At 33.4% G+C, this 54,904-nt stretch overlaps 3 protein-coding genes across 3 annotated transcripts; 2 read left to right on the top strand and 1 right to left on the bottom strand.

Moving 5' to 3' along the window:
• Window positions 1–8,268: 8,268 nt before the first annotated feature.
• LOC134237343 (galactoside alpha-(1,2)-fucosyltransferase 2-like) lies at window positions 8,269–9,481 on the top strand. The gene has a single exon (XM_062719447.1). It carries the CDS (start codon window positions 8,278–8,280, stop codon window positions 9,436–9,438), a length of 1,161 nt encoding a protein of 386 aa, XP_062575431.1. The 5' UTR covers window positions 8,269–8,277; the 3' UTR covers window positions 9,439–9,481.
• Window positions 9,482–20,191: 10,710 nt separating this feature from the next.
• On the top strand, window positions 20,192–21,198 carry LOC134237342 (galactoside alpha-(1,2)-fucosyltransferase 2-like). Its single transcript, XM_062719446.1, has one exon. It carries the CDS (start codon window positions 20,218–20,220, stop codon window positions 21,115–21,117), a length of 900 nt encoding a protein of 299 aa, XP_062575430.1. The 5' UTR covers window positions 20,192–20,217; the 3' UTR covers window positions 21,118–21,198.
• Window positions 21,199–30,806: 9,608 nt separating this feature from the next.
• Window positions 30,807–43,781, bottom strand: LOC134237341 (rhodopsin, G0-coupled-like). The gene is made up of 5 exons (XM_062719445.1): window positions 43,694–43,781; window positions 36,635–36,797; window positions 32,875–33,002; window positions 32,265–32,599; window positions 30,807–31,539 (listed from the first exon to the last, which is right to left on the bottom strand). Exons 1-5 carry the CDS (start codon window positions 43,779–43,781, stop codon window positions 31,147–31,149), a joined length of 1,107 nt encoding a protein of 368 aa, XP_062575429.1. The 3' UTR covers window positions 30,807–31,146.
• Between the last annotated feature and the right edge of the window lie 11,123 nt (window positions 43,782–54,904).

Below are 54,904 nucleotides of genomic sequence, written 5' to 3'. Positions count from 1 at the left end.
AAAATGGGAAATAAAGAAACCATTTTATCCAGTTCAACAAATGGTTTATTTTGAATATAAAACGCTGTAAGTAAATCATATCACACGTTTTTTCATCTTGGTTTGAAAATGTTTTTATGATGAATGGATTCTTTTATGAAATATTCCATAAAGCAATGAAATTTCTTGTTTTTAGACTTATAAAATTCAGCAATTTTTCGTTCAAATCATAAAAGTATAGGGTATATTAATCTATGATTAATTTATCACTGCGGGTTTGACATACGTTGCAATGTTTATAACTGTCGTTAACCTCATTACTATGAGGCAAGCATCTTGGACCTAATCAACCTTTTAAACGGTATTTTACGAAAACATCAGGTGTCTTCAAGTAATATCAGGGGAAGAGTAGAACTCCAAAGCAATTCCACAGAGACGCCAAGTACTAGATGGAGAAGAAATGTTTCTAAAGGATGTACAATTTGGAACGAATCTTCATTGTGGACGAGTGGAAACATAGCATTAATAAAAATGTCGTTACAGGAATGTTAATGTTGTCTCCCATTGCCAAATTTACAACCTCACCAGCATCCGTCGCAAACAAAAAGTCAACCGAGTTTTATGTTTGCGTTAAGTATATGGGAAGACTTGGAAGTAATCTATTTCAGTTTGTCTCTGGATACGGAATTGCTGCCTCTAAAGGTGTTAAGTTAGTAGTCGGAGTAACTGATAGAATATACCAAACATTTCAGTTTGCCTCTGGATACGGGATTGCTGCCTCTAAAGGTATGAAGTTAGTAGTCGGAGTAACTGATAGAATATACCAAATATTTCAAATTAAAAACAGTAAAAACATTCTGATCAGCACAAATAAGCATGAGTGTGACAACGCAATATTTCGAAAAGAACGTCAAACGAATTCTTATGATAAAGATATTGTAGATTTTAAACCAAATGCAACATATAGAGTTAGGCGATATTTACAGACATAGAAATATTTCCGTAATGTGTCAAATGAACTAAGAGAAATTCTTAAATTTAGAAATCACATTCAAACAAAAACAAATAAGTTAATGGAAAATGTTTTAAGGAAATATAATACTTCCAGAGAGAATGTTACCCTTATTTCTGTCCACGTACGACGTGGAGATATGCTCACCCTTGGAAATGCTTTTTCGGTTGCAACTAAGGAGTACTTTGAAAAAGCATTCCAATACTTTAGAAATTATTCTAGTCCAATTTATTTGTTTGTTCCTATAGTATGGCTTGGAGTAAAGCAAATATTCCCAAAAACTACTCGGTCGAATTTATGTACGGAAATTTACCGGAAGAAGATTTGGCTTTAATGGCGTAGTGTGATCACGTGATATCTTCGGTTGGTTCCTTCAGCTGGTGGGCAGGCTGGTTTACGAACGGATTCGTAACATATTATGAATGGCCCGTTGTATAAGATTCAATACGTCGACATGAGTACAGCTCAGACTTTATGGATTTTTTTTTTACCCTTATTGGATAGGATTATAAAATGAACAGATAAGATAGCGTTTTTATGATTTTTCTAAGCTGGCATTTGGGATGAAAACCGATGTTGCTTGACATTCATATATTAGAAGATTCAATTATTAGTAAATATATCATGAAAATAAAATCATTTGAAAGTCATAATTGATTCTATAAATGATAGATTTTTGTGGATTCCTCTGGCCTACAAATTTTATATTACTTACTAGTAGCATAAGAGTTTTTTAAAAAAGATTTTTGGATCTCAAGTTAAGTTATGTAGTAAATACACAAACAATATCAATATTGAGCAAATACTTATGAGGAGTAAGTAACCGGTCATACCCTATGTGAACTGTATGTATGGATTCGGTAGAAGGAACATTCCGTGTCAGATCTATAGTATCTTTTCCTCAGAAACAAATGGAAATAGTCTACAAACTGTAGTTCTGTTTTTAGGATAACAACTCAAATATATACAAATTCTCACTGATGTAAAATGTAATTGATTTAATATGTGTTTGATAGAAAACCTTATAACAGATTCGTGATAATGAAATATTTACCTAGTATATCAAATTTAAAAACACAAGAAATAAAAATAATTATCCTAAAGCTAGCCCATCATCAGAAATGTATTGATTATTATTCAATAAAATACACAAATATTTTTTAACATTTACGAATATTGCTCTATTGATACCATGTCATATAAGAACACTGACAGTCAATTTTAAGAATAAATTTTTTTTTTAAATATATATGTTTTTTTTCTTAATTTCGACATCTGTTTTCCAAGAATTATCGGCCATACTCTTTTAACATCATTTTGATCGATTGTGCTAAAAAAAGAAATTAAATACAATATTCAGCTGAGCTACATAATTTGTAGAATGTCCAATGCAAAAACATTAAAATGATGAAATGAGAAAAGAAACTACAGCTGGGACGAAACCTAAAGGGTAGGTTGCGGCTTTAAGCCAAATACCGTTAAATTTAAATGGTAAAATTTAATTCTCCAAATTATAATTAGATGCTGCTAGTTAAATGTAGAATTCAAACGATATTTGAATTTAGGTTAATGTTACTAGGCATTGTATTTATTCCGTCCTACAATTTCCCTGTTGTACAAATAGATACTGTATTTGTACTTAAAATTGCGGGCTTCATACTTAAGCTTCAATAATAAAAAGAATAAATATCGTGGATTATTTTTGCCATGAAATAATGATTCTTTAAACACGATATCTTAGATATCAAATTAAAATAACGTGTAAATCCATACAATCAAAAAGATAAGTCCAGTAACTTTGGTGTTCCAAATGACAATAAAGACTGAACGATAAGTCAACGCTGAACGCAAGGTGAACAAAAAGTAAACGGAACGAAGAACGAACGATGAATGTTTTGTGAACGGTGAACGCGAGCGCACGGTGAGCGGTCAAAGCAAAACTGTGAACGGAGAGCCAACGGTGAACGCACGCTGAACGAACGGAAAACTAAATAAGTAGAACGTTTCAGGGCTTTGGTGCAGGCGAGGATGCGCTAATTCATGAATACCGCTAAGATTTCATTTATAGATAGAATATACGGAACGAAAATGTGTAGCACTAATTCATAATAATGCCAAATAGCACCAAATTTCGAATACGCCAAATTATGTAGGCGTACAGTATTTTACTTCAAAAGACGTTAATGGTAGTCTAGCAACCAAGCTCTATGAAAAACGTGTTGATTTTTAACTTTCTATCATCGAACTTCCCTTACATACGCAGCAATATACCTTCATCACCTGCATACAGAGTTTATGTATCTCAGTTGATTCGATTCGCAAGAGCATGCTCTACGTATTAACAATTTCTAAGGCGAGGTAAGTTATTGACAAACAAGTTGATGAAACAAGAATTTCAGCTGTTTTGTTTGAAGTCATCACATTTCGTACGTTCTATGGTCGATAAAATGACCTTCAGCAAATACAACTTATCTTTGAGTTAAATGCTGACTACAACAATGAAATTATTTAAACAATTATTTTACTACTATAGGTAATTTAACAGACAAGTAAACTATACTCATTGAATGTATATTTACCATATGGTCCCGATGCAAATTACGCACAACTAACACTCATTATCTTGTTGTTATATCCCCTTAAACGTTGCGTGGGAATAATAATGTCGTTTATTACAAAAATTTAAGTCAATTTTTTTTATAATTATTTTTTTGTGCGTTAAGTGTGTATATGGTAAAAAAAAATATGATGTACACTCTTAACGCACTTTCAAAAAATTTTCAAAGTGCGTTGATTTGGTCCCAAAGTCAGTGTGCTTTGTTTTTCAAATTGTTTTCAAAGTGCATTGATTTTGACCCAAAATAAACGCACTTTGAAAAAAAAATTCAAAGTCCGTTGCCTCATTGCCGCCATTGGCGAATAAACCTCATTAAACAAAGGTATCAGCAGATTCTTTATAAGAAAAGGACCTCTTTAAACAAAGATATCAGTCGATTTTTTATGAGAAAGGGACCCATTTCGCCGTGCTGAATCGAGACACTTAGCAATAACCCAAGTGAAGTATGTTGGGGCAGGTTAAATCTAGATTTTTTTCTTTGTAGATTTGCTATTTTATCCTCCATATATACTTCCTCACTTTCATATCCCACAGCGGGTTGGAGGCCGATCTTTCAGTCGAGACCGTATTAACCGAGGTCTCTCGTGTCGCAGTAGATGTTGTACGAAAAAATCCTTACTGTGCAGTGGCCCTATGGTCTCGTATCGAACTAGGTGCTGGTACTTAACGATCCCTTACTGTGCAGTGGCCCTATGGTCTCGTGTCGAACTAGCTGCTGGTACTAAACAACCCCTTCCTGGTCAATGGTCCTGGGTGCCTAGCATAAGTCTAAATTGCAGCTCTCAATCGGCAGGTACAATGGGGTCTCTCAAAAAGAGATGTTATTTTTTATATTATAGTTTTATTAACAATTATCATTAATACTAAACAAAATTCCCACTTTTTTTTCGTATTAAGAATAAAATTATAATTTGTGAAAGTGCAAGGTAGTGTGAGTCAAACCCTTTCCAGAAATTCGAAGTTTCAATAAGATTAAAAAACTAGAAACTCTTGTTGCTACAGCAACAAAAAAGGTCTTCCGTTCTTCTCTATTTGTCTGTATGAATGAGCTTTTATCTATGTTAAAAAGGCATATAATATTTAAAATGATTACAGGAAAATAAACGGCCGGAGGTGTAACTTACCAAGATTTTCGAAGTTACTTTAGACAATTATAGTCTGTGACGACCGGAAGTGATGGCAGACACCTTTTATCCTATATCTGTTGCCTAATCTTCATGGTTTATTATTTATATAAGTTTAGTGACTTGATCTGTTACAGTGTAAGAGATCTCGCAATGTTAACTTCTCATTTTGAAAGAGAAGAAATCACATGACCGGGAGTAAATTTTTAAAATAAAGATATTGCAGGTTACTCTAGACATTTCAGTCTGAATAGCATGTCCTAAAATCATTTCAAATACTCTTTTTATAAAAGATATTTATGGGATATTATGATACTAAATTTATGCAGTTTTTATCTCATAACCGGAAGTTGTCATTTTTGTTTCCAGCGGGAATGACATATTTCATAATTACTAATAAGATGCTATAATGTATAACTAAGAAATATTCCATAAAGAAAAGTTAAAATTTTTGATCACTTCCTGTGACAACCGGAAGTGACGGCAGAAAATATTAACCCAAATGGATTTGCCTACTCATCAAGATCTACCACTCCTATAAGTTTGGTGTCTTCATCTCTTACCGTTTACGAGATCTCTCTATGATAACTTCTCATTTTGAGGTCAGGAAATCACGCGACCGGAAGTAAATTTTAAAAAGATATTCGACATTACTGTAGACATTAGCAGTCTGAATAACATATCCAAAAGATATTACAAATACATTATCCATTAAAAGTACTTATGGGAAAGAAAAAATATTTAAATTATGTAGTTTTTCTCTTATAACCGGAAATTGTTGTTTTTGTTTACAGTGGGACTGATATATTTCGAAACTACGAATAAGATGCTATAATGTGATGCAAAAAAAAATTCATAAAAGAAAAGTTAAAATTTTCGATTTCTTAGATCACTTCCTGTGACTACCAGAAGTAACGGCGGAGAATCTTAACCCAAATAGTTTTGACTACTCATCAAGATCTACCACTTCTATAAGTTTGGTGTCTAAATCTCTTACCGTTTACGAGATCACTCTATGATAACTTCTCATTTTGAGGACAGGAAATCACGCGACCGGAAGTGAATTTTATAAAGATATTTGACGTTACTGTAGACATTTGCAGTCTGAATAACATATCCAAAAATCATTATAAATACTTCATGTATAAAAAATATTTAGAGGAAAGAAAAAACTAAAAAATGCAGTTTTTCTCTTACAACCAGAAGTTGTCGTTTTGTTTCCGGTGGGACTGACATATTTCAACATAACAAGTAAGATGCTTTAATGTGATGTCAAAAAAAGGTTCAAAAAAGAAAAGTTGAAATTTTCGATATTTATGAACACTTCCTGTCACGACCGGAAGCGACGGTGGACGACCTTAACCAAAATGGATTTGAATACTTATCAAGATCTATCATCCCTGTAAGTTTGGTGCCTTAATCTCCTACCATTTTTGAGATCTCACTCGGATTATATATTTTTAAAAAAAGCGGAAATTGGACAAATCTGACGACCGGAAGTGAATTTTGAAAAAATGAAAAAAACGTCTCGGGGTATTTCCATTCTCTTTCATCCCTGAAAATTTCAAGAAAATCCGTCCAGCCATCTCTGAGAAATCCTGCCGAAAATATTTGGGGGAAAAAATAATAAGAAGAAGACTAGAAACTCTTGTTGCTACAGCAACAAAAACGGTCTTCCGTTCTCCTCTATTTTTCTGTATGAATGAACTTTTATCTATGTTAAAAAAGGCACATAATATTTACAACGATTACAGGAAAACAAACGGCCGTAGGTATAACTTATCAAGATTCTCTACGTTACTTTAGACAATTATAGTCTTCATAACACTTATAAAAATCATTTTTAATCACTTCCTGTGACGACCGGAAGTGACGGTGAACGCATTTTACTCTTTGTCTGTTGCACAATCTTCATGGTAAGTAAAGTGTCTTGATCTGTAACAGTTTAAAAGATCTCTAATGTTAACTTCTCATTTTGAGAACAAAAAAAATCACGTGACCGTAAGTAAATAAAAAAAAAGATATTTGATGTTACTCTAGACATTTGCAGTCTGAATTACGTCCTAAAATCATTTCAAATACTCGTTTTATAAAAGATATTTATGGGATAGTATGATACTCAATTTATGCAGTTTTTCTCTCATAACCGGAAGTTGTCGTTTTTGTTTCCAGTGGGACTGACATATTTCGAAACTACAAATAAGATGCTATAAGGTAATACAAAGAAAGATTCCATTAAAAAAAGTTTAAAATTTTGATTTATTTGATCACTTCCTGTGACAACCGGAAGTGACAGCGGACGATCTTAAACTCAATGGATTTGTCTAGTTATCAAGGTCTACCATCCCTACTAGTTTCGTGTCTTAATCTCTTACCGTTTACGAGATCTAGCTATGATAACTTCTAACTGTGAGGACAGGAAATCACGCGACCGGAAGTGAATTTTACAAAGATATTTGACGTTACTGTAGACATTTGCAATCTAAATAACATATCCAAAAATCATTCCCAATACTTTATCTATAAAAAACATGGGAAAGAAAAATACTCAAATTCTGTAGTTTCTCCCTTATAACCGGAAGTTGCCGTTTTTGGTTCCGGTGGGACTGACATATTTCAACACTACAAGTAAAATAATATAATGTAATGCAAAAAAAGTTTCAAAAAAGAAAAGTTGAAATTTTAGATATGTATAAACACTTCCTGTGACAACCGGAAGTGACGACGGACGATTTTAACCCAAATGGATTCGCCTACTTATCAAGATCTATTATCCCTGAGAGTTTGGTGTCTTAATCTCTTACCGTTTCTGAGATCTCACTCGGATCAAATATTTTTGAAAAAAGCGGAAATCGGACATATCTGACGACCGGAAGTAAATTTCGAAAAAATGAAAAAATTTCTCGGGGTATTTTCATTCTCTATCATCCCTGAAAATTTCAGAAAAATCCGTCCAGCCATCTCTGAGAAATCTTGCCGACAAGATTTGGGGAAAAAAATAATAAGAAGAAGAAAAAACAGTTAATCACTATAAGGTCTTCCGTCTGAAACGGAAGACCTTAAAAAAACAGTAGAATCTCTATAAGGTCTTCCGTCTGAAACGGAAGACCTTAAAGATATTTATCATATTTTCGTGAGAAATGCTATTGCAATATATAAGTCGTGATATTATACAGAAAATGTGAGAAAACTTCAGATCTGTTTCTAAGCATCTTAAAACGACATTTCAGTATATGTATATTTCTCGGTTTCGTTTTCTTTAAGATTTGATTTAGTGAAAATGGGAAATATAGAATCCATTTTATCGAGTTCAACAAATGGTGTATCTTTGAATATAAAACGCTGTAAGTAATCAATTTATCCTTTTTTCATCTTGGTTTGAAAATATTTTTATCATGAATGGATTCTTTTTTTAATATTCCATAAAGCAATGAGATTTCTTGTTTTTAGACTTATAAAATTTGGCAATTTTTCGTACAACTTATAAAACTATAGGTAAATTAATCTATGGCTATTTTATCATTGCAGGTTTGAAATACGTTGCAATGTTTATAACTGTCGTTACCCTCATTATCATAAGCAAGCATCTTGGACCTGATCAATCTCTCCGCAAAAGTTTCTTAAACGGTACTTTTCGAAAACATCAGGTGTCTTCAAGTAATATCAGGGGAAGGGTAGAACTCCAAAACAATTCAAAAGAGACGCCAAATACTAGACGGAGAACAAATGTTTCTAAAGAATATACAACTTGGAACGCTTCGTCATTGTGGAAGAGCGGAAACATACCATTAATAAAAAGTGTCTCTACAGGAATGTCGATGTTTTCTTCCATTGCCAAATTTACAACCTCACCAGCATCCGTCGAACACAAACAGTCAACCGAGTTTTATGTCTGTGTTAAGTATATCGGAAGACTTGGAAATAATTTATTTCAGTTTGCCTCTGGATACGGAATTGCTGCCTCTAAAGGTATGAAGTTAGTAGTCGGAGTAACTGATAGAATTTACCAAATATTTCAAATTAAAAACGGTAAAAACATTCTGATCAGCAAAAACAAGCATGAGTGTGACAACGCAATATTTCGAAAAGAACGTCAAACGAATTCTTATGATAAAGATATTGTAGATTTTAAACCAAATGCAACATATAGAGTTGGGCGATGTTTACAGTCATGGAAATATTTCCATAATGTGTCAAATGAACTACGAGAAATTCTTAAATTTAGAAATCACATTCAAACAAAAGCAAATAAGTTAATGGAAAATGTTCTAAGGAAATATGATACTTCCAGAGAGAATGTTACCCTTATCGCTGTCCACGTAAGACGTGGTGATATGCTCACACTTGGAAATGCTTTTTCGGTTGCAACTAAGGAGTACTTTGAAAAAGCATTCCAATACTTTAGAAATTACTCCAGTCCGATTTATGTTGTTTGTTCCAATGGTATGGCTTGGAGTAAAGCAAATATTCCCAAAAACTACTCGGTCGAATTTATGTACGGAAATTTACCGGAAGAAGATTTGGCTTTAATGGCGTCATGTGATCACGTGATATCGTCGGTTGGTTCTTTCAGCTGGTGGGCAGGCTGGTTTACGAACGGATTCGTAACATATTATAAATGGCCAGTTGTAGAAGATTCAATACGTCGACATGAGTACAGCTCAGACTTTACGGATTTTTTCTCCCCACATTGGATAGGATTATAAAATGAACAGATTAGATAGAGTTATTATGATTTTTCTTCGCTAGCATTTGGGTTGGGATGAAAACTGATGTTGCTTTACATTCATATATTAAAAGATTCAATTATTAGTAAATATCTCATGAAAATAAAATCATTTCAAAGTCATAATTGATTCTATAAATTATAGATTTTTGTGGATTCCGTTGGTCTACGAATTGTATACTGCTTACTAGTAGCTTAAGAGTTTTTTAAAAAGATTTTTGGATCTCAAGTTAAGTTATGTTGTGAATACACAAATATATCAATATAGAGCAAATCCCAGGAGGAGTAACCAACCGGTCACACCCTATGTTAACTGTATGTATGGATCGAGTAGAAGGAACATTCCGTGTCAGATCTCTGGTATCTTTTCTTCAGAAACAAATGGATATAGTCCACACACTGCAGTTCCTTTTTTAGGCAACAACTCAAATATATACATTTTCACACTGATGTAAAATGTAATTGATTTAATATACTTATTTTATAAGTTCGTGGACAACATTGATAATTACTGACAAACATTGATAAAATATATGAAACTATTATTTTAATTAAATTTATGTTTTATTTTATTAACATGCAAGTTTTCAACAAAAACAAAGCACAGATTGTTATATTTTTATCAGATAAAAAAAAGACAACCACTCATACCCGGAGCACTAAAATGAAAATTCTTGACGTTACCCGACATCAAAAGCATTATACGACTACATGTAACTTTTCTCAACATGCATAGTCACCATTTAACTCAATACATTTCTTATGTCGTTTTAACCAGTCATAAATATGTGCACAAAATGTTCAGGTTCCATACGTAAAATAATATTTAACAATGCCTGTCTCACATCCTGCAATCATCCAACCTCATTTAACCAGTCATAAACATGTGCAATAATTTTCAGGTTTCATGCGTAAAATGATATTTAACAATGCCTGTCTCATATCCTGTCTCATATCCTGCAATCATCCAACATCTGTCCGCGTAAAAAAACGATTTTATTTACGGAAATACGGTTAAGTCACGTTACGAAATTCATTTTTTACAGCACTGCAATCTCGGAATGATGGTTTTTCCTTCACGCATGTCATCCTGTAAACTGTTCCTTCCGTCCGAAAATATTATATGCCACTTAAGTACTAATGTACGGCTTGTTTTACTATGTTTTGCCGATTATTTACAAAATGTATTGGTCTCTGTAGGTGTTTATCCGATGTCTACGCAGAATTTTATCACTGCTCACTGCTCCACCTATTCCGAAAACGTCCCTTTTTTAACAATTCCGATCCGTCTTAATGTGTTCTAACTTTGATATATTGCTCAGCCATTTTACAACTTTGAACGTTCAAATTTTTCAGGTTTGGCGTGATAACTTCTGTCAATCTCATAATATAAACGTAATCTAGATTTCCACAGAATTTTACAAAATACAAATGAAATTCATAAAGTGATAAACATTTTTTTGATTGCAGTGCTCCGGGTCTCCATTCCGAGTCTAATTATAATTGTAATTAAACATTTGAAATTGAATACGATTTTACATTTTTCAATTCACATTTAGAAAAGGATTAGAAATATCCTAATGTTGAATATCAATGACAAAACATTTATGCAATTCTTAGTTGTCCACGAACTTTACGGACAACCCTTGTATGATAGAAAACCTTACCATAGATTCGTGATAATGAAATCTTTACATAGTATATCACTTTTAAAAGGCAAGCAATAAAAAAATCATCCTAAAGCTAGCCCGTCATCAGAAATTGATTGAATATTAGGAGTTTTCATAAAAATACACAAATATTTTTTTAACGTTTACGAATATTGCTCTTTTGTTACCACGTCATATAAGAACACTGGAAGTCAATATTAAGAATAAACTAACTTTTAAAACATGTTTTTTTCTCAATATCGACATCTGTTTTCGAAGAATTATCGGCCATACTCTTTAAACATCATTTTGGCCGATTGTGAAAAAAAGACGATCCTATCCTCTGTGTCATATGGTACACAACTTGTTGAATGTCCTATCCAAAAACATTAAAATGACGAAATAAGAAAAGAAACTACAGCTTGGACGAAACCTAAAGGGTAAGTTGCCGTTTTAAATCAAATACCTTTAGCTTTAAATAGTAAAATTTAATTCTCCCAATTGTTATTAGATGCTGCTAGTTAAATGCAAAATTCAAAAGGTATTTGAACCTTGGTGAATTTTACTAACCATTGTATTTACTACGTCCTACAATTCCCCTGTTTTACATACCGTATTTGTACTTAAAATTGCAGGCTTCATACAGTCCCTGAAACGTTCTACTTTTCCGCCTGAACGGTGAACGAATGCTGAACGAACGCAGAGCGAACGATGAGTGAACGATGTGTGAACGGTGAACGAACGCAGAACGCGAATGGAGCTCAAATGCGAGCGCAAAGTGGACGGTAAATAGACGGTAAACGCAGGATGAACGATTTTTTCGGAATGCCTCCGATCTGTACCTTGCATTGAAACTATTCTATTGTATTCTAATGCTAGGTGCTAAAATATAAATAAACAATAAATAGATGAATAAGTAATTACAACAATTTTTTTCTGCACATATGTATGCTGTTTTAAATCAATAATTAATCTACTTATAAAATAAATATGCCTATTCTTTTAACTAATAAAATAAATAAATGTGGATTTTAGAAGAGAAAAACTAGTACTTATAAAATGAAATAATTACCACGGTTGTAACAGCCATACATATATTGTCGATTCCGTGCAAAATAACGATTTTTTTTAATTTACAAAGGTTTGTAGACGTATTGCATAAATCAACTCGTATTTAAAAATTTTATGCAATAATATTATTTATTATATAGCTAATAAATAGTCTCTAATGAAATACTGCCAAAAATCTAGAGAATCTTGAAATTTTATTGAACGCTGAGTTTGTATTACGTATACGAGTATGGCCGAAACATTCCGAATACGAGAGTTTGACCATGCAGAGGAACGCCGCGTTGTAAACAAAAAAGTCGTCTGGTTAAATTCTCAGAGCTAAATTTAAGAAAGGAAGTAGGATCTAGGTAAGATTTGTTTATTTTTACACAAATATGAAATTATTTATTAAAAATTTAGTACGTATTAGACCCAATAAAACCTAAAATGATCAAATCATAACGCTCGGTAGGGTCATCGAAATGATACGATATTGAACGCTTACAGGACAGGCGTTAATTTGAATACCGATACTAAAAAATCATTAATTTGAGTTTTTTTACTTAGAATAATTATCATAAATTATGAGGAAATGTTACAGATATATGATAAAGGAGTTATTGAACTTATAATGATGCGATATTGAGCGCTAACAAGACAGACGTTAATTTGAATACCGAGACTAAAAAATCATTAATTTAAGATTGTTTTTAGTTGGAATAATAATTATAAATTATGTGGAAATGTTTTAGCTATATAATAAAGGAGTTATTGAACTTATAGTGGTGAATATTGGTACTCCTTGGCTGTTCAATTTTAATGCAAGCTCGTGCATTTGAACAGCCAACTTGCGCCAATATTCACCAATATAAGTTCAATAACCCTATAATATTTATATGTTTTTTTATGATAATTATGATGCAAGCGTCTTCATGTATCTACATAGACATTTCCCGGCCGAGATTATACTGGGACAAAATGCTGGAAAGAGGCATCCCAATTATTTGTAATAGATCAGATTTTCAGAACTAAATTATTAATATGCTGTCATAGTGTTTATTGAACAGACAAATGTAATAAAAGAAAGAGACAGACAGAAAGACAGAGAGAGAGAGAAAGAGAGAGATATTTAAGCCTCCCCCCCTCCATTTTCAGATATCTGCTGTATCAAATAAAAATTCTTATTTTTTTTTCTAAATATTCCAGGCAGTGAAAGTAATTTTGATTTTTTGACATTAACAAATCCATTTGACAGTAACCATCAGCTTTTATTTTCCTTCTTCAAGTTTACACGGTATACACGAAGTCCAGGTGCTTGTCCTGTTAATCAAACTCATTCGACACAGTTCAGGAAAGGAAATCTCGTTTCACCGAACATGCCAAAGTCAAAGAGTCATTTAGTATTTTCAAGAAGTTTTAACATTTTTTCCTATCATTTCTAGATCTGATTTCCACATTTCTGAAGGGAAAAAAATTAATGAAAAATAATAGGAATACGTGTATATACTTGGAAGGATCAAATTTAAAATTGAATATGAAAATTACATGTACTCCCTTCCAATTTAAAATACCACTGTCGGTACATATATATTTTGAAACACTATTATTCAATGACTGTTTTGATATTTGTTTTAAGACTGATTTTGTTTTCGATTTAATTCGATTTCGGAAGAAAAGGTGCTGCTGGGGGGACTCTTAATCATACCGAAAGGCAAACATATTAAAATACAGTGAAGGAAGGAATTTTCCTTCTCTAATAATAGACTTTATATACGTGAAGCAGAAAAAATCTAATGTATTACATTTTAAACAATTGGTCTTTTTAAAAAACACTATCAATTTAATTTGCTTTAAAGGTATTGATTAATTGTATATCTGAAGAACTGTTCATAATTCTTAGAACTAGTCCTAACACATACTTTCGTGTATTTTTTTTTTTGAACGTGTTAGATTTTTTTTTTTTTTTTTTTTTTTTTTTTTTTGTATTTTTGCTACAATTGGTAAATCAAAAGACTTTATTATCCATCCATTAACGATTTGTCGTCTTTTACGTAACAACAAAATGCTACAGTGCTTGAAGTATTTGTACATTGCCCTTTTTCAAATTTAATATTTTAGCATCGTTCTTCATACATGTAGGTACTTAATATGCTTATAACAACATTTATTTTCCAGAGAAATTTCATGAATAAAGTAAAAGCTGAGTTATAATGATAAAAAAATAAATATCTTAGATAATTTTTGCCATGAAATAATGATTCTTTAAACACCACATCTTAGTTATTTAATTAAAAAACATCTAAATGCTTTCCAACAAAAAGATAAGTCGTTTCACTTCGGCTTTCCAAATTACAATAAAGACTGAACGATAAGTGAACGCTGAACGCAAGGTGAACGAAAAGTAAACTGAACGAAGAGCGAACGGTGAACGTTTTGTGAACGGTGAGCGCGAGCGCACGGTGAACGGTGAAAGCAATACTGTGAACGGAGAGCGAACGCTGAAAGCACGCTGAACGAACGGAAAACTGGGAAAGTAGAACGTTTCAGGGACTGTACTTTAGCGGCTTTGGTGCAGGCGAGGATGCGCTAATTCGTGACTACCGCTAAGATTTCATTTATAAATAAAATATACGGAACAAAAATGTGTAGCACTAGTTCATGATAACGCCAACCACTCCATATCCATTGATTGCAGTAAATTTCGAATACGCCAAATTATGTACAAGCACAGTCTTTTACTTCAAAAAGACGTTAATGGTAGTCTAGCAACCAAGCTCTATAATAAAAGTGATGACTTTAACTTTTTTATCGTTGAACCTCCCTTACATATGCAGCAATATACCTTCGTCACCTGCATACAGAGTTTATGTATCTCAGTTGATTCGATTCGCAAGAGCATGCTCTACGTATGAACAATTTCTAAAGGATATTTTCGGTTTGGTGAACTTCTACAGCTATCAGCGACTATGGATAAAGAAGCGTGGAAACCATGTTATGCCAAATTGAAATAACTAATACAAACAAATGATAATTATACATGTAATCTAAATCAATCAAAATGGTTATTAGATACATTCGATTCTGCATTTTTTTTTTAATTTTTTAAAAAGAAGAAGAAGAAGGATTCCATACAACATCATATTACATATTTCGCAAAATACCGCATGCCAAAACTGTCATACTACTAAATGATAAAATATTTTCTTAATATATGAACCACAGTATTTCTGACCCCTTGAAAATAATATAAATAATCTTTTAAGTAGGTTATCAACATTAGCTCGGGCTAGTTCAAAGGAGAAATTTGGAGTTTGGCTCTCAACAATCTGTGGTGATAAATCTTGGCTTCCAATTCTGAATCAGAAGTTTGAATTCGAGTATATTCTCGAAATATAGGTTATAAAACTTACGATTAAACAAGAGGCCCATGGACCTTATAGGTCACCTGAGGATCATGCAACAACTTTCCAATTATTGCATTTGGTTCATGTTTTAAACTAGACGCCATGGCATTCACAATTTTGAAAGAGACACCATTGCTCATCATAACCATACACTTAGCAATTACTTAATTTGGTTACTTAATACCCATAGGCAGGGTTGGGGAACAAAAATGCATTTCAGCTTATCAGTAATACATGTATTCAGCAATAATCAGTGGTGCCCTTACCACACATGAACCCCTGACCCTAGGTCCACATATTGCACAATGTTTGAAAAGGCGCCCTTGCTGATCAAAAATGTTTGATTAATAAATAAGTTTGATTTCAAACGATTAATTCATTTTCAATATAAAAATAGCGTCTCCCCTTAATCGTACCCCTGACCCTGGGGTCTTGAAATTCAGAATTCTCGAAGAATGACCCTTGCTCGTCATAGCTATATAGGTAGTTCATCTGCTTAGAAACTATGTGCAAAAAAGAACGTTTTCAAAGATTTAATGTATTTTCACTATATAATCAAAAGAGCCCCAGCCTAACACCAGAACTCCTGACCTTCACAATTTTGGAAGAGGCACTCTTGCTCATTATAACTATGTACTTATTTAATACCAAGAAGCAGAAAAGAAGAATTTTCAAAGAAATAATGCATCTTCACTATATAATCTATATATCCACACCCTTGCAGTTAGAACCCTTGACCCTGGGGCCATGAATTTCACAATATTGGTAGAGGACTCAATGCTCATTACATTCATGCCAAAGTTTGACTGCTGATGTCCAGTAGTAAAGAAGAAGATTTTTAAAGATTGCACAAATTTTAGTGGTTTTGACCCCACCCCTCAGGTCCTTGGGAGGCAAGGACCATAAAATTCACAATTTTTGTTTCCTTTTACCTATAGATGCTGTATACCAAATTTGATTAAAATTGGTTCAGTGATTTCAGAGAAGAAGCTGAAAATGTTCAAATGTTTATACACGACGACGGACGAAAACGGATAGCAACAGGTCACCCGTGTGACTCAGGTGACTTGAAAACACGTGTGATGCTGCAAGCTTGGATGAGCTTTACTACGACAAATGAAATACTGGTAAGGCATTCCACAAAATTTCGAATTGTTAGGAATGAATTGTTAAGAATGACATGAAATTCATGGTTTTATGAACCTAAAGGGGGGCAGTGGAGCCCTCCATCCCTATATAGTCATGCAATATGTAATATACTACGGAAAATAAAGCTACTTTATGTATATGTACCAAACATAAGCACATCTGATGACGTTTTTTGGCTTGTGAAGGAGCAGACGTGTAGCCTCATGAGGCTAGGGGGACCCAAATGTAAATAAAAAAAACTTTTTAATGTAAAAAATGTTCATTGCCCGGTTACCGCCCCCCCCCTTCCCCAATTTTTGTTGCAGTATAGTTAAATAGGGTAATGCTGTAGTTAATGAATAAAATTTAGTAATGAAAGATATTGGAATCTATTTTACCTGTCAGGTTTCTTCGAGCTAGTCATTTTTTCCTGACTGTTCTACACCCCCTAACGATAAATGAGTTAAATTTACTTAATGGTGTTCACCGAAAATGCTTGGTTGTGCCCTCAAACTGGAATAGTTCTTAAAGATATAGAATTCTTGGACAATTTTATTTTATTAACCCAACTTAATTTTATTTTTTTTTAAGAAGGCAAGGTTGTATGGTATGTACTTTATCTACATATGCTATGTAGTTTATGTTAAAAAAAACCCTTAGCGATGCATGACGACATCCCATTCAAGGTGTAAAAAGGCAGTTTAAATACTATATATACTTCACTTAAAATATTTTTGCGCATAATTCGCTCCATACTGAAGATCCGTAGTCGCTAGTTTGTAAATGTTCACCCAACCCGAAAATGTCCAAAACGAGGTATATTAATTATTGACAAACAAGTTGATGAAACAAGAATTTCAGCTGCTTTGTTTAAAGTCAACATATCGTAAATTCTATGGTCGATAAAATGATCTTGTCAGCAAATACAATTTATCTCTGAGTCAAATGCTGACTACAACAATGAAAAGGGTAAAGCTAACGAGTGATCGGTCTAAAAAAAAAAGTCTGAAAGATCTGAAAATAGTCGGGATTACGTGCCTATGACGAGTAAGCAACCGGTCACACCTTATGTGAACTGTATGTATGGATCCGGTAGAAGGAACATTCCGTGTCAGATCTATAGTATCTTTTCTTCAGAAACAAATGGAGTCAGTTTACAAACTGTAGTTCTGCTTTTAGGATAACAACTCAAATATATACAAATTCTCACTGATGTAAAATGTAATTGATTTAATATGTGTATGATAGAAAACCTTACCATAGATTCGTGATAATGAAATCCTTACCTAGTATATCAAATTTAAAAACGCCAGAAATAAAAATAATTATTCTAAAACTAGCCCATCATCAGAAATGTATTGAATATTATTCAATAAAATACACAAATATTGTTTAACATTTACGAATATTGCGCTATTGATATCACGTCATATAAGAACAATGACAGTCAATTTTAAGAATAAATAAAATTTTAAAATATATATGTTTTTTTCGTAATTTCGACATCTGTTTTCCAAGAATTATCGGCCATACTCTTTTAACATCATTTTGATCGATTGTGATTAAAAAAAATTAAATATGATATTCAGCCGAGCTACATAATTTGTAGAATGTCCTATCCAAAAACATAAAAATGATGAAATAAGAAAAGAAACTACAGCTGGGACGAAACCTAAAGGGTAAGTTGCGGCTTTAAACCAAATACCTTTAAATTTAAATGGTAAAATTTAATTCTCCAAATTGTAATTAGATGCTGCTAGTTAAATGTAGAATTCAAAAGATATTTGAATTTAGGTTAATGTTACTAGGCATTGTATTTATTCCGTCCTACAATTCCCCTGTTGTACAAATTGATACTGTATTTGTACTTAAAATTGCAGGCTTCATACTTAAGCTTCAATATTAAAAAGAATAAATATCGTGGATTATTTTTGCCATGAAATAATGATTCTTTAAACACTATATCTTACTTATCAAATTAAAATAACGTCTAAATCCTTACCATCAAAAAGATAAGTCCTGTCACTTTGGTGTTCCAAATGACAATAAAGACTGACCGATAAGTGTACGCTGAACGCAAGGTGAACGCAAAGTACACTGAACGAAGAGCGAACGGTGAACGTTTTGTGAACGGTTAACGCGAGTGCACGGTGAACGGTGAAAGCAAAACTGTGAACGGAGAGCCAACGGTGAACGCACGCTGAACGAACGGAAAACTGGGAAAGTAGAACGTTTCATGGACTGTACTTTAGCGGCTTTGGCGCAGGCGAGGATGCACTAATTCATGAATACCGATAAGATTTCATTTATAGATAGAATATACGGAACGAAAATGTGGAGAATGTTGGATCAGGTTAAAACTGGTTTTTTTCTCTATGGATTTGCTATTTTATCCTTTAAATATACTTCCTCACTTTCATATTCCACAGTTGGTTTGAAGGCCGGTCTTTCAGTCGAGACCGTATTAACCGAGGTCTCTCGTGTCGCAGTAGATGTTGTAGGAAAAAATCCTTACTGTGCTGTGGCCCTATGGTCTCTTGTCGAACTAGGTGCTGGTATTAAAAGATCCTTACTGTGCAGTGGCCCTATGGTCTCGTGTCGAACTAGGTGCTGGGACACGTACTAAACGATCCCTTTCTGGTCAATGGCCCTGAGTGCCTAGTATAAGTCTAAATTGCAGCTCTCAATCGGCAGGTACAAGGTGGTCTCTCAATAAGAGATGTGATTTTTAGATTATAGTTTTATTAACAGTTATCATTAATGATAAGTTGTGAAAGTGCAAGGATGTGTCAATCAAACCCGTCTAGAAATTCGAAGTTTCAATAACTTCTAGATTAAGAAAAAGATATCATATTTTCTTGTGATATGCTATAATTCTAAAATATAATGCTAAAATATATAATTCGTGATATTATTCAGAAAATGTGAGAAAGTATTAACTTCAAATCTGTTTCTAAGCATCTTTTAACGACATTTCAGTATATGTATATTTCTCGGTTTTGATTTAGTTAAAATGGGAAATAAAGAAACCATTTTATCCATTTCAACAAATGGTTTATCTTTGAATATAAAACGCAGTAAGTAAATCAATTTATACTTATTTTCATCTTGGTTTGAAAATATTTTTATCATGAATAGATTCTTTTTTTAATATTCCATAAAGTAATGAGATTTCTTGTTTTTAGACTTATAATATTTGGCAATTTTTCGTACAACTAATTAAAACTATAGGGTATATTAATCTATGGCTATTTTATCACTGCAGGTTTGACATACGTTGCAATGTTTATAACTGTCGTTACCCTCATCATGATGAGCAAGCATCTTGAACCTGACCAATCTATCCGCAAAAGCTTTTTAAACGGTACTTTACGAAAACATCAGGTGTCTTCAGGTAATATCTTGGGAAGAGTAGAACTCCAAAACAATTCCACAGAGACGCCAAATACTAGAAGGAGAACAAATGTCTCTAAAGGAGATACAATTTGGAGTGGAAACATACCAGTAATAAAACATGGCTCTAAAGGAATGTCGATGTTTTCTTCCATTGCCAAATTTACAACCTCACCAGTATCCATCACAAACAAACAGTCAACCGAGTTTTATGTTTGTGTTAAGTATATGGGAAGACTTGGAAGTAATTTATTTCAGTTTGCCTCTGGATACGGAATTGCTGCCTCTAAAGGTATGAAGTTAGTAGTCGGAGAATCTGATAAAGTATACCAAATATTTCAAATAAAAGACAGTAAAAACATTCTGATCAGTACAAACAAACACGAGTGTGACAACGCAATATATCGAAAAGAGCATAAAACGCATTCTTATGATAAAGATATTGTAGATTTTAAATCAGATGCAACATATAGAGTGGGGCGATATTTGCAGTCATGGAAATATTTCCATAATGTGTCAAATGAACTACGAGAAATTCTTAAATTTAGAAGTCACATTCAAACAAAAGCAAATAAGTTAATGGAAAATGTTTTAAGGAAATATAATACTTCCAGAGAGAATGTTACTCTTATCGCTGTCCACGTAAGACGTGGAGATGTAGTCACCTTAAGCCTTGAAAATGTCCTTTCGATTGCAACTAAGGAGTACTTTGAAAAAGCTTTCCAATACTTTAGAAGTTACTCCAGTCCAATTTTTGTTGTTTGTTCCAATGGTATGGCTTGGAGTAAAGCAAATATTCCTAAAAACTACACGGTCGAATTTATGGACGGAAATTTACCGGAAGAAGATTTGGCTTTAATGGCGTCGTGTGATCACATGATATCGTCGGTTGGTTCCTTTAGCTGGTGGGCAGGCTGGTTTACTAACGGAACAGTGACATTCTATAAATGGCCCGTTTTAGAAGATTCAAAACGTCGACATACCTTCAGCTCAGACTTCATGGATTTTTTCTACCCACACTGGATAGGATTATAAAATGACAGATTGGATTGAGTACTGTAAAACCACATATTTTCGAGGGGTAAAATTTTCGTGGATTGAGAAAAATATATTGGTTCATGGGGATTGATTTCGAGGTTTAAGAATTATTCAGTAGTAATATATGTGAAAAATTGCATTTCGTGGTGGACATAAATTCGTGGGTCTCTTCATGTATATGATTGTATATTGTTTAACGTCCCTTTCGAGAATTTTTCACTCATATGGAGGTCTCTTCAAAACAACGAAAATAAACACCACACGAATATTAGTGATTTCAAAGTATTAGGATTTTTCTAAGCTGGCATTTGGGGTGAAAACTAATGTTGCTTGACATTCATATATTAAAAGAGTCAATCATTACTAAATATATAATGAAAATAAGATTATTTCAAAAACAGAATTGATTCTATAACACAGATATTTTGTAGATTCCTCTGGTCTACGAATTTCACACTACGTAGATTGAGAATTTAAAAAAAAATATGTTGGATCTGAAGTTAAGTTGTTAATACACAAATGGTATCAATATTGAGCAAATCAAAAATAAATCAAATAGATTGTGTACAACAACCATACTCAAAAATACATTGTCACAATACAGATCGGGAGAAGGACGAACACAGATCTTCAAAATAACATCAGATGTCATGAATAAAATTGAAGCATATAATAGTCTGTACTCTGAAGTTGATTGTAAAAGGTGCTCGAGTTCATGGGAATTCCCATGGGCGCCTTTATTAGTAAACCGTTTTTGTATTCATATGGAATAGAATGTTATCCCGTTGAGCTTGACATCCAAGACAAGACAGAGTCTTAAACATTTGTTTGATAATTGGATATTTCACAGAAGAAAGACGTTAATGGTAATCTAAGAACAAAGACTTATAATAAACGTGACGAGTTCTTAATCCTCAACTTCCCTTACTTATACACTGAACCAAACTTCTACATGTTCACCTAACATTTTTTAAGTTTTAAAAAATGCATTCAATAAATAATTTTCTTTAATTCATGGTTAATGAGGCATATTTCAGTTCGAAAATTTCATGTAAGTATTTCTTCAGACTTTAAAGCAAAGTGTCAAGGAAATGATTTACCCTCAAAATGAAAATTCACGCTAAATAATCTTAATGGAGTAAGACCACCACGGGTACCTGTAAAGTGCGAAACGAAATAGAAACGAAACGAACTGAAACGAAACGAAATCTGCCGAAACGAAACGAAATCTACCGAAACGAAACGAGATCAAGACGAAACGAAATCAAAACAAAACCTGTCGAAACGAAACGAAAAAAACTATCAAAATGTTTTATTCTTTAAATCAAGGTACATGTATATAATTATTTTTGTGTAATTGCATGTGGAATTTTTTTTAACTTCAAATAAAATTTATATGGTTCAAGCACATCTTAATATAAAATTTTATTACCGATAAATTATGCTCCTTTCTCAGTCTAATGATGTATTTACATGTTTGCCAGCTACAAATATTCACGAGCGTACTATGCATGTATAATTTCAATATGTGCAGTATTTTCTAATTTTCATATCTTACTCTTATTTTCAGTCCTTATTTATCTAGATACAAGAAGGATATGGAGATAACGAACAGTATTCAATCTCAAAGTCCATTAAACAATATACAAAATAAGAGCAGAGCAAACACGGACCTCCGAAACATCAGAGGTGGGATCAGGTGCCATGGAGGAGTGAGCATCCCCTGCCGACCGGTCACACCCGCCGTGTGCTCGTTGTCATGATCAGGAAATAACGGAAAAAATCCGTCGTTATCGAGATATACAAGATATACAAGATATCTATCAAAATTGATGTGTTACATGTAAAGGCGATTATGTACGGGTCGAAATAAAGTCACTGTATTGTTGTATTGCGAATGTCTTAAAACATAGGATAAACCAGATACTTAGAGTATTTAGTATTCCATTCCGAGGTGTCTGGGTTTATCGTTCAATTATACATGTAACTCCTTGTGTATCCTTTCTCATACTCCCCGTCGAGGCCTTTGGTTTGTGAGCAAACGAACTCTGGCGGAAGTTTGTATCCTTTCTACATGCATACGGTCCTATTTTGTATCGGGGTAATTTTCAAGGAAGAAAGGAGTGGTTTGCAAGAAAGAGGCTCGATCAGAGACGTCTAAAACGATTTAACTGACAAGAAAAAAAGTCTCTCGAAGCGAACGATGTCATTTTTAAGTAGGTAAATTATTCAGTAAGATATTAACAAAATATGACATAGGCGTCGGAAGCGGGGGGGGGGGGGGCTAACCCCCCCCCCCAATTTTTTTGCAAAGACATATATAGGCATTGAAAATTGGGGTTGACCTTTATTGTTGGTTAAGCCCACCCACCCACCCCTCACTTTCAATTTCCTTCCGACGCCTTTGTATGAGCTTGAAGAGAAACAATTGCCTGTGGTGCTTGAACTATATAAATTTCAGCTTGATTTGAAAAAAAAAAACACACTGAAAGATTTGTTTCGTTTCGTTTCGACAGGTTTCGTTTTGATTTCGTTTCGTTTCGTCTTGATTTCGTTTCGTTTCGGTAGGTTTCGTTTCGTTTCGGCAGATTTCGTTTCGTTTCAGTTCGTTTCGTTTCGTTTCGTTTCTATTTCGTTTCGCACTTTACAGGTACCCAGACCACCACACCCTCTAATTACTACAAGGATCCTTTGTTGGATACCATGTGCCCCTGAATAGGAGATTGGCCCATATGCTGTCACACCAACTGCACAGATCTTTCCAACCCGTTGAAATTGTGTGGAAGTGGGGATTTGACATTCCTTATAAAAATCCCAAATTTGTTCAAACGGATTCAGATGCGGGAATTTGACAGTGCAGCATCACACAAAGGCCTTTTGGTCTACATCCTCGCGGACGTTTAGCACGTAGGTGCACCGCTTTAGGGATGATTCAGACTGCTTGAGATGATATTAGACAGCCACGAGCACCGATTTCTTATCATTATCATACAATTGAAATTGTTTGTGTTCATGTTTCCGAGATTGTTTCAGGACAATTTAACAGCCTTTGAACATGGTATGATGCGAAACCTTGGCCTCAGACGAAAATCAAGGTCACTTCCAGTTTGGTTAAATTTTGTTCAAAGCTTTCAATTTGTGATAAATTGGCGATGAGAATGACGAACAGCCTATAGAAAATTGTGTTTAGATGGGTTTTGATACTGGTTGTTATTTTTTAAAAGTAATATCAAAGACAATAAAAAAACTAAGACAAAAGTGAGTAAAACGTGGTGCAAGGATGATTCATATATCAGCATTCCGACGGCTGTCCTTTCTTTCTCAATGGTCATTTCGCCAATGATTTGTTTTTTTTTTTAATTATTTTTAATGAAACCAGTTTCTTAAATTTGATCATGATCACAAAAAGATGCTAATTACACAAAACACGTGCTGCAAAGTACAGATCTATTGTTTTAAGCTACGTCATGGAACATTGGTTTTCATCGGTGATATTTGATTTTCTTTCAACAATTGTTGAGAAGACTCATTTTTCGTAATAATTTGAAAATATTCCACCATTCTATAAAGTAGTGTTTAAATATTTCCATTTCCAATTTTTTTCTCTGTGATAACTCTTTGAAAGTTGTCCGAGTTTATTTCTTGATAATTCTGCCGGAATGCAAATTAGGCAGGTCGAATAGGTCAGGAGCTAAGGAGGCCTAATATGCATGCAAATCTCGTGCGCATCTATCTCTGTGTCTGACGCTAAGGAGGCTAAATATGCATGTAAATCTCGTGCGGCTGCCTACGTGTTTGACGTCAGTGGGCGAGGATTATTGAAATTGGCATGGAAGTCCTCGTGTAATTTAAAGTCTATGTCAACATTTTTAAAGTCTAAATCTACAATTTTATTTCACAATGAAATGGAAATATAAGGAATCACTGTCTAGTTAGTATAGTATGCCAGGGACATCATGCAACGATAGTGGGAAACATGAGATAATTTATGCATAACGGGCTTCGCCCGTTATGCAAATTATCCCATGTTTCCCACTATCGTTGATGCCCTGGCATACTATACTAACTAGACAGTGATTCCTTAAATAAATACATTTATTAGAGTTAACACTTAGAAGTTTTATAAAGTGCACAGCATTATACCCTTATCACCTGCATACAGGGTTTACATGTATATCAATACGCAAGAGCATGCTCTACATATGAACACTATCTTAATTGAGTCAATTGCTGACTAATTTTTTTTTATACTTATTGAAATAAAATTTTTTACTCACAGAATTGTTGACATTATTTTCTGTTTTCCCCCGATCATGACAAGGAGCACATGGCGAATGTGACCGGTCGGCAGGGAGTACTCACTCCTCCATGACACCTTACACGACTTTCGATCGTTATTTTTACATATTTTGCATATTTTATTCCTTTCAAAATAAATCCATTTTTGGTGCTCGAGAACTCGTTTACACAAACTTATAAAGTAAACAAGATGTGTTTTTGAAACATTCAAATGCAAATCAAACATGGTGATACCCAAAGTTAGTCCTTCCAAGAAAAAATACAAATGTAAAATATAAAACCCTAGCACCATCTGTTCAAAAAATATGGCCAAGGTTAATGTTTTTAAAGGTAGGTCAATCTCCAGGTTCAAGGTCAAATGGTCAAGGTTGTTTGTTTTTAGAGAAAGGTTTTGTCACAAAGATTGTACATAAGAAAACAAGAGGCCCATGGGCCACATCGCTCACCTGAGAAGCTATGATCATGCTATTCTTAACCAGGATACTTCCACATAGGTTTCATGCTTTTTTTTGGCCAAGTAGTTCTTGAGAAAAAGAATTTTAAAGTTTTTTTTTCTATATGTATCTATGTGAAACTTTGATTCACTATTGTGGCCCCACCCTACACCCGGGGGTCATGATTTGAACAATTTGAAATTAACACTATTAACCCAGGATGCTTCCACTTAAGTTTCAGCTTTTCTGGCTAAGTAGTTCTTGAGAAGAAGATTTTTAAAGATGTTCCCTATATTTTATGTAAAACTTTGATACCCCATTGTGGCCCCACCCAACCCCGGGGGGTCATGATTTGAACAATTTAGAATCTCAAAATTTTACATAGAAATATATCGGAAAAATCTTTAAGAATCTTCTCAAGAACCACTGGGCCAGAAAAGCTGAAACTTAGGTGGAATCATCCTTAGGTAGTGTAGATTCCCATTGTGGCCCCGCCCAACCCCCCGGGGGTCATGTTTTGAACAATTTAGAATCTACACTACCCAAAGATGCTTCCACCTAAGTTTCAGGTTTTCTGGCACAGTGGTTCTTGAGAAGATTTTGAAAGATTTTCCCTATATATTTCTATGTAAAATTTGATTCCCCATTGTGGCCCAGCCCAACCCCCGGGGGTCATATTTTGAACAATTTAGAATCTACACTACCCCAGAATGCTTCCACCTAAGTTTCAGCTTTTCTGGCCCAGTGGTTCTTGAGAAGAAGACTTTTCAAAGATTTTTCCTATATATTTCTATATAAAACTTTGATTCCCCATTGTGGCCCCGCCCAACCCCCGGGGGTCATGATTTGAATAATTTAGAATCAACACTAACCTAGGATGCTTCCACCCAAGTTTCAGCTTTTCAGGCCCGGTGGTTCTTGAGAAGAAGATTTTTTAATGACCCCACCCAATTTTTGTATTTTTTGATTATCTCCCTCTTGTGAGAGGACCTGGCCCTTCATTTTAACAATTTAAATTCCCTTTACCCAAGGATGCTTTGTACCAAGTTTGGATAAATTTGGCCTAGTGGTTCTTGAGAAGAAGTCGAAAATGTGAAAAGTTTACAGACGGACGGACGGACGGACGGACGACGGACAAAATGTGATCAGAAAAGCTCAATTGAGCCTTCGGCTCAGGTGAGCTAAAAATGAAAGCCTAGCCCTAAATTTTCTAGAGTTATTGCTAAGGTTAATAAAAAAATAGATCAAACTCCGAAGTCGAGGTCAAAGTGTCAAAATTGTTGATATTCAATGAAAGGTCTTGTCATAAGAACTACAAATGAGAAATACAAACCCTAGCACCAACTGTTCAAAAGTTATTGCCAGGTTTAACGTTTTTCAAAGGTAGGTCAAACTCAAGGTCAAAGGGTCAAGCTTGTTGGTTTTTTGAAGAAAGGTTTTGTTACAAAGATTACATAAGGGAAAATGAAAGCCCAGCCCTAACCGTTCAAAAGGTATAATAATTGATAAGGTTTAAGTTTTTAAAAAGTAGGACAAACTCCAAGGTCAAAGGGTAAAAGTTGTTGGTGTCCGATGAAAGGTTCTATAAAATGGATTACACATGTGAAGTATGAACGTCCTGGCACCACGTGTTCAAAAGTTACGTCCAAGGTTTAGGTTTTTTAAAAGTAGGCCTCTAAGATCAAAGTCAAAAGGTCAAGGTGGTTGGTATCTAACAGAGGGTCCCGTTCAAAAACAAAAATATTTGAAGTATGAAAGTCCTAGCTGCAGAACTGTAGCTCTCCGATTTTTTTTTCCTTTTTTTTGACAGACCGGAGAGCTACAGTGCCACTCATGAAGAAAATGTATAGTTATTGCACACAAAAAAGTGCGCGCGGTTTTGGATTAATTCTTGCAAAATCTGTCCTGAATTGCAAATAAAAGCTAGATTTCAAAAAAGTCCTTACTCCTCTATCAAGTACTCTCGTACTTTACATCTGCACGATGCGTGTTGGACCGAATAATCTTGCAAACCAAAATGGCTTTTTAAGTAGGCGAAATTTCGATGATCTCAATTTCACTGCGAGGAGGGCTTTTTTAAACAATTATTGGGAATGTTTTGTTGTGGAAACAGTGTATGTAAAGAATATGTAAGGAACACACGGTTAGTATTATTTTGAGATGGCAGTTTTAAAAACATGGAGAAAAACATCGAGAAACATCGCACTTTTTTGAGCGCAATAAATATACAGTTCTTTTTAATGGGTGGCAGTGTAGCTCTCCGGTCTGTCAATACATATTTTTTTCGAAAAGCTACAGTTCTGCAGCTTTATAATTCCTAACACCAACCGTTCAAAAGTAATTGCCAAGGTTAAAGTTGGTCAAACTCCAATGTCAAGGTCTATGGGTCATAGTTGTTGGTGTCCAATGAAAGGTTTTGCACAGGCATTACATATTTGAAGTATGAAAGCCTTAGCTTTTGCCAGTCAAAAGTTATGGCCAATGTTAAAGCTTTTAAAAGTATATCAATCTCCAAGATCAAGTTAAAGTTGTTGGTATTCAATGGAAGGTCTTGTCATGAAAAATACATATGTGAAGAATGAAAGTCCTGGCACCAACCGTTTTACAGTTATGGCAAAAGTAAAAGTTTGGAAATTTGCTGTAAAAGTACCCGGTATGTCAACCTCCAAGGTCAAGAGATCAAATATGGTGGTATCTAAAGAAAGGTCTTACCACAAGAAATATACCTGTGTATTATGAAAGCCAAAGTCCCACCCAGTCAAAAAATACGGGCAAGGTTAAAGTTTTTGCTGACAAACATACAAAAAGACGGACGGACAGGGCAAAAATTATATACTTTGTTTACGGGGGCATGAAAATAAGAAGAAACAGGAAAATCACTATATAATCTTATAATATAGTCTTTCATGAGGCAGAAAAAATAATATACGCTTAAGTATGCTGAGAAAAAGGAAAACAGTTATAACATCCCGTGTGTTTCACCCTGAGTTTTTACTTTTTTTATTTCGTTTACAAAAGGTAATTATACACTTAGAGTGACAGAAGAAATATAGTAATCGAGATGTCCTTTCGTCCGTCTGTTACGCTTTGGAGTACCCATCTCTTATCCGCAACTCCTCTTATACCACAGAATGAAATTTGATGAAACTTTCAGAAATCTTTATTACCTAATGTCATGCACACCTTCTGTTTTACTTTTTGATCCGACATGCACTCATATTGGGTTTCCCATAGCAAAACATGGACACTGTCATTCAGATGGGAGCCGGGGGTATCATTTAGTGAGTTCATTGCTCACAATACGTCTAGTTGGATACACTGTACGATACTTTAAACGATTGAGTAGAAAGCTAGGAGTAAATGCCCTTCAACAGTGTATGTTGGCCTCTTTTTATGAGTTAAAAAATTCTCAAACTGGACGTAAAACAACACATTATTATCAATCAATTATTTGCCAGACCACCAGGCATACCGATAGGGCTAAACTCCCTTTATTCATCTCCACAGCTGTATGACAACAAGAATTTCTTATAATGTTGAATTTATTTTTAAGTCAAAAAATTTATTTGCATGCTGAAGGGGATAGAATTCTTATTAACGCTTCTTTAGATCCAGATAGTTAGAAAAACGTTATTTCCCGTAACATGCATTGAAGCACTACTTAATGGCATCTCAGAAATTATATACACATGTCAAAATAGTTTTATAACTAAAGCATCATGTAAAGCTGTATAATTTTTCACTCAAACTCACGGATTTTTTTTTTAAAACAGATTAAGAACATAATTCATTCTAATTCAACCAGTTTATTAGCTATACATGAATAGAAAAATTTCAAAACAATCATTCATTTAATGTATAGGTGCAATATGCAATATATTTCGACATTTCTTACGTTGAGTAGGATGACATTTTTTTGGGATTAATCAAAATTACTTTGTATATTCATCGCCTCCCTCCTTACAGAAGTATCGTCAAGGTAGGCGTAACCTTTGTTATAAAAAAGAATTGAAAGCAAAAAAAGAACATCAATAAATTACTAGTAGTTTGAAAAATAACCACAAACAGAATCTTCAGTTAAACAAAAGCAAGGCATTCATACATCATAAAAAATAACTTTCCACTATTGATTAATCTACGGAAGCCCTGGAGGGACATTGACTTACTTGTTATGACTTATTTGTTATAACTTATTTGTTTTGACGTATTTGTTTTGAGATTTTTTTGTTAGTTCTTACTAAGTTCAGGTAAGCTACTGAGAACAATTAATTGTAGTATTGTAGTTAAACGTACAAAAATGACGTGATTACTAAATTTTTATATGTTAATTACGGACGCCCTTGAGGGATATTGACTTATTTCTTATGTGTTTTGACTTATTTCTTATGTGTTTTGACTTATTTCTTATGACTAAACTTTGAATTCTTATTATTTTAAATTTGTTAAGACAAGTTTACTTCACAAAAGTGGCGTGAAAGATGGAGGCAACGTATAGTTCCAGAAAAAATGTCCTTGAATTTATTACTAACGACAAGATAAAATAGCAGTCATGTTCTTGTCTTCAATCATTATGCAAAATGGAAGTTACATATAAGAATTAAGTAATAACTCTAAGGAAATAAGAATTAAGTAAAAACAACAAAAATAATATTTACTTTAGAAATTACGACTGTACTGGACGTTAAACTAAAATTCGTCAATCAAAAACCACAGTTAAAATAGGACTAAACATTATTTTTATTATAAAAGTAAGCCAAGCAACAGATTTCAGTAGCCTTCTTACACTTAGTTATCTCTAGCTACGAAACATTCACAACAAATAAATCAAAACCAAAAAAGTTATAACAAAATAGTCATAACAAGTAAGTCAATGTCCCTCCAGGGCTTCCGTATTAATCAGTCTAATGTGGTTAAGAAAACACAAATATAAAAAAAATGTATGTGTATAATAAAAATACTTAATACCTTGATATTCAAATTTGAAGTATATCAGAACAGATAACCAAATTTTATTCACATATATGCAAGAGACTTTCTTTCTCTTACTGGAAATGCTTCTCGCCTCCAATTTATTCTTTCATTTTCTATTTGAGAAAATTGCATGCAATTCCCCAGTCAAGAAATTCGCCGTATAGCGCATAAATTTTAAACTGATAAATCGCGAATAACAGTTGGTTTTCAGTAACCATTCAGTGGAGAAAATATTTTAAGTTATGATAAATTTGGGGAACGTACATTTTCTCCAATTCGATTCGATTACTTGATTGATTTTAAGCACATGTGCTGATTTACGCTATATACCACTTTCTTCAACATCAGAAATGGTAAGAGTTACGACTTTGTTGTTTTGTTGCTTGGTAGTCTGTACTACATTTCTCTCACCTGTGGAGCAGCTGGGTAACTCGGAAGGCTCCACTCGATTGTTAAATTTAACCTTGCTCACGTACAGTTTCCCAGAATCCTCTGCATTGTTTTTAGTGCACGAGTCGAAACCCCATTTGAATGATTTGAATGTATTGTGGCTTAGAAAGAACATAAATGGGTTGTAAGCACAAGATGATTTAGCGAAAAGCGTTGGTAGTAAAACGACAGGTGAAGTGATGTTGATGCCAGCTGCGGCTACTGTGGATAAAATGGCGTATGGCGTCCATGTAAATACGAAGGTCATTGTCATCATAAGGGAAATCTGATAGTAAGAAAAAAATATATCAATAGATATATCGAATGTATGGTTCTGAAATCTGAATCAATAGATATATCAAATGTATGGTTGTGACATCTGAATCAAGAGATTAGCCATATGTTCATAGTAAGAGTTTTACTCTAAACATAATAATAAAACAATGTTCAGAAATCTTGTTTCATCAAAACAGAAAATTAGCATAAAGCGAAATGATAAATATAATCTAATGCTGGCCTACACTATTTAACACTTATGTTGAATAATAAGGATACTTTTCACCCAATCTGCATTATTCAAAGTACAAATGCACGTAGACTATGCGTAAAAGGTAGAATTCGATTGCTATATATCAATATCAGACACATGTTCTTTTTTTCAGTAACAGTCATATTAGCTCTTTTCTTTAAATGAGCACCTTCAAGCTTCTAGCTTCCTTCAAGTGATCCTCGTTGCTTTGGAGTGAGAGCATTAAATGTTGGTGCTTATTAAGAAGCGAGACATATACAATTTATCTGTTAGTATAATTTAAAGTTTGCATATACAGTGTATGTCCTTAGGCTTAGAAAAAGTGAAAAAAAAAAATCTGAAGTTACAAGTTTTAAAGAAAATTGTCCAAATATCTCTCTGAAATAACAATTTGGCTAGCACTGCAAAAACATTCTTGATTTATAAGTTTAAACATTCCTTGGAAGACTCGGTTTAAAATTAACTCTCCTTAAATAACTTACCCTTGTTGCCCCTCTCTCCAAGTTATACAGGAACTTGGACTTATTCTCGATGTCGCTTGGCTGTGTGGTTAAGGAGAGACGCCGTGCATGATTAGCGATTTGACTGTAGGAGAAGATCATAACAGACAGCGGGAATATAAAGACAAACAGGAGACACAACCAAACATAGGACTTGTCCCCCAGAGAATGACCCGTCCAGCGGATACTGCAGGTTATATTGTACGGCTCCAGCTCATAACTGTTCCAACCCAGGAGCGGGGAAATAGTCCAAAACAAACTGAAGATCCAGATCGCCACCAGCGTTCCTAGGATCCTCCCACACTTCACTCGAGCTACTGAAATGTTTAAATTAAGGTAAGTGAGTTGAAAGTTGAAATAAGTGGTTGCACTCCTTTTTTTCTTGCATGTACAGACATATGGTATTAAAAAGGGAAGTAAAAGAAAATGTGCTGCAGAATCAATTTGAGTAAAGTGAAGAACGCATTAGTTCTACAATGAACACTCTTAAATTTTTCTTCTTTCTTCTCTTTTACTAATCTTTAGTAGATATATGACATGAAAACCCTTTATTTCGAATTTTAAACCATTCTACTTTCACTTTTTAACTTACTGTATCTGTTTTTGCAGACAATTTGGCAGCGGAAATAGCTAATAGCAGCATAGGTCATGATGTTGTTACAAGCACCTGTATAACTGATGAAGGCATACAATTGACAACCTACTACACCAAGACTCCATCTGTAAATAGAATCACGTTAAAATGTAAGCCTAATGCATTTTTAGAATATAAAACACTCAGAATTTCAGTCTAAAAGATAGTTTTTACATAATGTGTGTGTGTTTTTCTAAAAATCTCTAATACAGAATGGTATGCTTTATTTCCCATTCAGATTCGATAACTAAAAAAGGCCCATGGCCCAAACACTCACAGTTTACAGTTCTTTTCTGGTCAATGTATATTCTAAATATGTACATTACACTACATTTCATGATCAAGATTTTAACATAACTGTTAAGGACGTCTTAGAATCAAATAAAAAAAACTGTAATATTTGTGTTTCTGTAAAATAATTTATAGTATAGTTTAAAAAATAATTAATGATTGTACAGTGTGCACAGTGTTCATGAACTTAAACTATGTCATAGGAGTACTTGTATACAGACTTTACATTATTCAGAAGATTTTTGAAAAGTTTCCAATATATCATTTGTCTTCCTTATTATCATATTAAAGACTTTTCCAAGCCTTTAGACACTGGTTTACAAGAAAACTGGAATCTATTGTTTAAATGTTTGGTTATATATCAACTTTTAAAAATTGTTGTTTTTCTTGTTCTTGATATGGGCATCTTTTAAAAGATGGTAAATTGTGCATTGTTTATGGCTGCTTTCATTGATTTGACCAATCATGACTCTTGCTGACCTTTTGAAGAATTTTGATCATATTTTTAGCTCCCCTGCGCATCTGGTATCAATTTTTTGTTAAAGAACAAGGTACGCTTTCAATACAGATCTTGCCTTGTGATTTTGCAAAATGAAACTGATGTAAAAAATGAAAACCCATGCTTTCTTAATCATTGAAATCCCATACAGAAAAATCATACAAATTATTTTTCTCATATGCATTTATAAATGCTAATTGTGACGTCATAAACATATGCATTTTCCCGTATTTTCTTTAAATGTTGCAGAAGACAGCAATTTTCAATGGAATTTTCTTTCAGGTAAAATTGTCCACAGGCATCACCCGCAAAGATTTTGAGATATGTCATTATTTATTGACTTTTGGACAACATATCCAAAAACAAAGGTGGGCGACGGCTGTGGACACTTTTCTCTGAACGAAAATTACCTTTGAAATGGGTCATTTTAAGGCTTTCTCTTTTTCAAATTGAGAAATACATCAAATTAATGATGTCATAGTTCCAGAATGGTACTCCTTCATGCTATATATTCTTTTCTGATCTGTCACAGTCATAAACTCTTCTTATATTTAACCGGTTTCAAAACTTTCTGAAAACATTGAATTTTTAGGGCACAATAAAGCTAAATCCATACCTTCTTTTTTCACATATCAATTTCTTATGAGAGGGATATGGAGATAACGAACAGTATTCAATCTCAAAGTCCATAAAACAATACAAAATAAGAGCAGAGCAAACACGGACCTCCGAAACATCAGAGGTGGGATCAGGTGCCATGGAGGAGTAATCATCCCCTGCTGATCGGTCACACCCGCCGTGTGCTCCTTGTCATGATCAGGAAATAACGGAAAAATCCGTCGTCAATTCAGTGTATAAATAATGGTCTAACAATTAGTACGTAAAATGTCAGTCAGCATTTGACACAATGTTAAATTGTATTTGCTGACAAGGTCATTGTATCGACCACAGAACGTACGAAATGATGACTAAAAACGAGACGGCTGATATTCTTGTTTCACTTGGTTGTTAATAATTTACCTCGTTTTAGAAATTGTTCATACGTAGAGCAAGCTCTTTCGTATCGAATCAACTGAGATATATACACTCCGTATGCAGATGACGAAGGTATATTGCTGCATAAGTAAGGGAAGTTGACGATAGAAAAGTTAAAGTCATCACGTTTATCATATAGCTTGGTTGTTAGATTACCATTAATGTCTTTTTTCGAGTAAAATATCCAAGTGTGAAACAGATGTGTCAGACTCTGTGGTATCTTTTATCTCAAGCTCACCAGGATATATCGTATCGACGTAGGAATGGAAATGACCATTGTTAATTGACAAAACGTCGTCGATATATCTAAATGTCGAGTTGAAGGCCACATCAAGTGTTTTCTTCTTTTCACGCATAAGATTTTGCACAAATTCTGCTTCATATGAATATAAAAATAGGTCCGCTAATAACGGAGCGCAATTGTTATCCATGGGAATTCCAATAGATTGTTGGAATACCTGGTCTCCAAAAACCACGTAGATATTGTCAATCAGAAACTCAAGCATTTCTTTGATGTCAACCTCAGAGTACTCGCAATGTATCTTTGTTTGTAAGGATTTTTATGAAGTTTCGGAATCCAGTATATATAGGGTAGTTCAAATTCCTTTTGGCTCTGTGGAATATTAAAAATATTTAAAACTGACATTTGATTTTGAAGAATTTCTTCCAATTTATCGGCCGAATATGCTACAGGGCATCATTAGGCAAAAGGAATCTTAGTTTGTTTAAACGAAAGGTCATACTTTCTTTCAATAGGACATACCGGTAATTAAAAAATATTTAAAAAGTAATTTCTTAATATTGACTTTGTCAGAAAAGATTGAATAAGTGAATGTTTTGTTATTTAATGTAGATTTTGTTATAAATTTTGTTCAAATCATAACTATTTGGGTTCACAATAAATTATTAAATATATAGGAATATAAACAAATAGAATATATTTATATGGAAGCATCCTGAGTTAAAGTAAAGTTAAAGTTAAAATCATTATCCCTGGGGCTAAGATGGAATTCCATTAGTGATCAAAGGAAAATACAGGAAAAAACTTTTTAAAAGGTCATTCCAAAGAACAGCAGAGCCATGTTTAGTAAAATTGTTTAGAGGCATCCTTGAAATTTTGTTGAAATCATGAACCCTGTGGTAAAACGGGACTGGAATGGGCGATAAAAAATTTAAATAGATACATGTATATATAGGAAAATTCTTCTGGAACAATTTTTTTTAAATTTATATAGGTAAACGTTTCAATCTTCTATACAAGAACAACAAAGATGTGGTTAGCCATACTGATATGGAAGCACCCTCATGTAGCGTAGTTCTGTTAGGAGTCATTAGTCAAGGGGGGCACACAATATAACCAAAGTTTTACTTGAGAATATGCATGGCTCAAAACTGCTGCTGAAGAACAGCATTGGCAATAGTAACTCAGGTGAGCGACGTGACACATCGACCTTTTATTAGTTTTATTGTCCTGGCATTTTAAGAGAAAGATACTTAGATAATTTGTCACTTTGGACAGCATTGGAAGGTGACAAAGTCTTTATTTAGAATAAACATTGATTTAATGACTTTCAACCAAACATAAGTCAAAATAGTGAAAATTTATTCACAGGCAGATAGCAGACTAGTAGAAAACAGACGAACAATGTTCAAACTTTAATCAAAAAATGAAAAGCTAAAATAAATCTGCTAAAAACCTAGAACTTCCTCTTTCACGATATTACCAGAAATAACCTCTTAACGACATAGTAAGCAAATGGAAAGGGGATTTAATTAGGACTTCAAAAGGTTATGACAGGAAATATTCAAATACCTATGGGAAAATACGTCTTTTATCTTGATTTATTTTGATTCCAGTGAAAATGAATATTCTTTTAATATTACAATAATTACCTCTTGCTAAAGGCAGTGGTCGCTGACATTGGATGTGCCAAAAGGGAAACTATTAGATCCGCCACCGCTAGGTTGACAATAAACCAGTTTACAGGTCTCTTGTACAAACTCTTACGCCAGAATACAAAAAGAACGAGACAGTTTCCAAAAATGGCTGTTGGGGCTGAAAATATCAAGCATGTAATTATTAGATCCTCTTCTTGTTGCACTATTTTTACCGGTCACGGTAGCCTAGTGGTAGAGCGTTCGCTTCGCGATCGGGAGGCCCGGGTTCGATTCTCATTCGCGGCGCCACGTCAAACCTAAGACGTAAACATAAGGAGTGACTGTTCCTTTGCCAAGCCCTCGGCACTAGAAGTGAAAGTCACGGGTCTTTTGGATATGGCCTTAAAAACGTAGGTCCCGTGTCACGGTAGGCGTTGGCATGGTGAAGAACTCTCACTGCTCAATGGCTCTGAGTGCCAAGTATAGGTCTACATTTGAAGCCCTTCACCAACATACGGTGACGTCTCTGTATGTGTGAAAATTCTCGAATGGGACGTTAAACAATATACAATCAATTAATATTTCTTTATTTTTCTTTTTAATCAGGTTTAAGGCATAGGCGTGTTTGACAATAAAATATTCTTGCCTTTTGCAGTGTACACTAAACAAAAATTGAAAAGTAAAATAATTGACTTGTCCTTCGGGTTAAGGGAGTATAAATGTTGTTCTTAAATACCTAATTGATCATTTATTATTATTATAATTATTGATTATTATAAAAGCCATTAATTACCATTTTAATTTTATTATTTTGGATATTTTACTTCAAAAAGAGACGTTAATGGTAATCTAACAACCAAGCTCAACGACATCAAACAAGGCGTCTTTAAATTAACTATCGATAACTTCCCTAACTTATGCAGCAATATACCTTCATCATCTGCATACGGGAGTTTATATATCTCAGTTGATTCGATACGCAAGAGCATGCTCTACGTATGAACAAGTTCTAAAACGAGGTAAATGATTGACAAACAAGTTAATGAAACAAGGATATCAGCAGTCTCGTTGAAAGTCATCATTTTGTAAGTTCTATGGTCGATACAATGACCTTGTCAGCAAATACAATTTATCATTGAGTCAAATGCTGGCTGACGTTTTTCACACGAATTGTTAGTCCATTATTTGATAATTGCTCTGGTGGAAGTTTTACTATACAAAACCGCTTCTTTTATCAATTGTTGATACCGCAACGATAAACAATACCCGATAAGGTTTCAATGTTTGAATACAATACATTATACAAAAGATATAAAAAAAATTACCATTTATTGAAACATAATGATATGTCAAATCATCATTAACCAGAAAAAAAAATGAGATCTTTCATTTTCATTGAAAAAAGTTAATAAACAATTAAAACTACTTCTGTATAATTTGCTATCTACAGCTTATAAAAATAATTAAATGCATTGATAAACATATACACATAACTTTATGGGAATGATGCCGATAAATGAAGTGAAACATATGGAGATAACGAACAGTATTCCAGATCAAAAGTCCATAAAACAATGCAAAATAGGAGCAGAGCAAACACTGACCTCCACAACATTAGAGGTAAGATCAAGTGCCATGGAGGATTGAGCATCCCCTGCCGACCGGTCATACCCGCCGTGTGCTCCTTGTCATGATCGGGATATTACGGGAAAATCAGTCGTCAATTCAGTGTTTAAATAACGGAGGTTATGTTATATATACCAAAGATTCTGCGAAGACTGTCCTACATTATCGGTTTTATTTTTTCATGTATGTGCGTTGCATGTAAATGGACAAAACATTTTTTTTCCATTTTTATAATGCATTGTGTGTTTTCATTAGTTAACCAACTTGGAAGATCAGCTGAGAAAGATATATCCATATTTCTTTAACTCTCCCTCGAGAAAAAGGGATAATGCATGTCTTAATTTTATTTAATAAAAACCTTATAAGATGCATAAAGAATAGTTTCAGTTCAGGATATTAAGGATATTAAAAAGATGTCTACATTGTAATTTAGCTAGAAACTTTAGCTTATTTCAATTGATGAACCAAAACATGTTTTCATAAAAATAAATCCGGATATTGATATAATAACAGAGAATATCTACTACTTAGCAACTATTCACTGGGGAGAAAACGTGAAGGTAATGGACAAAGATTGGTCTCACAAAAATAAACAAACAGTACAAATTTATAAACAGGACATGCAACACGGATCTTCTGGAATTAGTTGGAAAAGGTGCTAAAGAGGAGTAAGACCCATTTGTCCGATCACACGTACCGTGAGTCAGTTTTTTATTAATTCTGTGGTCTAAATTAACATCAAAAAACTAAGTATTATAGTACATCCAATGATAGGTCATATTTGTTATTAACATCACTATAATGACCATAGAATTTACGAAATGCAGACTTTAATGAGGATTGTTGAAATCCCTTAAACATTAACCTATCTATCTGTAGCCTTACTAGGTCGAATGATTGTTCGTACTCAGAGCATATTTTTGAGTATCGTCGAATTTTCGTTATGTAAGCAGAATCTGCAGGAAATAGCAGAATTTTATGATATCAAAAAGCATGTTTTTTTTATTTATCTTAAAGAATGGAGTATAAAGCTAAGGAAAGTCTTTCGTTTTTAATTAAACATCGAATTCATTCCATTAAATCTTTATAAGTAGTAAACACTGAGTTAATTGTAAACTTTGAGGGCATAATATCAGACCGTTGAAAACCAAACTCTGGAACCCTGGCACTCAAAAGACACTTGGTCTTTTACAAAAGCCTAACTTTTATACCGAAAGCTGATTACTTATATTTTACTGCAGACATTATAGGGTCTGTATCTTATAAATGTAAATGGCGACAATGTTTATTTCGTGATGACCGTATAATGTGAGGCTTATCTCAAATCATCTCTTACAGTAAGCCGCTTATTTTACAGATAATAAACGCAGGTATTGTGAATTAAGTTGGTAATTAAAGTGACAAGAGACTTACCGGAACACCTAATAATATGAAGGTACCTTATAGGATTTCACAATGGAAGACGTGTACCTTCAACATAAATCAGCGCTGATACGATGTGATTACAGTTCAGTGAGATATGAATGCAAGAGTAAAACAAAGCGAAAGGATTTGGCTAAAAAAAGTAAAGTTTTAACAAGAATAATGACCAAGCAAAAACGTGCTCCCCATTGAAATTCACAAAAAGACTGTAAGATATTCCCGAAACTTTGGACAAGGTTTTGTCCATTATTAAGAATAAAATGTGATTATAGCTTTGTCTTTGATGTAAGACGTGTAAAGGAGCTTAATGACTGATCCCCCAATAATTTCAACGTGCGTCGCGGGTTGAAAAAATCTATTCAAGTGTGCTTCAGTCAATGAAATAGTTGAAGATAACGAACAGTGATTAATTTTAGGAAACCTACAAACTATATAAATATGTGAATAGGGCGTCAATCTGAGATCAGGTGCCTATGAGTAGTTAACATCCCGCCACTGTCGTTTGGTCACACCAGCCGTAAACCCCATTTATTGATCAGTAAGACTGAATAATCCGTAGTCAAATTCCATATTTGATCACTTGAAAGGTGCGTTTGTTCCATTGATTGAGTTAATATATGGTGTATAAATTACATCCTTCTTTGTAATAGGATTATTAGATTTGTGGGTCGAATTTTCCCTCTGCCAGATGGCTATTATTTTATTTGCATATATATTTAAAAGGACCCAATGAGTCAAAACCATGTCTTTATTTTAAGATATCTGTAGCATACAGAGAAAGACTTATGAGTATATAGATAAGATATGACAATTAAACTGCAAGTAAAGACTGCGCACAATTATAAGTGCCGGAAAAACAAAGGTTGTAACTACCGTTTCCTTGTTTCGTGTATGTCAAGGTCACACCACTTTTATTTTTAGCTCAAACTAGTAAACAACATTCAACTGGAGCATACAAAGGTGAGAAATATGTTCTTATAATTTTTTAAAAAGATTAAAATCATTCATTCGTGGATACTTGAGACAAGGGTAACTGTGGAAACTTATTCAACTTTTCTGCGCACGCGTACAATAGGGAGGAAGAAGTACCAGGGTATTCTGCAATATTTTCGTTATGGTGCATACTGAAATTATTTTTACTTTTATTTTTCTCCATAAGATATAATTTTTAAGTTCTAAAACCTGTAATTTTCTGAAACCTAATACTTTTATGAATTAAACAAAATTTACACGGGTCATGCAAAAATTCTACATTTGTTAATTTCCCCCTTTGTGCGTCACGGTGTCTCTTTAATTGTTACACAGAAAGAAATGTGCAAAACCGTATTTATTTTATTTTCATCTCTGCTTTGATAAAATATATCTTTTTGAACTCGATATAAAATACATCTAAATGGAATCTGACTCATATGTTTTATATTGAAATAAAAGTGCATTATTTGGTTTCTAGCAACAAAACTTAGAAAATGACCTGATGGCTTCAACTTTATTGTCAACTTCACTTATTTATCGCCTGCGATAAAGTTTATTGTTTCTAATTTGATTTGAAATATAAGAACGTGGTCTATGTAAATACTTTCTAAAGCAAGACAGGCTATTGACATCAAAGTTGATGTAACAAAGATCAACAGCCTGGTTTAAATTCAACATTTTCCACCAAATTCTGTCTGACACCATTACCATTTTAGTACGTATATTAATTATATTGTCAAGTCGAAACTGACAGACATCTTCATTAAAGTGTTAGGCCTTTTTCCACATTGAATTGTTTGAGGATTTTTTTAGTTTCTCTATCATGACAAGGAGCATACGGGGGATGTGACAGCTTGATGGGAGGTGCGTTCTCCTCGAGGGTATCTATCTCACATCTAATGTTATATAGGGTGCGAGTTTGCTCTACAAAAAGTTTGTATTGTCTTTGTTGTTGACCTTGGGTACTAATGTTTTTTTCATGTTTTATCATTTTAAATTCCATCATATTATCACTACAAAAGATGTGAAAATATGTAGGAGAAGGACAGACATGTCAGTAACCTTTCTGTCTGTAGTTAATATTTTGTTCAGACCTTGTTATTGAAGGCAATGCTCATGTAATCTCAGATTCTATGTGACATTTATACATAAATAATTTAATTTTAGTTGACACACATCATTTGATTGGGTAAAAGATTTAATCCATTTCGAATAAAAAAAGTTACCTACATTGTATACGTCAAAATGAATTACTTTAAAAACGCTTGACGTTACTTTTAAAATATGCTCAAGTTGAAGTCTTTTTCTGTAGGAAAAATTGTCTATTGTCTCCACTGAAATTACCGGTAGATTATAAGGAATGAAGCTTATTTCAACTTATGTTATAGGATATAACATAACTTGGGGGCAGTTTACGCTTTTTATAAACCCTTCACGGTTTATAAAGCGTAAACTGCCCCAAGTTATGATATAACATATAACATAAGATGAAAGAAGCTTCATTCCTTAAATAAAATGAGGAGGATTCATGCTTAGAATGACCGTTCTGATCGTTGTCTCTGACATAGAGGAAAAATTCACTTTAACCATATGAAATTACGAAACCGATATCAACAAAAACAACCTCTATGAGTATTTCTTTTTATGCATTTATCATGTTCAGTTGTTCAGTTGTGATAAATAACTACGTTTACGTCTTGTCTTTACTTTTTACATCAATTTGCAATACTCGATACCTTTAGCTTGAAAATTATTACTGGGTGTACTAGTATATATAGATTGAGTGTTATCACGATATATGTACGGAATTCCAAGTTTTTTTTCAACTACTTTGTGGGTATGCATTGCTCTTTAAAAGTACTAAGAGAAGTAAGCTGTGTGAAATTGTATTAATACAAATTAATAGGAAAAGACGTTTTCTAACAATATAGAGTTATGTCAATAAATACAAAAATACATAAACCCTAGGGGTTTTGCTTTTGCACTTAAGTAAAGGTTATAAATAATAAGTTGGATGCATTTAAACCTTATTTATTTTGGTCCTTAATGATGCATGTAATCAAGCTTTTAAAATATTACTTACTGTATAGTTTCATGATTTTTTTTTACTTTTTTTCTTTCTGCGATCACCCTTACATATGTATGCAACATTTATAATCTGTTCCTAATTAACATTTTCAAAAGTTTAGCCTAGTTGACCTTAATCTCATTTATTTTTGGACACGCCGATTCAACTGTCAAGAAATAGAGCAAATTCACTAGCTTTGAGAGGCTTCGACCCATCCACAACAAGTTTCCCTTGCTAAGTCTATGTCTTTTTTCTAAATTTAGATTGAAAAATATCTTATAAAGAATGTCAATGAACGATTTGGATCATAATTACAGAACTAGCTTCTTTGGATTTTGTTAAAGTTTCCACGGTTTCAATTTTATTTGTGACACCCTGTGAGTTTAATATTAGATTCTCTCTTTTCATTGATTTACCGTATCAAAGCCAGAAACGTTTCAGTAGTTTCTGTTCTAATCGTGGCCATTTTACTAGTTAATTGCACACGTTTGATTTTCCTAAAAAATCAAATTGAATTTGAATTAAAACTAATTTTGAAAAAAATTGAAAATATTTTTCCTCGATCAAGATAAGAAGCACATGCCCCTTTGACTGGTCGGTACTGGATGGTCACTCCTCCAAGACACCTAATCCTCCTTCTGATGTTTTTTTGGGGGAGGGGGGTCTGTGTTTGCTCTGCTCATGATTTGTATTGTTTGAATGAACTTTTGGTTTGAATACAGCTTTTATCTCCATATGTTATAAATTGACTCCACATATGAAATGGTGTTATAAACTTTATAGATGTTATTTTAAGGATGGGTTTAAGAAAAAAATTTACTTGATAATTTCAAAAAAAAATTAATAATAAATATAAACGTGTTTTACATTTAGTAAGAAATTTAAAAGTTTTTTTTACAAGGAGTAAAAAGTGATACACTTAGTATGCACGCAGCGTTGAAACTCATACTGCCCCAAGTTAAGTAAGAGAATGGTCAAGAACTTACCCAAAGTGATAAGATACACTCCTATTGAGACATAACTAGCGTTATTTAACTTCTCCCAGACCACCACTTCACTGCTGTTGTCCGTCATTGCGCCCTAGAATCTAGTGCCTTTCTCACATTTCTGGATTTGACGTTCAATCCAAACTGGCCATTTCTTATTGACATTCTATTTCTTTGATCGTATTGGTTTGTCATTAACTGCACATCAGCATTACTCTTATATATATCTATTGTTGCTATGGAGATGGGTATTATCTCCTCTTTGTCATAAAAACTAGTCTTTGTAATTTTCACGTTGTACATGACTTCAGGTTGGTAACGTTATTTCAAGATGTGTCTTTATTTTTCTTCTTTATTTAACATTTTAAATAGTTATAATAAATACAACAAAGAGTATTTGATTCTGTTTATTCATTTTTTACAGCAAAGGCAATCCGTTCACTTAAGGTAAATAGTGCACTAAAGCGTGATTTTTTATAAGCACAGAAAAAAAGATTCCATGTTTAAAGTAGCAATTTAACATTTTTGTATCATTGTACAGTGTACATTTACTTAGACAATATTTCTTTGTATAATATCTACAACAAAGTTTAATATGCATTTGCAGACTATTGTACATTTTATACCTTTTTTAACAATTTGAAGCGATTAAGTTCAAATTAAATAAATGTATTTTGAAACCACATTCAAAATATATAACACTTTAAACATAACGGTTACAGATATGCCCGGTATTTCATTGGAAAAAAGCGAGGTAATGTGCTTGTTTAATAAATATAAACAAATTTATTATTGCAACTTGATACAAGGTTGTTTTAGAGCGTGGGTCTCCTTCGTTTTGGAGTCGCTGTTTTTTTTTCCAACTGCCATTGTTTACGTGATCCTAGGAACAAGGGTTCGAATATCAGATCGGAATATGGTTCTCTTCTGTGGGAACCAGTGCCTTTCACTAAGTGAAAGTGCACAACTCTAAAGCAAGGGCACTGGAGCATGCACCCCCATTTCATCAATCAATGTGAAATTAAATCTATTGAGATTTTTCATCACCTCAAGCCCTTCAAAACAAAGAAATGATTATGAAACTTCCCATTTAATGTTTATTTAAGAAATAAGATATCATTATAGAGTTTCAGTGGGATATGACGAAGTCTCTCAGGTGATCAAATCCTTTGATGTCCGAAAATCGTTATAGTAGATCTGATCAAGTACTAACTTCATGTCATGTCTCAATGAAACTCCCAATATGATACTTTATTGCTTACACATGTATTTATATGTTACGTTATCCGTGTTACAAGGAAAAAAGACACTATTTAAAGAAAGCACCCCCTGTAGACCGTAATGTGCTTCTTGTAATGATCGTGGAAGAAAAAATGATCCGTAGAATATTAATTTGTAAATAATAGTATAACAATTAGTATGGAAAACGTCAGAAATCATTCGACTTTATCAATACAGTGAATCTCAATTTTTGAATTATTAATTCTTATTGGTTGCTAGCTTCTGCTAGCTTAGTAGCTGCTGATATCCTCTGTTTGTTTTAGCTAAGTCTACACTTGTACTTTAAATATCTATTTAAAAGGTTTTAATAGGCTTAGCAAACCTTTTACGAAAGTAACTTATATTGTCTGAGGCGGATGTCATGTTTCGATTGATATTTTGGAACACAACATTGTATGATTTTCACCCAATACCCTTAAAATATGACATTTGATGTTAACATGGCCACTCAATACCCTTGTATTGACATTTGATGTGATAATATATATTTCCATCCAATCCTGTTTGGATATGAAAAATTCAAAAATGATATTTTTCAAAATCATTAAAAAAAATTATACAATTAACACCAAACCCACAGTTTTCTTGTGATCCTTATGCTACACTCAAACATTTAAATTTTACAGAACTTTATAGATTTTTTTCTGTCAACGAAAAACACTCCATTACAAGAGAGACCTAGATACATAAAGTGACATTTTCTTGTGGATTCACTCCTTATAAGAAAAAGTGAATTCTAAACAGAAACAGATAGCGTAGTGTGATCATGCAACTTAGGGTTTCTCAATATAAGTATAGAAGAAGCTGATTTTATTTTTTTCATGCAGTCAAGGAATTCAACTACAGAAGTCCTAATCATCGAAAACCGCTTACTTTTACATGTCTTTCAGAAGAATTGTCTTTGTCAAGAAGATAAAAAAAAAATTGAGCTTATGAATTGCTTCATTACAAAAAAAGTTCTCTTTGAAGATATGGCTGATATGTCTAGTTAGAATAATCTAACTGTGTCTCGGGTCCGTAGGAAATTTATCATTTTAACGATAGAACATTCTATCTATGATATGTCAAAAGACTAGTTTTTCATTCAGTATGGTGTTCAGGTGGATTTAGAAATTTAACAGTGGAAAATAAGAATTTTAAACTGGTTGATCACAACGCATAGTGACACCGAAACTATCGATACTGTGAAAATTATGGTTTATGTCAGATTTACTAGAGAAAACGTAAACAAGATATCATTAATGGATTCTGTTACGTCAAATATTTGGAGGTAACAAACAGTTTTCTAACTCGAAATTCAATAAAACAATGCAAATCAGAAGCAGAGCAAACGTGTACCTCCAAAACATCAGAGGTGGGATCAGGTGCCATGGAGGAGTGAACATCCCCTGCAGACTAGTCAAACCAGGCGTACGCTTCCAGGAACTGTCAACAGTTCGGTGTGTAAATAATGGTATAACAATTTGTTTTTTATTTAAAGTCCCTCTCGAGACTTTTTCACTCATACATCGCAACATTAGAGCAGTCGTTTTGCCACTTCCCCACGCGGGCGACTCTGACAATTACACACTGTAGTATGAAAAACCTCAGTCAGCATGTAACTTAATGATACATTAATTTTGTTGCCAAGGTCATTGTATCAACCAAAGTGCATCCAAATGATGAACTTAAATACAAAAAGGAACTTGTATGTTATTAAAATACTCTCTTTTAGAAATAATTCATACTTATATGTTTTATATACAGAAGATTTTTTTCAAATCTAAGCCACTGACAGATAAATTAATGTTACAGGGATTCCAACAACCTCTTGACTGAACCAAGCATTTTGTAAATTCTTTTATCGGGATTTTTGTTTTTCTTCTTCATTTTTTAAGGTTAATCAATGAATGTTTGTTATCTTTCCAGGTTTTTTTTCTCAGTATAATGAGTTTAAATGGATATCTTGAATCAACAAAGGAAATGAAATGAAAATAATTAGTTGTCAATTATTGTCACTAAATCCTAAAGTTGATCAATTATTATAACAAAACTTAACTGTAAGGCGTTTGCTTTTATTCTTGTTCTGTTCTTAGAATAATTTCTATCGGTGTCGTGGTGCAGTGGTTAGATTGTTTGCTTTAAATTACATTAAAGAACCACCATGGGTAAATACACATTACTCTGAGAAAAAAGATACTTCTTTGTGAGCATTTTCAAATAATCAATGTCTAATATTCAGAACCTGAGGATCGGACTACCTAAAACAACAAACAAACACATTGAATAATTCCGTCTATCTGAGACACATGCAGTGTTAACCGATCGTGTGATTGGTCGACAGGACATGTTTATTCAGTCTAGACACCTTAACTCACCACTGAAATGATCATACAGGTGTCGGTGTATCATGTCCGTTACATAAGGGCACTCCGGCGCTCCTTGTCTTATAAATTCATATTGTTTGTGATCAATCACTTTTCGTTTTCTTCGTCTATTACATCAACATAAAATTTACTTATGTATGTTTGCATGCATATTATCCAATTTAATTTGAAACCTAAATGTTATTGTTGATAATTATTAATGCAAGGACATATTGCGCCCATATGTGACATCCCATTTAAAGGTGCAACTTGGTTATGCCAATATCCAAGGTAATTTTGGTTTTATTTCTGTCAGTTTCAGCAATAAATTTCTTTCTTCATTGCCTAACCGGGTTATGTTTTTTTAGCTCACATGAGCCGAAGGCGTTTGAATTTTAAACTAACTTAAATGGTATAAAAAACTTTAAATAGAAATATATGAGAATAACGAACATTCTCCAAGCTAAAGAGTCAATTTGACAATAAAAACTTTAAAGCAGAGCAAACAAAAACCTCAAAAACATCATATCAGGTGCCACTGAGGAGTGAGCATCCCCTGCCGACCGGTCACACCCATTGTGTGCTTCTTGTCGTGATCGGGAACAACGAAAACAAAATCCGACGACAATACAATGTGTAAATAATGGTCAAACAATATGTATGAAAAAGTCAGTCAGCATTTGACTTAATGATAGAGAACATTTGCTGACACACTGTCATCATATAGATCATAGAACTAAAGAAATTATGACAAATGACTATAAACGAGAATGTTGTTATTCCTGTTTCATCAACTTGTTTGTCAATAACTCACCTCGTTTTAGAAATTGTTTATACGTAGAGCATACTCTTGAGTATGAAATCAACTGAGATATATAAACCCTGTATGCAGGATATACTACTGCATAAGTACGGGAAGTTAACGATTGAAAAGTCATCAGGTTTGTCATAAAGCTTTTTTGTTAGATTACCATTAACGTCCTTTTCCATATAAATATCGCAATATGAAACAGATGTTTCAGACTCTGTTTTATCTTTTATTTCAGGCTCACCGTAATATACTGTGTCGACATAAGAATGGAAATTATCATTTGTTAATTGACAATACGTCCTTGATATACTTGTATCTAAATGTCAATTTAAAGTCCACAGCAAGTGTTTCTTTTCTTTTCGCGTAAAAGATTTTGAACAAATTCTGTTTCATATGAATACAAAAATAGGTCTACTATAGATCTACAGGTGACGAAGATATATTGCTGCATACCGGGGTAAATTAGGGAAATTGACGATTGAAGTGTTAAAGTCATCACATTTAACTAAAAGCTTTGTAGTTCGATTACCATTAATGTCTTTATTAGTACAATATCCGAGTATGAAAAATATGTGTCAGACTCTGTAGTATCTTTTACTTCAAGCTCATCGGGATATATCATATTGACATAAGAATGAAATTAACCATTGTTTATTGAGAATATGTCTTCGATATATATGAATGTCGAGTTGAAGGTAACAGGGAGTGTTTTCTTTTTACGTATAAGAGTTTGAACAAATTCTGCGTCATATGAATACAAAAGTATGTCTGCTAATTATGGGGCGCAATTGGTACCAATGGGAATTCCAATCAATTGTTGGAAGACCTGGTTTTCAAAAACCAAATGGATATTGTCAATCAGAAACTCAAGCATTTTCTTAATATTAACTTTAGATTAATTGTGTGTACAATCAGAATGTTTTAACAAGATAATCTCGCATCGCAAATAACCAGTTAAAAGGTATTAAATCTTACGAGTTTTGTTTCTATTGAGTAAGCAGTGTCAATGATATCAAAAAGCCTTGACTTTAATTAATCGTGGAGGATTGTTCTACAATTGTATATAAAGTTGAAAGTGATAATTTTTAATGTTGTAGATTTGACCTTATTTCTTCCCTTATTAGAAAATCTCAGTAACAGAAATGTACCGAATGATTTTGCACACAGACATTAAATTAACCATATTCAGAATAAAAAAACTTGCGTATACAATATTCTTGATATAAAAAGAATATTAAAAATTTCGAAAACAAGAAAATACCATCAGTTATTGATTAAAGGTAAAGAAAAAGGTAAATTGAAGAAAAACATGAGCAGGTTCTAAAACTGACGCTTTTGTCAGCAAACACAAAAAATCAATTTCCTTCTGAATAATGGCGAGGATTTAGAGGGTAGGGAATTCGAGTAAGGCCGTTTGTAGATGTAATTTCCGTGATATCCTTATTGATAGGAAACTAATCATATCTAAAAATAGAAAGACGCCAAGAGGTTATCATCCAGGTGTACAGGGAGAGTTTACGGCAAATTGACGCTCTACAAATTACAATAACTCTTAAAATTAGTATTTATAAGCATACGTCTTTCATATATTCTACAATATCTCAAAATGAAACAAAATGTTATTAATAACCCTAAAACAAATTAGAAAGAAACGCTTTTTAAACAGGTCTGAGAAAGTGCATGGAAGAATCATATATAGAACTCTGAAGATAAAAAAAACTAAGTACATTGATATATAAATGTTGCTTAACAGTTTTCTACAAACTATATTATACAAAAACTGTTTGTGAAAAATATTTGTAGTTTGTGGGGAATAAACAAAACTGCTCTGTGTACTGACCCTCTTCTTTGTGATATCTCGACATCATACCTTAAAATAACTTCCTTATAACATTTGATATAGTTCTATCTCATTAATTAATGTCTTTCCTGTTACATACTCATATTAATTAAACGTTTATCAGATGATTGGTTTGAATGAGGGATTTTCAATTCCACCCAATAATTTATACAAAATTGTCGTTTTAAGGCAAAATAATTCCATCTAGTAATAATTATAAAACAATGGTAAGGGAATATTTAAGCCTTAATTTTGTAATATGAAATATAGAGTAAATGCAAGTTTATGAAATTAAAATTCAAGGAAAATATATTTAGGCCTTTAGGTGATAAACATTAAAATCAGTAATCAATAAATTAAATAAAAGAAAATTCGACTGCCTATGACTGCTGGTAATGTCTAAAATTAGATGAAAGATAGGTTAATATTCGGCTCGTTTTTTCACCGGTACAAAATAAGTTCCAAAGCAGGACAAATTTAAAAAATCGGTTAAAGGATTTGATTATTTATTTAAACCATTAAGAAATTCGTTTGTACAATTTGCAAAAGGAAATATACACTGATATGCATATAATCTTCAAGTCTCACGACCTATTTTTTGTTCCCTGCTTGAAAAGTGGGGGATATTAATTTGGGTTTGTCCGTCCGTCCGTCTGTTCGTCCGTCCGTCTTTCTGTCTGTCTGTAACGCTTTCGTTTCCACACGATATCTCGAGAACCCTTTGAGCTTTTGCAATGAAATTTAGCACATCAACTCCCTATGGACTAAAGAAGAACCCTATTAATTTTGAGGTCAAAAGGTCAAAGTTCAAGGTGGTAAATTTATACATTCTCTCTGTGTGTAACACTATTATTTTCGGGCTATTTCAAGAAGATTTTGAGCTGATGCAATGTAATTTTATACCAAAACTCCCTAGGACCTTTCTCACCCCATTCAAAGTGCCCCGCCCTGTTTGTTTTATTAGTATTTATAGTATTACATGTCGCTATTTTTAGCACAGGGGCATGCGGAGAGTTATTGCGTATAAAACAGGTTCTCGGCGGACTTAATGTTCTTATTACATCTATTAGAACTGTTTAATAAAGGCTAAATAAATCAAACACCATGGATTGTGTAAAATTTTGACTATCGAACATGAACATATACATGTATGTGACTTCAATCCTGCATATACTTCCCAACATTTAAAGCGATTCCGTGGTCTAGAGGTATGACTCTCGCTTCACGTGTGAGAGGTCACGAGATCGAATCTCGGAAGATGCCCTTTTTTTTTAACTTTTCTTTTTTTTTTTAATTATAGTAATCAGCATGTGAAAAGAAAAAATAATGAGGTTATAAAATCATCATTACAGTGTGATAAATATTCCATATAAAAAGAATCTTCTATACACATAATAAAGAATAAGCAATCAAATCTTTATACGCATATTGACATACATGTATTTTATTTGCTTCAGTATACATGTATACATTTAATAATTCTACAAATTCAGTCAGGGGGATCCGAATTTTTTCCTAAGCGGGGGACACGAATTCTCTGAATTAGCTTGTTTTTTTTAAATTGACAATTAAAACAAGTAGAGCTTGGAGAGCCTTTAAGTCCAATTTTGATTCTGCATAAAAAATAAATAAAATTAATAAATAAATTTATTCGTACAATGAAACATATCGAAATAACGAACAGTATTCAAGATCAAAGGTCCATAAAACAATACAAAATAGAAGTAGAGCGAACACAAAATTCCAAAACATCAGAGGTGGGATCAGATGCCACAGAGGAGTGACAAGCATCCCCTGCTGACCGGTCACACCCGTCTTGTGCTCCTTGTCATGATCGCGAAAAAATGGATTTATCCGTTGACAACCCGGTGTTTAAATAATTGACTAACAATTAGTATGAAAAACGTTAGTCGTCATTTAACTCAATTATAAATTGTATTTGCTGACAAGGTTATTTGACCATAGAAATGATTACTAATACGAGACTGCTGATATTCTTGTTTCATCAACATTTTATCAATAACTTACCTCGTTTTAGAAAATGTACATACGTAGCTATAGAGCATTCTCTTACGTATCGGATCAACTGAGAGATATACTGTATACTCCGTATGCAGGTGATGACGTTATATTGCTGCATAAGTTAGGGAAGCTGACGATTATAAAGTTAAAGTAATCACGTTTATCATACAGCTTTGTTACCATTAACGTATTTTTCGAGTAAGATATCCAAGTATGAACCAGATGTGTCAGACAGTGGTATTTTTTATATCAAGCTCATTTGTACAATTTTCAAAATTGTTTGAACATAAATCTTTTGTATCGTTTTTTTAAAGTTTGTTGGACTCAAAAAATATGTAGTACAATTCACAAAAAAAACAATGGAAATATATTGAAATGCAAATTAAAATATGTTATTCTGCGACAGTGTTAAAATTCCATCCACAGAAATTCCACATAAAAAAATGAATATAAATGTTTATTTGATTTATAAATTTGATTTAACGATTCAGAAATTCTTTTAAATGTGTTTTTTCAACGTTTGTACAATTCGAAAACGTGTTTTGTGTTTACTAAACATTCGTAAAAACAGAAAGGGGCATAAGGGAGATAACGCACATTGATCGATTTCATAAAAAAAGTCAAACAATTCAAATCCGGGAAAATAAAAAAAAACCTGGACCTCCTTGTAACTCCAGATATTGGATCAGGTGCCCGGGAGAAGTGAGAACCCTCTGTTAAACGGTCACATTATCCATGAGCCCTATGTATTTCTTAAGTAGACAGATCATTCCGCAATCAAGATTAGTACAAAAACAAGGGTCTGATATGCATATGAAACAATTTAGTTAAAATGAGATCCATTTATATTTGCTTATATGGACATTATAACGACTAAGAATTTGAGAAATACTGACTAACGATGTTGTTAAAATGCTCTAACATCAACTTATGTGCGAGTAGCCTGGTTCGGTTCAAGAATTGATCAAACTTAAAGCCTGCTCTTTAGTAGAGAATAAGTTGCCAAATGCAGGTAACAGTGGAATACTGCTACATGAAAAAGGGACTTGATAAAAAGCTTGTCATCTCGTTTATCAAACAATGTAATCGTTCGTCGGCCTTGTGGTCTATGGTCAACGAAAGATCGAAATGATATTAAGCATATATTTGACGGACTCTATGGTATATTTTATTTCAATTTTCCTGTATAAATCGAGCCGATCTAAAAATGGAAATAGCTATTTTTTAATTAATAAAACGTCGTTGATGTATCTGAATTTCAAATTGAAAATTCTCTGCAAGCGTTTTTTTTTTCTTCTTTCTTGTGGAAGATTTGAATAAAGACCTCTTCATAGGAATATAAAAACAAGTCGCCTAATAAAGGAGCATCTCAAAAGACTACTCAAATATTGTGAATAAGGAACTCCGGCATCTTTTTATATTAACTTCAGAGTATTTGTATGTGGAGTCAGAGTGATTGCTAACATTTGTTATTTTGTTTATGACCATTGACAAGTTGTCTGAGTTCTGTTCTTATTGAAACAATTAAGAAATTCGATTCTTAGTTGTTTTAATTTAATGTTTAAAATATTTATAAAATTGTCCGCACGAACTATCTCTATAAAGGAATTTCTAAATTGCGTAAACAAAATATATATTATTTATTTGGTTTTCTGTAAAATTGAAATTAATTTTTATACAGCATCGTAAAAATATCGCATGTGAGCATTTGTCTTAAAGAGAGAAAACATGTATTACATACAGGTAAACTTGTACTAGTTCATTTTTATTATCATTTTCTGATTTAATTTTAATCTTTCAAAAATCTGTAAGTAAAAGACTTAGATATAAAATTCTAATGTAATATTACTTTTTTGAAGCGTATCTCATCATTTGACATATCTTTATTATTTTTCATTCGACAGTCTACGATTCTGGACGACTGCAGTTATCAATTTCTACTTTTTTTTAACCACAGTATGCAAATGGTTTATGGTTTTTTCTGCTGTCCCTTGTTGGTCCCATTTTTTTTATATAAAGAAACGAATTCTTGTAAATTTTCCAGCTTTTCATAGCTTTGTTAAAAATGGAGAGATTTTTTGTGAAACTTTTCACATGTTTCAAGTATTCGAATCCGATGCGCAAAGTGCATCTGTATAGTCCTAGCAGCACACATTTCATAACAGACAAAGACAATCTAGGACTATAGGGAGTGGGGAGAGAGATTTCAGGAGGGATGGGGGAAGAAAGGGAGCGTGGTGGAGGGGAGATTTAGAGGAAAAGAGTAACATAAAAAGCAGACTAAAGGTAAATGAAAAGCACTGACACTCCCCCCTGAAAATAAAGTACCTGACCTGGCCATGAACTCTCAAATAGTATTATCAGTATGTATCATTCACTACATGTGTATTTGCATCGACATCAAATTTCACTGACTCAACAAGGAATTTCCAAACATATTGTAAACAGGTACGCCAAATAAACAAGTCACGAGAAAATAAGACTCATGTGATCATCGCTGTATATAACGTTCTGTATACGGAAGAATTGATCAGGATCACACAGAATTCCCCCGAGCAGAAGAATGAAGTCCGTCTTTTTCACAGTTCTGACCGTTCCCCTGCTTTGTCATTTGACACAGGGATGCTGTACCCCCGAGCAATGGAGAGGCGACATGGGGTTCCTTGTGGGCACCAATAAAAACGGGAAAGGGGGATATGAGGCGGTAAGTCTATACAGCTGTACTGGATATTAACCCCTCTGTTTATGTAAGCACGGTACATTTTGCTACGATATATCATAGATATTTATTTAAATGGCATGCGTAAACACACTTGCAACAATTAATTAATAACAATGGCTAAAAATGATTAGAAATCTTTAAGAATATCTTAAAGAACTGTCAATTTCAAATGCATGTTTTCATGTCACAT

Source organism: Saccostrea cucullata, unplaced genomic scaffold (assembly GCF_032062105.1).
Source record: "Saccostrea cucullata isolate Sc308-1 unplaced genomic scaffold, CSIRO_AGI_Scuc_v1 ctg15780, whole genome shotgun sequence".
NCBI lineage: Eukaryota > Metazoa > Mollusca > Bivalvia > Ostreida > Ostreidae > Saccostrea > Saccostrea cuccullata.
The sequence above is the reverse complement of the archived record's forward strand: the minus strand, read 5'-3'. Positions and strand labels throughout refer to the sequence as shown.

What these genes read in the sequence shown, in the direction of transcription:
- LOC134237343 (XM_062719447.1), top strand. Translation starts at nt 8,278, where the DNA reads ATGTTTATAACTGTCGTTACCCTCATTATCATAAGCAAGCATCTTGGA.
- LOC134237342 (XM_062719446.1), top strand. Translation starts at nt 20,218, where the DNA reads ATGTCGATGTTTTCTTCCATTGCCAAATTTACAACCTCACCAGTATCC.
- LOC134237341 (XM_062719445.1), bottom strand. Translation starts at nt 43,781, where the DNA reads ATGACGGACAACAGCAGTGAAGTGGTGGTCTGGGAGAAGTTAAATAAC. An exon ending in AGTGTATCTTATCACTTTGG is followed by an intron (nt 36,798 to 43,693) that starts GTAAGTTCTTGA and finishes TGATATTTTCAG; the next exon opens with CCCCAACAGCCATTTTTGGA. An exon ending in ACCACTGCCTTTAGCAAGAG is followed by an intron (nt 33,003 to 36,634) that starts GTAATTATTGTA and finishes TTCTATTTACAG; the next exon opens with ATGGAGTCTTGGTGTAGTAG.